The sequence below is a fragment of the Malaclemys terrapin genome, chromosome 2, assembly GCF_027887155.1.
Source record: "Malaclemys terrapin pileata isolate rMalTer1 chromosome 2, rMalTer1.hap1, whole genome shotgun sequence".
Lineage (NCBI taxonomy): Eukaryota > Metazoa > Chordata > Testudines > Emydidae > Malaclemys > Malaclemys terrapin.
In genome coordinates, this window is record NC_071506.1 from 165,692,197 (window position 1) to 165,764,285 (window position 72,089).

Consider the following 72,089-nt stretch of genomic DNA (forward strand, 5'->3'; position numbering starts at 1 on the left):
GGCCTGCAATTTTAAACTTAAGGGGGCTGAAAGGTTACCAATTCCAATATTTACCTACTGACTTTTCTTTAGTTTTTTTTTTTAAAGAATTTCAGTTGTTATTAATTGATGACTGCCAGCACCTCAATATCTGTAAAGATTTAATTGCAATTATTCATGAAAATATTGCTTGGAGTGGAAAATGTACAGTACTTGAGGATGCTGCCCTGTGCCTCAATTTCCCCATCAGTAAAATCGGGGTAATGATGCTTAATTCCTTTATAAAGCTCTTTGTGATCTACTGATTTGAAAGGACTATGTAAGAGATAGGTGGTATTATTATTATTATTTATTATTATCTCAATGTGTGACAACTCCCAGCATTATTGAGATAAAGTCACAAGATTCTAATGCTACGTTAGTTCATGCTCACAACTAAGAAACCATGTTCACCTAACAAATGTAACAAAGTACTCTCACTTCTTAGCAAAGCACTTTCAACTATTTTACCAGCCCAAATTAATTATGATTATTAAATAGTTAATAGGCAGCAGGTTTAAAACAAATAAAAGGAAGTATTTCTTCACACAACACACAGTCAACCTGTGGAACTCCTTGCCAGGGGATGTTGTGAAGGCCAAGACTATAATAGGGTTCAAAAAAGAACTAGATAAATTCATGGAGGATAGGTCATTCAACGGCCATTAGCCAGAATGGGCAGGAATGGTGTCCCTAGCCTCTGTTTGCCAGAAGCTGGGAATGAGTGTCAGGGAATGGATCACTTGTTGATTACCTGCTCTGTTCATTCCCTGTGGGTCACCTGGCAATGGCCACTGTTGGACGACAGGATACTAGGCTAGATGGACCTTTGGTCTGACCCAGTAGGGCCATTCTTATATTCTTATGAAAATAGGTTATGAGTAAAATTTTCAAATGTGTCTATGCCACTTAAAAGCGTAAGTCACAATGACTTGCATCCTATATTTAATATATACACATACACAAACATTTATTTTCAAGACAATTAAGTTGGAACCTGAGGATTCAGAAGATCCAACATACCCAAAGAAAATAGAAGGGCTAGATTCACAAAGCTACTAAGCTGTGGTGATGCTAAGTGTTGTCACATCTAATTATTAGGCACTTAGGCTTTGTGAATCCCAGTGATTTTCTGAGTTCAATGCCTACACTTATATACAACGAATGGGGAGGACAGGCACTTCAGCCCTGGATTCACAAAAATCAGCATGTTGCTAGATGATTCTTTGCAACAAAAAGTAAATGGGAGGTGCCAAGCACCTCCTTTCTATCAGAGATAGGTACTTAAGTCCAAGTTGCAGGACGTGTCTCTCTCTGCTTGGGCTTCTCAGCTGCACATCCTCTCTTGGGATTATGCATCTAAGCCATTCTAGCAAGAAGCCAGAGTGGAGTAGGAGGACAACCAGGACCTTCCTCATACCTTTAAGCCCAGTGGCTAGGGTATTCACCTAGGATGTGGGAGACTCCACCACCTGCCTGAGGAGGAGAAGGGATTTGAAGAGGGGTCTGCCACCTCTAAGTGAGTGCCCTAGCCACTGGGCAATGGGATATTCAAAGGTGGGGCTCCCTCATTCTCTCCTGTTGAAGCTGTTCCACTGTAGATAAATAATACAAAAAAGTCATTAAAACAGGGAGGACTGGATTCTGGGTCTCTATGTTAGTGCTCTAACCACCAGGCTGCAGAGTCATTCTAACATTGCTCACTCTCTCTCTGGCCCAATGTTGAAACTGTCCCACTGTAGATAAATAATAAAAGAATCAGTGGCCAGAGCGAGATATGAAAAAAACTTCACTCACATAAAATCACATTAAAAACTATTTAAAATGTAAGGAAATTACATTATATACAATAAATCATTACAATTAAATATTACAATAAAGCAAAACATGTCTTAAGCGAACATTAAACATGGATAATTAAAACATCATCACCACCAAGTTCACTCAAAATATTGTTAACACACCTAGTCAATTGCAAAGTATCCAGGTTACAAATCAAGTTATAAAAGGTGTAATCAAGCTGCAGCTGGGCCACAATCAGTGCATGAAACAGCCCTACCATCTCACACCAATCTACCCCCCATCCCCAGGGGTCTGTCCTGGGCCTGGTTTTGTTCAACATCTTCATTAATGATCTGGATGATGAGATAGATTGCACCCTCAACAAGTTTATGGATAACACTAAGCTGTGGGGAGAGGTAGAACACTGGAGGGTAGGGATCGGGTCCAGAGTGACCTAGACAAATTGGAGGATTGGGCTAAAAGAAATCTGATGAGGTTCAACAAGGACAAGTGCAGAGTCCTGCACTTAGGACAGAAGAATCCCATGCACTGCTACAGGCTCAGGACTGATTGGCTAAGCGGCAGTTCCGCAGAAAAGAACCTGGGGATTACAGTGGATGAGAAGCCGGATATGAGTCAACAGTGTGCCCTTGTTGCCAAGAAGGCTAACGGCATATTGGGCTGCATTAGTAGGAACATTGCCAGTAGATTGAGGGAAGTGATTATTCCCCTTTATTTGGCACTGGTGAGGCTACATCTGGAGTATTGCATCCAGTTTTGGGCCCCCATAACAGAAAGGATGTGGACAAATTGGAGAGAGTCCAGCGGAGGGCAACAAAAATGATTAGGGGGCTGGGACACATGACTTATGAGGAGAGGCTGAGGGAACTGGGTTTATTTAATCTGCAGAAGAGAAGAGTGAGAGGGGGATTTGATAGCAGCCTTCAACTACCTGAAAGGGGGGCGAGGTTCCAAAGAGCATGGAACTTGGCTGTTCTCAGTGGTTGTAGATGACAGAACAAGGAGCAATGGTCTCAAGTTGCAGTGGGGGAGGTTTAGGTTGGATATTAGGAAACACTATTTCACCAGGAGGCTGATGAAGCACTGGAATTGGTTACCTAGGGAGGTGGTGGAATCTCCTTCCTTAGAGGTTTTTACGGTCAGGCTTGACAAAGCCCTGGCTGGGATGATTTAGTTGGGGTTGGTCCTGCTATGAGCAAGGGATTGGACTATATGACCTCCTGAGGTCTCTTCCCAACCCTAATCTTCTAGGATTCTATGATACCCTGGCCATTCTGTTCTGGTGAGATTTCAAAACGGTGAGTTTTACCTGACCCAGCAAAGTTAGCCTAGCAGGAAACTAGAGGAATGTGAGCCATGTGTCTCACTGCAAGAACAAAAGAGGCTTTGAGAAAACCAGTCCCAAACCACTGAAAAGAGACTGCAAAAAATGAAAATGAGGAATCAAACAGGGGCATGTAGGAAAAAACGAAACACTGTGTCTGAAGATGAGCAAGAGAGACTCTGCTCAGACACCTCAAGGATAATGTGGTACACAAAATGTTTGGTTGCTGTGATGCTGTGCAGGACCTTCCACGGCAAGTCACCGGAGTGCTTTGGAAGAGGAAGTTTGTACAATGTCCTCCAAGCCAGGACCATAGAGTCACCCAGAGACAGAGGCATCCTCCAGGGTATAGCGGGGAGATCAGAGAGAGTGGCATAATGCTGCACCTTGACACAGATACCATAGAGCTGCTACTTGGACATGGTTGCAAAAGGAATGGTCACCAAACCCCTCCAGGACAGCAATCTGCCTGTTTGTACAAGGATCTCATCCATAAAGGGGGAAGACAACTATTGGGGAAAACACAAAAGCCCCCCTAGAAGAACAATCCCTGCAAAAACTTTCTGCAAATACTGAGCAGCCTGCTGAGGGAGAGCTGCCAGGAATTCAGCAAGAACCTTATCCAAAAAATGCACAGACCAGATTTTGGTCTCAACAGGAAGAGCTGTCATTGATTTCCAGGTTGACTAGCTAAGAACAATCAGGTGGGACAGTTTGGTGAACCCAAACTGAGCAAAAGCAGAAAACAGGCTCCTGGAGGAGAGAGCTTCAGCGGGGAAAAGTGGGTTAAAAAACAGCAGCTGTTCCAAGAGCCATAAACTGGAAAATGCCTGCTCTTGTCATGTGCTTTGTGGAAGTCGCAAGGTATTAAAAAGACCATTATAGAATGGTGACAAATCTAGACTCTGTAATCAACTTGGTGCCAGCAACAATAGGTGAGAGTCAAAGCCTATTCCCACAACATGCTGCAACAGAGAGAGGCAAGGGATTTCCAGGCCAGCAGGGAGTCAGAGTATAGCGACTGCTGAACAGATTGGAGGTGAATGGCCACCACCCTGCTGACTAAATCAATGAGCCCCTGGCCCCCTTCATCTAATGGCAGGAACAAAAAAGAGGGTGCAGTCAGTGGTAACTATTTAAGAAAATGGTTACTATTCCTCTGAATCTGGTTGAAAAGGTCCAGGAGAGGGTCCAGACACACTAGCTGGTGCCACAACCTGGGGCCACAAGATTTTTGGCAATCTAAACCTGTCCCCAAAAAGAGAGTCCAGGAAGGAGCCAGTGCCATTTCTGTAGGTGGCCTTGCACCTTCTCCTCAGCCCTTTCCCAGTCCCTGAGCATATATTGTTCACGTCCAAAAAAGACCCCCCAACACCTTAATCCCAGAGGTGCCCAATTGCAATTGTTAGGGCAAAAAAAAGGGGGACCACTAGACTGACAAGATACCAGTGCCATTGAATTGCTCTTAGCCCAGTTAATGCGGGCAGAAGATGCCTATTCATACACTTGTAAACAAGTACAAAGTGCCTGCACATCACTGTCAGATATGATAAAAACTGAGATATCATCAGCATAGACTAACAGATGAACCAGGAATGCATCTGGCACCCCTGGCACAGCAAGGCCAGTCAAATGGCTTCTGAAGTTGTGCAGGAATGGCTCCAAGCATACTGCATTCCAGACAGCGGACACTCCTAATGAATGCATCTGTGAACTGGGAAGCAGTGGCTAAGACCCCCATTAATCTTTAGGACACTAAAAATGTTACGGTACAATAAAGAAATACATGAAGAGACCACTGGTTCAATCCCAAAATTTCTAATGTTTTAAAAGATAACTATGTTTAACTCTATCAAAGGCCTTCTCCTGGTCCATTGAAACAAGCCCCACATCCTGATTACAAAGATTGCTAACAGTAAGAACACAAATTAAAAACAAATTAGCAAAAATACAGTGGTTCGGGATCCAATATGTTTGATGAGGGTGTATCAAAGAGTGCAGACAGTCCTTCAGTCAGTTGGCTAAGGCCCTGGATAAAATGTTATAATCAGAGCACAGAAGAGAAATAGGTCTCCAGATCTGTAAGTCACACAGATCCCCTTTTTAGTGCAATAGGGTAATCAATGCACCATGGCACCTGAGGAATGGCTCTTTCTTCTGGACACAATCCAGCACCACTAGAAAAAAGTCAGGACTAATAAGATGCCAGAAATGCTTGTAAAAATCAGTTGGCAGCCCATCAGTACGTGGGCCTGGCCTGTGGAGAGCTGCTGGTCAGCAACAGAAAGTTTCTGCAGTGACAGTGGGGCATCCAGGCACCACTGGTTCTCACCAGTCAGACAGGGTAACCCCTGGTGCAGGTCCTACATTGCCAGCACATCTCAGGCTTCAAGCGAGTACAGAGTACTGTAAAAAGAAACAGCTGCTTTCTGGATCACAGCAGGGTCAGCTGTCAGATGACCATCCGGCAGCCGTAGGCAAAAAATCTGCTCCCAGTCCATAAACCTTTTTTCCAACCTGAAAAAAGAACCTTGTGGGAACGTCAGTTTCATGTAGTTGAGTAAACTGGACCTGAACCGGGGCTCCTTGCATCCTCTCTTCCAACAAGCTCCTGAGGAGCCAGTACTTCTCAATTAAGTTAATGAATCTGCAATGGGTTTCCCACATCAAGGTTGCCATGAATGCCTAAGATGTCTTGTTCCAGGGCACTCAGGCCTGATGCAAGGACAATGTAGCAGCCTGGTTATACTGCCAGAACAATTGGATCTGGACATCCCACCATTGTCTCAGGGACTCATGCAGGGACTTGTGCAGCTGCCAATGCTCCCAAAACACAGCAAACATCTGGCTGAAATTCAAGTCCTGGAATAATTTGGTATTAAGGCACCAGTGGGAAGCTCAGGCAGGAAGCGGGAGAGACACATTGACAGAGACATAATGATGATCAGACAAGTGCGTGGGAGACATGGAAGACTGAACAAACACATTCACACCAGCCAGGGGTGGCTCCAGGCACCAGCGCAGCAAGCGCGTGCCTGGGGCAGCAAGCCGTGGGGGGCGGAGTGCTGGTCGCCGTGAGGGTAGCAGTCAGGCAGCCTTCGGTGGCATGCCTGCGGGAGGTCTGCCAGTCCCGTGGTTTCGGCTGCAATTCGGCAGCGGGTACACCGAAGGTGCGGGACTGGCAGATCACCCGCAGAAATGCCACTGAATCCACGTAACCAGCGGACCGCCCGCAGGCATGCCGCCAAAGGCCACCTGACTGCCGTGCTTGGGGCGGCAAAAAACATAGAGCCGCCCCTGACACCAGCCTTCATGGTATAAAAGCAATCCAGTTTAGCCCCTGACACCTGGTTGGGAGTAGTCTTCAGCCAAGAGTACTGCCTAACGGTGGGGTGAGAGGACCTCCAAACATCTATTAGCCCAAAGTTCTGTTGGAGACAACACAGTTCCCTGGCTGACTGAGGGTGTGACTCCTTGTGGTTCCTGTCTAAGACAAAAACTACAGTGCAATTGAAATCCCCTCCCAGGACAATAATAGTCACTGTCAAGCATGGCATGGGCAAGTGTTTGCAGAAAGGAGAAACAATCTCACTCCAGAATAGGGGCACACACAGTAAGAACATAGTGCCAATACATGTCTCCACCTGGAAGAGCCAACCCTGCACAATCTCCTTCACAGAAAGGAACTGTGCCCCTGCACCCCGGGGAAAAGACAACAGCTACCCCAGCAGTGACATTGGAGCCATGGCTCAAGAAAGCTTCCCCTTCCTATTCCTTCAACCAGTTCCCCTATCAGGGTCTGAGTGCATCTCTTGCAAAGGGGCAACATCCGCCTGTTTTTGTCTGAGAAATTCAAAGAGTCGTGCCCTTCTGTGACCATCCCAGCATCCATTAATAGTTTGAGAGCCATAATTGAGCAGCCCCACAGAGATGAGGAGAGAGAGCCAAGCAGCAGAGAGAAAAAATGGGAAGAGGAAGTACCTTGGACAAAAGGACCATGGGGAGGCCTATATAACTTGAACAATCCTCACATGCTTCCTCACCTTTTGTGATGGAAATGTTTCCTACGATTAGCAGAGGTAACTCTTGAGACAAGGGCAGCTGAGTGAACAAAGCACTGTACATCAGAGAAATAGGCTTCAACCTCAACTCCCCACTTCCCTTTAGTGCTACCCAAAAAGTCACTCATTTCCTGCACACTGTGCCTAACCTTCCTATATAGCAGACTGGCTGGGACATCAGGAGCCAGTGAGGAGTCAGGGAGATCATCGTCATCCTCTTCATCTCCCTCAGACTCCACCAGCTCAGAAGAACATTGAGCCGCCACTGTAACATTCTCCTCATTCACAAAGGAGAGTGAGTCAGTGGGAACAGCTGGCCTATCTATTTTCCCTAAAGTGGTAGGGGAAGCAGCTCCAGGCTGGGACCCAGTGTAATCATTGCAGCATGCAGGATCGGAAGCTTGAGGACTTACCATGGCAGGGGAAGACAGTACCCCACTGGGAGCTCCAGGCTTACCACCCAATGCAATGCTACCCTCCTTCTAAGGGCACTCCATGCTCAGCCACTGCCAGCAGCTCAGGGGCCCAAAGTCATAGCCCTTTTAGAAATAGTCGGTCTCATCGGTCTGTTCTTCACCACATCTCTAGAACCTGTATCTGCTTCATCTGCAAGAAGATGCTTCCCAACCTCCAGGACTGGCTGCTGTCCAGACACAAGTGATGGGGTCATAACAGAGGGTTCCTCTGAGGACAATGGCAGACCACATACGGCAAGGGTAGGAGATAGAATCTGGCAGTGCAGATGCAGGTTCTGTTTCCTGCTGGTCCCTTGATGTCAAAGACCCCTCCCTGCTATCCCAAGGTCCCTCATTCTTACCAGGGACCCCTAAGCCAGCAGCGCATGGGCAGGAACCCCTCAAATAAAAAGGATCATCACACAGGAAACATTTCATGTTTTCAGAGGTCGCAAACACTGTATAATCCACCCCATCTATATGCTTTAAAACTAGGTTCAAGGGCTGTTTAGGGTTACTTAGAACCACATAAACTCTGCGCTGGAATGACATAACATATCTCACATCCAGGTTCTTGCATCTCAGCTACCTTCCCATAATGGGAGAGATCAGACACTAGCATCTCACTGCGAAAGAAAGGGAGACATTGGAAACAATACTTTAATAGTAGCAGTAAACAGGGAAAAAACTTGACCAAAAGACTCCTTGCCCCAGAGTCCCTCCTGTGCCAAAAAATTCACAAGCTGCTCCTGGGCCAGGAAAATCACTATAGATTTGCTCATTTGAGAGGCAGATTTTATATTCGCACAGCCAACAAGCTTACCGACACTCCATAACACATCCTCCACAGTGCAGGAGACAGCTGGCACACACCAAATCCCGTGCTTGTGGATCAAACCATTCATCTCTACTGAAGTGAACCCCATGGAGAAACCCCCCAATCCCTCAAGGGAATGGGGGGTTGTGATGCATGAGCGGGGGGGTAGTGGCTCCCTTTGATGGACACCCAGCCAGCCAGTTAGCTGTAAAATCCCTCTTGGTCTGTTCTCTGCTTGCTTTACCTGTAAAGGGTTAACAAGCCTACAGGTAAAAGCAAAGGAGTGGGCACCTGACCAAAAGAGCCAATGGGAAAGTAGAACTTTTTAAAATTGGGAAAGAAACTTTCCCTTTGTCTGTTGTTCTCTGGGCTGCAGGGACATGGAGCAGTAATGCTGGAACCAGCTTTAAGCCAGGTATGATTATATATTATCAATTCATACCTCGAATCTACTTATCTGGAGCCTCAGATATGTAAGTAAAATTAGGGAATGTCTAAAAAGACATGATTAGAGTTACTTCTTTTATTTCATATTGGCTTGTGAACTCCTCTGTGCTAATCTCAGATGTTTTTGTTTGCTTGCAACCTTTAAGCTGAACTCCCAAGAAAGCTATTTTGGGTGCTTGATTTTTGGAATTGCTCTTTTAAAATCTAGCAAGAGCCTAAGTTCTAGATATATGTTCTTTCATTTTGTTTTTAATAAAATTTACCTTTTTTAAGAACAGGATTGGATTTTTGGTGTCCTAAGAGGTTTGTCAATATGTTGTTTGATTAGCTGGTAGTTACAGCTAATTTTCTTTGTTTTCTTTCTCAGCTCTTCCCTGGGGGGTGGAGGGTTGTGGTGTGTGAAAGGGCTTGAGGGTATCTCAGAAGGAGGAATTCCCAAGTGCGCCTTCCTAGGTTCAAAGGATGGTGGCAGCGTTTACCAAGCCTGGAGTGGCAAGTATTAATTTTTTTAATCCTTGCGGGCCCCCACTTCTGCACTCAGAGTGACAGAATGGGGATTCAGCCTCAACAGGGGTGGAACCAACATCCCTAAAATACAGAAACAACAAATAACAAAACAGAGACTACCAGAAGCCCAGGTAGTGCACACAGCACATAACAAACAGATCCTCACCCTCAGAAGTTCCCAAAATCCCGAGAGAAAGAGAGGGGGAATGCCAAACAGGAGAATGACCCTGTAGCTGGTGGTTAAAGCACTCAGTAGGAGACCCAGGGTCCAGTCCCCCTGCACCAATTAATTTTATATTATCTATCCACAGTGGAACAGCTTCAACAGGAGGGACTGAGGGAGCCCCACTTCAGAATATCTCAAAGCCCAGTGTTTAGGTATCTCACCTGAGAAATGGCAGATTCCTATTCAAATCCCTTTTCCCCCGCTGGTGGAGAATGGATGACTTGAAACAGGGGTCTCCTTCATCCCAAGTGAGTATCCTAACCATTTAGCTAAAAGTTACAAGGGAGCTTCTGCTCCTTCCCAGGCCCCCACCATTTTGTGTAAACTCATCTGTAATGGCCCAATCCTGTAGGCAAACTCTGAGCACTCTTACCAGATTGGATCCAACAGCAAGTTATGCACTGGAATATCTATCTTTCCCCAGTTCGTGAATAGCTCTGGGGCTGAGGTGTCCAGACACCTGGTGTAGGGCTGCAATGCACATGCTCAGAAGCAGAAACATAGGCACTGAGGGAACTTTTAATGCAAAAATTTAGGCACCTAGTAAATTTAGGCATCTACGTGGGTCAGGGGGCAGCTGAGCAGGGCTTTGTGAATCCCAGTGGGACCTGATTTGGGGATTTAGGTGCTTAAGAGAGAAGTTAGGTACCTACGTCCTTGTGTGAATCTAGCAGAATAGAACAGAATTCTTTGTCATTATTTTATTGGCAAAACCAATCAAGAGAGTAAATTGAAAAATTATCAATGCTACTGTGTTTAGCGTTAATAAGGCTACTGATACCAATATTAATCCCTGAAAATTAAATACACTATGATATTTGGAGCGGGTTTATGAGCAATGCATTTTCTTACACTTGTGAGACAAAATGATAAAGGTCTCAAAATTTAGCCACTAGTGAGTGTGTTAAGGCAGGATAAGTTCCTGTTTAACTGAAGCTGGATTACTTATTAATAGAAAAGTCATCCGAAGAAGCAGTTTATGAATAAAGAGGCTCAGAATTTGGTATAGAAAGGCTGCTTCATGGGTTAATGTATTCACCTATAAATAAAAGCAGTGACAGCTCCCCTGTCAGTACATGCTGATGGACGGTTCCTTTTTCCGCCATTACAGCTTTGTGAATGTGGGAAAATTAATTTAAGTGGTAGTTAATTTCTAATGAATTCCATTCAAGCGGTTAATATGGTACCTTGATGTTATGGTAACCTTCATGGATCATTGCATTATGTAAATAAATTCTACTTTATGCTGGTTTATTAAAAAAGAAGATTGGTGAGTCTGGTCAAATCTTTCATATGCACACAGAAAAACTGTTAAGAATTTACTAAAAAATTGATTGTTTATTATGAGTAAAGTAAATTTGCCCAAAATATCCTATAAAGCAAATCATTTATCTTTTATCCTCACAGGGCAATTCATGCTTGTGTAATATTGCAAGAATTATTTTGTACTTGGAGCTAAATCCTGGACCCATATACTGTCTTTGTAAACGGGCCCTGTGGAAGGGATCAGTGGAGGGAAGGAAATCCTGTCTCCAAAAATTTGGATCTTTAGTGCAACTGCACAATCGCAGTACACACACACACACACACACTTCCCCCCCCCCCAACTCCTCTCTCATCTAGACTGCTGGGGAGACAGCTACTATAGAGTACTTGCTCTGCAAGGAGTGCAAAGAGTGCACATGTTGAATTTAGGTCCTCATACCCCTGTGAGGTCAGAGGGAAGGGATCAGATCAGGTTCTTAAGGTCTGATTCAAAACCTATTGAAGTCTATGGGATTCTTTCCACTAACTTCAGTGAACATTGGATCAGATCATTAGTGCATAACTGAAATTAAAAATATCTTTAAAAACTTAAGTAGTTTGTTGTACAATATTTCATTTGAAATATTAATAGATTGGTCACCAAATGAAATTAATAGGCAGCAGGTTTAAAATAAACAAAATGAAGTATTTCTTCACACAACACACAGTCAACCTGTGGAACTCTTTGCCAGAGGATGTTCTGAAGGCCAAGACTATAATAGCATTCAAAAAAGAACTAGATGGAGGACAGGTCCATCAATGGCTATTAGCAAGGATGGAGAAGGGTACAAAACCATGCTCGGAAGTGTCCTTAGCCTCTGTTTGACAAAAGCTGGGAATGGGTGGCAGGGGATGGATCACTTGATGATTACCTGTTCTGTTCATTCCCTCTGAAGCACCTGGCACTGGCCATCAGAAGACAGGATACTGGGCTAGATGGACCATTGGTCTGAACCAGTATGGCCATTCTTACATTTTTAATTGTGCAGAGGAGACACACCATGTCCAGCCATGTGAGCTTTGGGGAACAGAGAGAAACTGTGGGAAGGGGGCACCAAGAAACAGTCAGCAGGAGCAGACAAACAGCTACAGCAGGGACCTTAGTTGCTGATGCCATTATCAGAGCTTGATTGCTGTTTTTCAGTTTTTACTCTGGACAGTCTCTTCCCTATGCTGATTGGATGTATGATCCAGTTCTCTCCTACAGTCTCTTCATTTCAGCCTCACTCCAACTAATCTCCATGTTTTTTCCTTTCCCACTCTCCCAACCTTTTATCCCTTCCTTTGTGTCTTTTAGCTAATCCCCTCCCAACAAAAGCCCACCTGCCGTCACACACCCCCAAAATGAGAAAAAAGTCCACCAACACAAAACCAACAAAAATCATGGAACTATGCTGTTTCCTGACCATCATTCTTTTCACTCAGCTTCTCTCCCTCTTTCCCTTTAGCACTTTGTATTGTTTATTTAGATTGTCAGCTCTTTAGGGCTGGGACTGTCTTTCATTGTTTGTACAGTGTCAAAGGCCCCAATCTCAGCTGAAGCGGTACCATAATGCAATGAATAATAATTAGTAAGTGTGTTGATAATTTTCTTCAGTGATCTGTGGTCCACTCCTTTGAAATTTCACAAGAGCACAGAACAAAGTTTGCCACTGCCAATGCTAATCCTTTAAGTTTTTAACATTAGTTTACCACGAATTTTAAGATGTCATTCAAAAAGAAAATATTATTTCCATTGCAAGTGGAAGGTACCACTATGGACAGATACACACAACCTGTGGCCAAAACTTAAATAACTAAATATAAAAAAAAAATTGCTTAAAGGTAACAGTAAAAAGAAAGTAAGCTCATGCAAGGTCTTGGTGGCTGTCACCATCCCTCAGTGGTACCGTTATCCCCATTCTACAGACGGGGAACTGAGACACAGAGAGACTAAGGCCCTGAGATATTTAGGTTCCTAAGATCCATTGATTTACCTTTGAGGATCTGGGCCTAAGTGACTTGCCCAAGGTCTCACAATCTGTGGTAGAGCAGGGACTTGAATCCAAAGCTCCTGAGACCCAGGCTAGTACATTAATGACTACTCCATCTTTCTACCTCCCCATTTTACAGATGGGAACTGAAGCACAGTGAAATTAAGGCCAATATATGCAACAGTCCCCACTAATTTTGGACACCTTAATGATTGCACTCAAATGAGACACGACTAGAGCCTGATTTTTCAGAGCACTTAGCTATTTATATTCAAACACTGTACAGACATTGATTATAACATCACCCTGGGGAGACCAGTATTACTACCCCCATTTCACAGATGGAAAAATTGAGACAGAAAGACAAAGTGATTCTCAAGGTCACACAATGACAGAACTAGAATTAGAACCCAGAACCTCCTGTTTTCCAGGCCTATACTCAATCTTCCAGAATATACTATTTTACTACCAAAATGGTTGAGCACCACATCTCCTATTTACTTCAATTACGCTTTTTAGAGTTCTGCACTTCAGGTAATAATACCCACATTGGTCAACCAGAAAATAAGGAATACACAATTAGTGGCCACCTGCAAACATTTTAGTTTAAGTATCAGAGGGGTAGCCGTGTTAGTCTGAATCTGTAAAAAGCAACAGAGGGTCCTGTGGCACCTTTGAGACTAACAGAAGTATTGGAAGCATAAGCTTTCATGGGTAAGAACCTCACTTCTTCAGATGCAAGTAATGGAAATCTCCAGAGGCAGGTATAAATCAGTATGGAAATAACGAGGTTAGTTCAATCAGCAGTTTCTCCTCCCTTGGTGTTCACACCTCAACTGCTAGCAGAGCACCTCACCCTCCCTGATTGAACTAACCTCGTTATCTCCATACTGATTTATACCTGCCTCTGGAGATTTCCATTACTTGCATCTGAAGAAGTGAGGTTCTTACCCACGAAAGCTTATGCTCCCAATACTTCTGTTAGTCTCAAAGGTGCCACAGGACCCTCTGTTGCATTTTAGTTTAAGTGACCTGCTCAGCATCACACAAAAAATTGTGGCAGAGGCAGAAATAAAACGAAGTCCTCCTGGGTGGCATTCAACTGCTTTAATCACAAAGCAATTCTATGTCATCCCCTCTCTCATTCTGTATACATATTCCAACTTCTACAGCAAATGTGATAGACAACAGCTTAAGTCACTGTACAACCTTAATCTACTTTCAGAGCACCACCCATTTTGCTCATTGCATTCAGTGGCAGGGGTTCTGTGGAAAAAATAGTATGTGTTCACATAATTAAAAACTATCATGAAGCATATGCAGAAGTGGCAGAATTAAGGATGCAGGGGCAACATCAAAGCTGGCCTTTCCTAACTTTTGCAGCCCGAATTTTCTTTTTTTCTGTAATTTCCTAGCACTTCTTTTTAAAGGGAGAAAAGACAAAAATGTTCTATTACAACTGTAACAACCCCAATCACACAGCAGCAGCAAGGTTTAAATCCTTCACTCTCAGCACAGTAGATTTGCATCACTTAAGCTAAAGGATTGACTTTAGTAGCTGGAGGTGGTTATCCTCTGTGGGCCAGCGCAGTGATAGTGGTGGGTAACAAACTCTGTCCCACACATCATACCTAACCCCAAGGTTCTGTTTCCCATCACAAACTGGTCCAGTTCCACTGTCTGAACAGAACCCAGCCTGTTCTGAGGCAATCCAACCGCTGAATTCCATACGATGTTAACTCCTGTGGGTCTGGGTAGCAATTCATCACTGTTTCTAGCTCTGGGTCACTCAGGTGTATTCCACAGGTGCAGACCCCATGCCTGGTACTCCTCTTGGCAGTGGAACCCAAAGCCAGGCACCTAGAGCCCAAGACCAGTGCCTCAGTCCTCCTGAACTCCCCAGTTGCTTCAACACATTTCTCCCAGAGGTCATCTGGCTGTGTGAGCTATTTTTCCTAGTAATACCCTTCAGGGACCACATCACAGAACAGCCACAGGCTTAAAGGAATTTCTTAAACCCATCCTTTACTCTTAAAAAGCACAAGAGTTACAATTTACTCCTGAAAGCAATCTTCCCTCAGTCTGATCTCAGCCCTTTTTATAAGTCTCTAGTTTGGTCCAGCTTCTTCTGGGTTGTCTGGTTCTGGCAATGAAAGTTTCATTGGCTTGGAGAAGCACACTTTTTAAACAGTCTCTTGTCCCTCTTTTTTCAGATGAAGAAAGCTCTCCCATCCAAGATTTCTGTGTAGGAATTCCAGGCCCTCCCTCCTATTTCCCAAAACAGATTGTCAGAGGTGAGCCATTCAAATACAAAGACAATGCTGGAAGAAACCTCATTGTTCAAGCAGATCAGGATCATTTAATGCTGTTGCCCCCTTGTTTGCTTGGTCACACCTTTTCTACATGTCAAGTTCCTGCTACAAAATGATCTAATTCACAATAAGTACAAGTACAAGTAGTGTTTAGAAAACAATGAAATTCATAACTCAACAGATATATTTCACAGTCACCCCACTCCATGTTGTGTGGCCCCCCCCACATCCACTGCTGTTTCAATTTTATCTGTTCTGTCTGAGGTTCAGCTCTCTATGGAACAATTACGAGATAATGGAAAAAGTTGCATGCAAAAAAAGTCTTTAAGAACTTCAGAGTTTGGGGCATGCAAAAAAGTATGTTTTGTGAAACCAGTCAGGTATTAGCAATTTTCACCATATAACTGGGCTAAATTTGAATAGATTTACAGGCAACCAGCAAAATGCACAACCTGGACTCCAAAATTATCAGTACTGCCAAATTTCAAAGGATTGCTGGAATCACTGGTGGTGTTGCAACTATTCAAAAAAAAAAAAAGTCAAGAATCTTTTATAATGGAGAGTGTTTAAAAAAAAATTGAAAAGAGAGGTTATAGCCAGTTTCCCCATACACTATGTAAAAGGGATCACATCATTATAGAAACCCACTGCAAATAATGCGGATCCTAATATGGGCAGGTGACATGTGTGTGCATTTGGTGCAAGGAGCTCCTGGCCCTCAGGGATTGCGTACAGGCTTTGGAGACCAGAGTGGCTGAACTGGAGGAGCTAAGGAAGACAGAGAGGTACATAGATGAGACTTTCCGGGACACAGTAGAACGGTCCAACCCCTGGTCTGACCGTCTTTCTGCTGTTGAGGAGAATGAAAGTCTCAGGGAAGGAGAACATCCACCTGGAGCGGAGGGAAATGATCCCCTAGTTGGGACCCTCCTCTTCCAGGCAATGTCATTATATCCTCTCACACTGAGGATACTTTTCCGGGGGAGGGAACTCCAGTTATTAGGAAGAGACAGGGTATAGTTATGGGGGTTTCAATCATTAGAAACATATATAGCTAGGTTTACGATTACCAGAAGAACTGTATGTTGACTTGCCTGCCTGGTGCGAAGGTTGCAGAGCTCTTGAGACATCTAGATAAATGTATGTGTAAGTCCTGGGGAGGAGCCATCGTTGTGGTATATGTAGGTACCAATGACATAGGGAAGGATAGGAGAGAGGTCCTGGAGGCCAAATTTAGGCTGCCAGGTAAGAGATTTAAGTCCAGGACCTCCATGGTAGTATTCCTCTGAAATGCTTCCAGTTCCACACGCATGGCCACTTAAGACAAGCAGAACTGCAGGGTCTCAACGTGTGGATGAAACAATGATGTAGGGAGGAGGAGGTTTAAGATTTATTAGGAACTGGAGAAACTTTTGGGAAAGGGGAATCCTATATAGGAAGGATGGGCTCCACCTAAACCAAAATGGAACCAAATTGCTGGCATTTAAAATTAAAAAGGTTGTACAGTAGTTTTTAAACTAAGAGCTGGGGGAAAGCCGACAGATGTGGAAGAACACATAGTTCGGACAGAGACATCCCTTAGGGGATAAGTTCTCTCTAAGCTGTGTGGCAGGCTATCAAGGGTTGCGCAGGCGGAGAGAAGCACCTCTCCCCTGGCGCTGCTGCAGCGAGAGGGTTGGGGAGAGTCCTCTTTGCAGCCCCCAAACACCTCATCCCCTGCCCCACCCCAGAGCCCGCACCCCTAGCACCTCAACCCTCTGCCCCAGCCCTGAGCCCCCTCCTATGCTCCAAACCCCTCGGCCCTATCTCCGCCCCACATCAGCTCAATATTGGTGCACATCAAATTAATTTCGCACATGGATGTAAAAAAAAAAGATCAGAGGGGTAGCCGTGTTGGTCTGAATCTGTAAAAAGCAACAGAAGGTCCTGTGGCACCTTTAAGACTAACAGACTAACTGTTAGTCTTAAAGGTGCCACAGGACCCTCTGTTGCTTTGTAAGAAAAAGAGGGAACATTGCTTTTATGGGAGGATCTATTAATGGAGATTCTCTATGACCTAGTAAGGAGAAGAGAATGGAAGATGATAAAATATGGGTAGGATCTGATGAGAAACAGTCAAACAAAAAAAGAATCCCATTCAATTACATCATGTAATGGCAGACAGCAAAAAAGTGACAAGTTTTTAAAGTGCTTATATACAAATACTAGAAGATGGGTGAACTAGAGTGCCTCGTATTAAATGAGGATATCGATATAATAGGCATAACAGAAACTTGGTGGAATGAGGATAATCAATGGGACACATTACCACAAGGTACAAAATACTATCGAAGGACAGAACAGGTCACAGGGGAGCGGCACTATATATGAAAGAAAGCGTAGAATCAAATGAAGTAAAAATCTTAAATGAACCAAACTATACCATAGAATCTCAATGGATAGTAATTCCAAGCTTTAATAATCAGCATATAGCAGTAGAGATATATTACCGACCACCTGACCAGGATGGTGATGGTGACTGTGAAATGCTCAGGAAGATTAGAAAGGCTATAAAAATAAAAAACAATAATATTGGGGAATTTTATCTATCACCATATTGACCGGGTACGTCACCTCAGGACAGGATGCAGAGATAAAGTTTCTTGACACCTTAATTGACTGCTTCTTGGAGCAGCTAGTCCTGAACAAACAAGAGGAAAGGCGACTCTTGATTTAGTCCTAAGTGGAGCACAGGATCTGGTCCAAGAAGTGAATATAGCTGGACTGCTTGGTAATAGTGACCATAATATAATTAAATTTAACATCCCTGTGGCAGGGAAAACACTACAGCAGCCTCACACTGTAGCATTTAATTTCAGAAAGCAGGACAACACAAAAATGAGTAAGTTAGTTAAACAGAAATTAAAAGGTCCGGTGCCAAAAGTGAAACCCTTAAAAGTGGCATGGAAACTTTTTAAAGACACCATAATAGACGTTCAACTTAAATGTATATCTCAAATTAAAAAACATAGAGAACCAAAAAAGTGTCATCGTGGCTAAACAAAAGTAAAAGAAGCAGTGAGAGGCAAAAAGGCTTCCTTTAAAAAGTGGAAGTTAAATACTAGTGAGGAAAATAGAAAGGCACATAAACTCTGGCAAATGAAGTGTAAAAATATAATTAGGAAGGCCAAAAAAGAATTTGAAGAACAGCTAGCCAAAGTCTCAAAAAGTAATAGTTAATTAAAAAAAAAAAAAAAGAACAGGAGTACTTGTGGCACCTTAGAGACTAACACATTTATTTGAGTATAAGGTGCCTGTTCTTTTTGCGGATACAGACTAACATGGCTGCTACTCTGAAACCAATTTTTTTTAAGTACGTCAGAAGCAGAAAGCCTGCTAAACAACTAGTGGGGCCATAGGATGATCAAGATGCTAAAGGAGCACTCAAGAACGATAAGGCCATGGTGGAGAAACTGAATTAATTCCTTGCATCAGTCTTCATGGCTGAGGGAGATTCCCAAACCTGAGCCATTCTTTTTAGGTGACAAATCTGAGGAACTGTCCCAGATGGGGATGTCATTAGACAAGGTTTTGGAACACATTGATAAACTAAAGAGTAATAAGTTACCAGGACCAGATAGTATTCACCCAAGAGTTTTGAAGGAACTCAAATGTAAAATTGCAGGACTACTACATGTCATTTAAATCAGCTTCTGTACCAAACGAGTGGAGGATAGCTAACATGATGCCAATTTTTTAAAAAGCCTCCAGAGGTGATCCCAGCAATTACAGGCCGGTAAGCCTGACTTCAGTACCAGGCAAACTGGTTGAAACTATAGTAAAAAACAAAATTGTCAGACACATAGGATCATAGAATATCAGGGTTGGAAGGGACCTCAGGAGGTCATCTAGACCAACCCCCTGCTCAAAGCAGGACCAATTCCCAACTAAATCATCCCAGCCAGGGCTTTGTCAAGACTGATCTTAAAAACCTCCAAGGAAGGAGATTCCACCACCTCCCTAGGTAACCCATTCCAGTGCTTCACCAACCTCCTAGTGAAATAGTGTTTCCTAATATCCAACCTAGACCTCCCCCACTGCAACTTGAGACCATTGCTCCTTGTTCTGTCATCTGCCACCACTGAGAACAGCTGAGTTCCATCCTCTTTGGAACCCCCCTTCAGGTATTTGAAAGCAGCTATCAAATCCCCCGTCATTCTTCTCTTCTGGTGACTAAACAATCCCAGTTCCCTCGGCCTCTCCTCATAAGTCATGTGCTCCAGACCCCTAATAATTTTTGTTGCCCTCCGCTGGACTCTTTCCAATGTTTCCACATCCTTCTTGTAGTGTGGGGCCCAAAACTGGACACAGTACTCCAGATGAGGCCTCACCAATGTCGAATAAAGGGGAACGATCACGTTCCTCGATCTGCTGGCAATGCCCCTACTAATACAGCCCAAAATGCCGTTAGCCTTCTTGGCAACAAGAGCACACTGTTGACTCATATCCAGCTTCTCATCCACTGTGACCCCTAGGTCCTTTTCTGCAGAACTGCTACCTAGCCATTCGGTCCCTAGTCTGTAGCAGTGCATGGGATTCTTCCGTCCTAAGTGCAGGACTCTGCACTTGTCCTTGTTGAACCTCATCAGGGTTTTTTTGGCCCAATCCTCTAATTTGTCTAGGTCCCTCTGTATCCGATCTCTACCCTCTAGTGTATCTACCACGCCTCCCAGTTTAGTGTCATCTGCAAACTTGCTGAGAGTGCAGTCCACACCATCCTCCAGATCATTGATAAAGATATTAAACATAGATGAACACAATTTGTTGGGGAAGAGTCAACATGGTTTTTGCCTCACCAATCTACTAGAATTGTTTGACGGGGTCAACTAGCATGTGGACAAGGGGGATCCAGTCGATTGGGCAACAAAATGGCAAATGAAATTTAATGTAGATAAATGTAAAGTAATGCACATTGGGGAAAAAAAAACCCAACTATACATACAATATGATGGTGGCTAATTTAGCTACAACTAATCAGGAAAAAGATCTTGGAATCATCGTGGATAGTTCTCTGAAGGCATCCACGCAGTGTGCAGCGGCAGTCAAAAAAGCAAACACAATGTTAGGAATCATTAAAAAGGGGATAGAGAATAAGACGGAGAATATCTTATTGCCCTTATATAAATCCATTGTACGCCCACATCTTGAATACTGCGTACAGATGTGGTCTCCTCTCAAAAAAGATATACTGGCATTAGAAAAGGTTCAGAGAAGGGCAACTAAAATGATTAGAGGTTTGGAACGGGTCCTATATGAGAAGAGATTAAAGAGGCTAGGACTTTTCAGCTTGGAAAAGAGGAGACTAAGGGGGGATATGATAGAGAAATATAAAATCATGAATGATGTGGAAAAAGTGAAAAAGGAAAAGTTATTTACTTGTTCCCATAATATAAGTACTAGGGGCCACCAAATGAAATTAATGGACAGTCGGTTTAAAACAAATAAAAGGAAGTTCTTCTTCACACAGCACAGTCAACTTGTGGAACTCCTTGCCTGAGAAGGTTGTGAAGGCTAGGACTATAACAGGGTTTAAAAGAGAACTGGATAAATTCATGGAGGTTAAGTCCATTAATGGCTATTAGCCAGGATGGGTAAGGAATGGTGTCCAGAGCCTCTGTTTGTCAGAGGGTGGTGATGGACAGCAGGAGAGAGATCATTTGATCATTATCTGTTAGGTTCACTCCCTCTGGGGCACCTGGCATCGGCCACTGTTGGTAGACAGGATACTGGGCTGGATGGACCTTTGGTCTGACCCAGTACGGCCATTCTTATGTAGCGTACTTAGATTTTCAGAAAGCCTTTGACAAGGTCCCTCACCAAAGGCTCTTAAAGTAAGCTATCGTGGGATAAGAGGGAAGGTCCTCTCATGGATTGGTAACTGGTTAAAAGATAGGAAACAATGGGTAGGAATAAACTGTCAGTTTTCAGAATGAAGAGATGTAAATAATGGTGTCCCAGGGGTCTGTACTGGGACCACTGCTATTCAACATCTTTATAAATTATCTGGAAAAAGCAGTAAACTGGTGCCAAAATTTACAGATGATACAAAACTACTCAAGATAGTTAAGTCCCAGGCAGACTGTGAATAGCTACAAAAGGCTCTCTCAAAACTGGGTGACTGGACAACAAAATGGTAGATGAAATTCAATGTTGATAAAAGCAAAGTAATGCACACTGGAAAACATCCCAACTATACATATAAAATGATGGGGTCTAAATTAGTTGTTACCACTCAAGAAAGAGATCTTGGCGTGATTGTGGATAGTTCTCTGGAAACATCCGCTCAGTGTGCAGCATCAGTCCAAACCCCCCTCCCCCCCCCCCAAAAAAAAGTTCGGAATCTTAAGAAAGGGATAGAAAATAAGACTGAAAATATCATATTGCCTCTATATAAATCAGTGGTATGCCCACATCTTGAATAATGCATGCAGATGTGATCGTCCCATCTCAAAAAAGATATATTGAAAGTGGAAAAGGTACAGAGAAGGGCAACAAAAATTGTTAGGGGTATGAAACGGCTTCCATATGAGGAGAGATTAATAAGAATGGGACTTTTCAGCTTGGAAAGGAGATGACTATGGGGGGGGGATATGATAAAGATCTCTAAAATCATGACTGGTATGGAGAAAGTAAATGGAGAAGTGTTATTTACTCCTTCTCATAATACAAGAACTAGGAGTCACCCAATGAAATCAATAGGGAGCAGGTTTAAATCAAACAAAAGGAAGTATTTTTTCTACAGAACGCAGTTAATCTGTGAAACTCCTTGCCAGAGGATGTTGTGAAGGCCAAATCTATAATGGGGTTCAAAAAAGAACTAGACAAGTTCATGGAGGACAGGGCCATCAATGGCTATTAGCCAGGATGGACAGGAATGGTGTCCCTAGCCTCTGTTTGCCAGAAGCTGGGAATGAGTGTCAGGGAATGGATCACTTGATTACCTGCTCTGTTCATTCCCTATGGGACACCTGGCAATGGCTACTGTCGGATGACAGGATATTGGGCTAGATGGACCTTTGGTCTGATCCAGTATGCCCGTTTTTATGTTCATAAAGGTCATATTCACTATATGGATGCATATATAATTACTACTGATTTTTAGAAAAACAAGAAAAAACAAACCCACCATTGGCTATTAATGGTGAGCAACTGACATCTTTGGTGGATGAAAATCTGCATACTCATATGTTAACTTGGCTGGCAGTAGTAAACTAAGACCTTGTCCATGCACAAAAGTTTTACTGCTCTAACAATACCAGTTGTAGTTAAAGTAGTAGAATGCTGCCCCACCCCAAAGCACATTTCTTGAATATCAGGGTTGGAAGGGACCTCAGGAGGTCACCTAGTCCAACCCTTTGCTCAAAGCAGGGCCAATCCCCAGCCAGATTTTTGCCCCAGATCCCTCAAGGATTGAACTCACAACCTTGGGTTTTTATACTGGTAAAGATGTCTTTACACTAAGGGTTACACCAGCATAAATGTATTAGTAAAAAGTAAGTCAAACCTCTGACAGTTATGCCAATACTGTGTGTATATAAATTATAGGGATTGACAAAAATCACACAAAGTTAAACACTATGTTTATATCTGTTTAATTTTTTTAATTAGGCTTTTGATCGATAGCATTTATGATCTAGCAACAAGAAGTTGTTGCACAAGTATCATTGTTATTGCATTACCTACTACAGGCTGTACCACTTCAAATTACTATAATTATTTTATCTTGATTCTGAACTGTAACGAGCATTGAATACCTTATAACTTTACAGACAATGAAAACTTAGCTCTACTATTGCTCCCTCCCTTACATGGTGGAAAAATTATATTAATTTACCAACACTTTAGTAATTACCTCCACACTTACTGGAGAAAGTAGGAAAACACCATCACTTGAGGGTTTTTTTTCTATTTTATTATTGAGCATCTTACATGAAATTTGTTAGTTTGAAATGTCATCATACCAAAAATAAGAATTACATTTGCTTTGAGTTTCATGTAAGTTTAAACAAGTTTTATTGTTGGGAGTGTAGTTACTATAATGACAGTCATTTTTACACCACTTTTTCTGATTAGAGGCCATAGCTGTTATGGGAACAGATCAATCTACCACATAGTGAGAAATCCACAGCTCAGTAGCCATTCATGTGTCTCTTGGTACTATATGCAATCTTTACAGTGATCACCATTTCATACGCAGAATTAATTTAGTATTTTCCTTCAGAAGCTTACTAGTCTTTTGAGGGATATTTTCAGAAAACAGGTGTTTTACTTGCATTAAAAACCTGAAATTATGCCAGTCGTTGCTTGTGTCTGGGATGAGTTTTACAGTATACAAATAATCGTCCACGTCTGCGAACAATAAAACAGTCCTTACAGCGCCTTTTGATTACACCTTTTGTTTTCATCCCCATAACAGTCAGTACGACTGGAAGCTGGCTGCTTGCAAGCAGTGGCTGAACTACCAGGCCGCGCTGCTTGGCGGCCAACGCTGGCGCGGTCGGTAGGAAGTGTCCGAAGCCCAGGGAAGAGAAGGGCAGGCGCGGGGCCGCGCAGTGCCGGAGGTAACACAGCGGGGTGGCGGCAGCCGCCAGTAGGGTCTTCACGAGCAAAGCCGCCATGTTGTCACACCTGCGGCAGAAGAAACGAGTGAGGGGCCTTTCGCCCGGCGGCCCAGGCAGGGCCCTAGCAACCCCACACCGCGCCCTTACCCCACCGGCCACCAACGCAGCCACCAACATGCCCGGCCAGCCGCGGGTAACGGGCCCAAGCAGGCACCAGGGCCGTTCCGGCCTGGCTCAAGGGAGGGGGAAGGGGAAGCCCCTTAACCCCGGCCCTGCCATGACCCAGATACAGCCAGGCTCCTGCGAGCCGGGCCCCTGCTCACTGATGGGGAACTGGCGACCCCCAACGGCGCCACCGACCTTCGCTCGCCGGCGGCGAAGCAGCTGTAGCGTGGACTAAGGAGAGCGACTCGGGCTTGGAGGGGTCACGTGAAGACCGAGGCGCTGCGAGCTGAACCGAGCCCTGCCCCCCAACCAAAGCGAGTCCGCGACTGCGCCGCCGCAGCACGGCCCATACGAGGCGGGGGCGGGTCTCATGCTGCGGTGTCACGTGCGCCACTGCGCCTCCCCGGGGCAAAGCGCGTTGCGCATGTGCAGCCGCGGCTCCAGGTTGCTCGATCACGTGGTTGATTCAAAATGGCAGCGCCCTACTCGACCTTCCGCAGATTGTTGTTGCTAAGGCGCCTCGCTCCAGCCGCACTCCCCCGGAGAGGCTACGGCGCGCGTGTGTCCGAGAGTGGTGAGAGCGTGACGCACACGGGACAGGTAATGTTGCTGTGCCGGAATGGGCTGCTGGCTTCCTCCGAGCTGAGCCGCCCCGGGTGGGGTCGGTGAGTGCCCCCGAGTTACGCGTTTCCGGCCGCGGCACAAAAGCCAGGGGGATTCCCGAGGCTGGGAGCTGTTTGCTGGCTCCGGAGTCGCTCTCCAATCTGGGTTTCCCGTGTCTCTGATGCATGTGTTGAGGGGTGTCACTCCGCTGCTTCTTCAGCTTCCTTGTAACCTGGTGTGTTGTGGTAGCTAGAGTCCCTAGTCGGATCAAGGCGCTGCTGCGCTTGTGCACAGTACAAATATGTGATTAAACTTACTAGTAGATCAACAGTGTTGCAATCAATGCAGTGAGTATTGATTTAGTGGGTCTGGTGAAGACACACTAAATAAATCCATTTGTGTTCTCCACCTCCCTGGGGGTTTGTCTACACTTACCGGGAGATCGATGCGTCGGTGGTCGATTTAGCAGGTCTAGTAAAGATCCCATCGACTTCTGTACTCCACCTGAACAAGAAGCGCAAGGGGAGTCGATAGGAGAGCGTCTTTCGTCCACATAATGTAGTGTGGACCTTGTAGTAAGTAGATCTAAATATGTCGACTTAAGCTATGTTATTCATGTAGCTGAATTGGCATATTTTAGGTCAGTCTCTCCCCATAGTGTAGAAATGGCCTGGACGGGAGATACTCTCCCGTCGACAGTGCAGTCACGTAACTGAAGTTGCGTAAGTTAGATCTATTTACTGTGGTAGTGTAGACCAGCCCTGAGATTGCACTTTCACTGCCATGCTTTTTATGGTCCCTCACAGTATTTCCCCTCCCCAGAAATGCCCCCATGGGTCCGCTCCATATCCTTCCCTTACTTTCTTTTTTTTTTTTGGTTAAAACACTCAGGGCCTGCTTGGGGCCTGAACACACATGCTTAATTAGCATATTTCTGAGCCATATTAAGCCCACTCAGTGAAATTGCACCTGCATTTCCCCACCTCCTCCACCCAAAATTATGTTTAAAAAAAAAAATATATTTGAAAGCTGTATTTTCTACTTTGGTACAATAATATTTACAAAACTTTTTAAAATGTTAGTTTCTTTAGGCTGTTTCTCCCTTTGCCTCACCATCCCTCATGACTTCAAGTGAAACAGTAAAGTTACTGGGGTGGAGAGTGGGGAGGAAAATTGCTGGTGCCCATCTTTTGCAGGGAGAAAGGGCCACTGAGACACACACGCTTTATCATCAAGGCTACCACAATCCAGGCTCAAACCCCTCCCCCAACATTCACACCTGGGCTCTTCCCCCCCAATCCGTCCTACTGTTTTCCTCCACACACACAACTAAATCCCACCTTCACACAAGGGCTCTCCTTGATCTCCCTGCTACTGCCAATATACTCCTGGGGTAATTCTGCACCACTGCCCATGCAGAATTTGCGCAGAAATTTATGTTGTTTGTGCAGAATTTCCTTTTTCTCCCACAGATATGGGCTGCAGAGCTGCTGGTGGCCACAAGGGGCTTCTGAGCTATACACTGCGGGGGGAGGAAGGAGAGAGGAGGAGCAGGGGGGTTCTTGATAGCTCCAGTTCCTTGCATGCTGCCTGAGGAAAGGAGGTGGCATGCAAGAAATACCACACAAGCCTGGGACCCAGTATCAGGCTGTCTCTTCCTCTGGATCCCCTGGGCTCTGGAGGGTGAAGGGTGCAAGCGTCTGGGTGCAGGTGGGGGTGAGGGGCGCTTGTAGTTGGGCTTTGGGCACTTGCAGTTGGGCTCTGGGCAGTAGGGGGTGCCTGGGCTGGGAAGGCCCCGCAGCTGGGCTCTGGGTGAGGACGGGGTGTGGGTATCTGGGCTGTGGGGAGGCCCACAGCTGGGATCTGAGGGATAGGAGGTGCATGCGAGTGTCTGGGTAGGGGGAGCTCTGCAGATGGGCTCTGAGGGAGTAGGGGGTGTGGGTGTCTGGGATAGGGGGCACCTCATGCTGGGCTGTGGATGAGGAGGGGGTATGAGTGTCTGGGCTGGAGGGAGCATGGCTGGGCGCTGTGGGTGGTAGGGCAGAGAAACGGGTTTCTTTAACTCTTTACTCCTGGGGGAATTTTTGTGTGTCTCTTGTTAGATATAATAATTGAAAATAAAATTGAAAATAATAATTGAAATATTTGAAACTGGTGTGATTATATGTTGTTTTGACAAATAAAATATGCAGAATTTTAAAATATTGTATACAATGTTTAATTTTTTGATGCCGAATTCCCCCAGGAGTATAACTGCCCACCTGCCTATCCCCCACTTTCACCCCAGGGCTGTCGCCTCCCTCCTACTGCCCCCCCCCGCCAACCCTCACCGTCAACCCAGACTCTCCTCTCTGTCCCCCTTCATGCCCCGCTTCTCCTAACACTCCGTTGTCCCTTTCCCCTAAACCGTGCTTTATGACCTCCCTTCCCTGGAGTGCAGGGAGAAGTTTCTGGGCGTTCCCACTGGCTGGGGGCGTGGCAGCCAGCGCCGCTGTCATATAATCATAGAATATCAGGGTTGGAAGGGACCTCAGGAGGTCATCTAGTCCAACCCCCGTGTTCAAACAGGACCAACCCCAACTAAATCATCCCAGCCAGGGCTTTGTCAAGATTGACCTTAAAAACCTCCAAGGAAGGAGATTCCACCACCTCCCTAGATAACCCATTCCAGTGCTTCACCAACCTCCTAGTGAACCAAACTAAATGGAAGGATGAACAAAAATAGATCTGTGACTAGGATTTTTTATTTCAAAAGGGCTAACCTTAAAAAATTAAGGAAATTAATTAGGGAAGTGGATTGGACTGAAGAACTTGTGGATCTAAAGGCGGAGGAGGCCTGGAATTACTGTCAGGCTGGAGGGAGTTTGCTAGTGGAGTTCCTCAGGGATCAGTTTTGGGACCAATCTTATCTAATCTTTTTATTACTGACCTTGGCACAAAAAGTGGGAATGTGCTAATAAAGTTTGTGGATGACACAAAGCTGGGAGGTATTGCCAATACAGAGAAGGACCGGGATATCATACAGGAAGATCTGGATAACTTTGTAAACTGGAGTAATATTAATAGGCTGAAATTTAATAGTGAAAAGTGCAAAGTCATGCTTTTAGGGATTAATAAGAAGAATATTTGTTATAAGCTGAGGACGCATCAGTTGGAAGTAACAGAGGAGGAAAAGGACCTCGGAGTATTGGTTGATCACAGGATTACTGAGCCGCCGATGTGATATGGCAATGAAAAAAGCTAATGCAGTCTTGGGATGCATCAGGCGAGGTATTTCCAGTAGAGATAAGGAGGTGTTAGTACCGTTATACAAGGCACTGGTGAGACCTCATCTGAAATACGGTGTGAAGTTCTGGTCTCCCGTGTTTGATGAATTCAAACTGGAACAGGTACAGAGAAGGGCTACTAGGATGATCCGAGGAATGGAAAACCTGTCTTATGAAAGGAGACTCAAAGAGCTTGGCTTGTTTAGCCTAACCAAAAGAAGGCTGAGGGGAGATGTGATTGCTCTCTATAAATATATCAGAGGGATAAATACCAGGAAAGGAGAGGAATTATTTAAGCTCAGTACCAATGTGGACACAAGAACAAATGGATATAAACTGGCCATCAGGAAGTTTAGACTTGAAATTAGATGAAGGTTTCTAACCATCAGAGGTGTGAAGTTCTGGAACAGCCTTCCAAGGGTAGCAGGGCGGGCAAAAGACATATCTGGCTTCAAGACTAAGCTTGATAAATTTATGGAGGGGGTGGTATGATGGGATAGCCTAATTTTGGCAATTAATTGATCTTTGACTATTAGCGTTAAATATGCCCAATGGCCTGTGATGGGATGTTAGATGGGATCTGAGTTACTACAGAGAATTCTTTCCTGGGTGTCAGGCCGGTGAGTCTTGCCCACCTGCTCAGGGTTTAGTTGATTGTCATATTTGGGGTCGGGAAGGAATTTTCCTCCAAGGCAGATTGGCAGAGGCCTGGGGTTTTTTTGCCTTCCTCTGTAGCGTGGGGCATGGGTCACTTGCTGGAGGATTCTCTGCACCTTGAAGTCTTTAACCATTATTTGAGGACTTCAATAGCTCAGACATAGGTTGGGGGTTTGATACCGGGGTGGATGGGTGAGATCCTGTGGCCTGCGTTGTGCAGGAGGTCAGACTAGACGATCATAATGGTTCCTTCTGACCTTAAAATCTATGATTCTATTATTCTATGTGCTACAGAGGAGGCAGAAACCCCTAGAGTCACTGTGAGTGTGATCTGGGGGGAAATTCCTTCCTGACCTCACATACGGTTAGATCCTGAGCGCATGAGCATCTGAGAGAGAGAATGCTCAGTGCCACCTCAGAGCCTTGGCTCAGCCCACGAGTGTCTCATCTCCAGCTGTAGCCATCCCTGATGTTTATGAGGACTGAGATATTTAAAAAAAAAACAGTGCATTGAAGGGGGTGGGCAGTGGGATCCTTCCCTGAACACCTGCCGGTAGCCAGCTGAAACCCTGAAATAATAATAAGTCACCAGGACCAGATGATCACCCAAGAGTTCTGAAGGAAATATGAAACTGCAGAACTACTAACTCTGCTATGTAACCTGTCATTTAAATCAGCTTCTGTACCAAATGACTGAAGGATAGCTAATGTACACCAATGTTTAAGAAAGGTTCCAGAGGTGATCTTGGTGATTACAGAACAGGCCAGTAAGCCCAACTTCAGTACCAGGTAAATTGGTTGACACTATAATAAAGAACAGAATTATTAGACACACAGATCAACATATGTTGGGGAGGAGTCAACATGACTTTTGTAAAGGGAAATCATGCCTCACCAATCTATTAGAATTCTTTGAGGGGTCAACAAACATGTGGACAAGGGTAATCCAGTAGATATAGTGTACTAGGACTTTCAGAAACGCTTTGATAAAGTCCCTCACCAAAGACTTTTAAGCAAAGTAGGCAGTCATGGGATAAGAGGGCACGTCCTCTCATGGATCAATAACTGGTTGAAAGATAGGAAACAAAGGGTAGGAATAAATGGTCAGTTTTAACAGTGGAGATAGGTAAATAGTGGTGTCTTCCAGGGATCTGTACTAGGACCAGTACTGTTCTATATATTAATAAATGATCTGGAAGAGGGGGCAGACAGTGAGGAGGCAAAATTTGCAGATGAGACTCAAGGGAGTTAAGTCCAAAGCAGACTGCAAAAAGTTGCAAAGGGATTTCACAAAACTGGGTGACTGGGCAACAAAATGGCAGATGAAATTCAATGTTGATAAATGCAAAGTAATGCATACTGGAAAACGTAATCCCAACTGTATATACAAAATTATACGGTCTGAATTACTTGTTACCACTCCCAAAAGAGATCTTGGAACGGACCATGTTTATGGATCAGCTGCAGATACGAATTTTCTTTCAGTGCCGGGATCTAAATAAGACAGAAAATATAATGTCACTATATAAATCCATGATATGACCACAACTTGAATATTGCATGCAGTTTTTGCCACCTCCTCTCAAAAAAAGATATATTAGAATTAGAAAAGGTGCCGAAAAAGGCAACAAAAATTATTAAGTGTATGGAACAGCATCCATATGAGGAGAAATTACAAAGACTTGGACTTTTCAGTTTGGAAAAGGATGACTAAGAGAGGATATGATAGTGGTCTATAAAATCATGACTGGTGTGGAGAAAGTAAAGGAGGACCTGTCGACCTCATTGCCGGGGTATGTTGTAAAGGCCAAAACTATAACGGGATTCAAAAAAGAACTAGATAAATTGATGGATTATAGGTCCATCAATGTCTTTTTAGCTAGGGGGGTAAGGGATACAACAGCATGCTCTGAGTGTCCCTAGCCTCTGATTGCCAGCGTGGATGATGATGATTGCCTATTCCATTCATTCCCACTAAAGCACCTGGCTTTGGCCGCTTTCAGAAGATAGAAAGGCTAGATGGGCCATTAGTCTGACTCAGTATGGCCATTCTTATGTTCTAAATTGTATCATTTGCCCATTTGAAATATTTTGTGGGAAGTGATAACTCCGCCCTCAATCCCCATCCTCAAGATGACAATGAACTTGAAGCCCAGAAAGTCAATTCACTTTTGTATTGAACTGCCAGCAGATTTTTATTGTAGTTTAAATATTCATATCCCTTAGTCATGGTAACTACTTTCTAATTAAGATACAACTTATTTTGTATTTCAGGTTTATGAAGAAAATGACTACAGGAAGGTTCGATTTGTTGCTCGACAGAAGGAGGTAAAACACATAGTAGCTAGACTCTTCAGGATATGATTTTAATTTTCTTGAGTAATGATGCCTTAAATATTTAGGTTTATCAAAATAAATAGCTTTAATGTCTACAATTTTTAAAATGTGTTACAAAGTAGAAATGACAGATCTGTTTTGCGCTGTCTTCGAACAAGTTGCTCCTCCAGACTCTCGCTGATGTGTACTTCTTTGCTTTGATGTCAGACTGCTTATATACTCCTCTGTTCCACAGCTTTGATCTAGGGGGTTGTCTACCTGTGGAGTTATTCAGGAACAGCTATTAACCCACTGGGCTAAGATAAAGAGGAACAAGGCACTCTTATTCTAGAATAAGTGTGTCCACATATGTAGTTATCTGGAACAGTACCATGACTAGACAAGCCTTAAATTTTATTTACTAACTCCTACTCCCTCAAATATTGTTACTCTGGAGAATTTCCTCTTAAACTTTTTAAAATTTGTATATATTAGCCACTAAATTTCAGTTAATAACAATACATTTTATTCCATCTACTCCATGAAAATCAAATTCTGCCAAACTGGATTAAATCCATAGATGAATGTAAAAGTAATCAATAGATTATCAAAAGATACTTGATACATGTTTATTATTTGAATTGTGGTAGCACTTAGAGTCCCCAGTGACATGAAGCCCCTATTGTTCTAGGTGCTGTAAAAACACATAATGAGAGAGTAACCACATTTCATACAGAATTTTAGTACTATATTACTGTTTGACTATCCTTTAATAATGAATGATCTTTCTGTGGAAGCTTACTTTGTCTTGATCTTTCCAGCAGCAGTTCCAAATAGAGCAATAATAGTACTCTATTATAGCAGAGTACTGATCATGATTTGCTTAGTTAAAATTACATAACATTTTACATTATAACTGACTTTTCAGTTGTTTGAAAACTTCCTATGCTTGGGCTTAGCCTCTAGAGGCTGACTTGTTTTGTAAAGTTGAGCAAGAATGTTTCATCTGTTTTTCTGAGCATGACAAGATTAGTGAAAGAATTGGAAAATGTACCTTATTACTCAAAGAACTGTTGTGATAATTGGACCTACAAATTTACTCTACTTGTTAGCTCAATTGTAAAAAGTGAGTGTAAGTTCATGAGCTGTCATAATAACCTGTAACAACAAATATTGATGGGAAAAGGTGCAAAAGTGAGACAGACTGAATTAGTCCAAACAAAAAAGTCTCCCGATATGACTCAAGGACTGTGTTAAGATCATGCTTGGTAACAAGAGAAGTGTAGAACCAGAATTGCCGTGTATAAAACTAGACCTAATTGGTGGACAAAATGATGAAGGGATGGGATATTCCACCCATCATTCCCTTTTGGGGTCCTTAAAGAAAGCTTTTGGGAGAAAAATTGGTTACTGGAACGAGGTTCACCATCATGGCTGCCATCCTCCCTCCCTCTGGACTCCTTGGTCTCATGATTAGGATGAAGACGGTCCAGAGAGAGATCCTGAGCAGACCAGGCCAGGAAGAAGGAGCCAAATAACATTGCTACCTCCACTATCCCAAATACCACCTGAGCTGTGAGACTCTTTCTCACCCTCACCCCACTAGTGTCTTCTTTTTCCTTCCCTACCTGATTTCTTCTCTTTTACTATTCTTTTCCCGTCTCTCTAAAGAGAGTCTGGCATAGTCTGCTAAGACTGTATATTTTACAACACTGCTATAAGCTGTGACAAGCAAGAGGCAGCTAAAAGTGATGACTTAAATAGCCTGATGCTCATATGAGTTTGCCAGGCCTGAGAGTGGCTGATAAGACTGTGCTGTACCTGTGTTTCTCCAGCAGTAAGGTTGCAAGTGACAGTCAATACCAGGGAGACAAGCTGCAGCTTCTATCTTTGAGGTTCTTTTTCTCTCCCTTTGTGTGTGTGTTTCTTGTTTTGTCGTTTTAGGATTGCACTTAACAGCAATAACGACAGCTCCAGCTCATCTCTACTAAATTCTTATTTCCCCAAAAGGAGAGTTATTACCATTTTCAATACCACCTAAAAGATTGTCAAACAAGGATTTTTTTTCCTTCTTAAAAAGTGTCCAGCTAAAGGGAACAAGGGGGGCATGTTAAAATACTTCTTTAATACTTTACATTTCAAATACTTTGACTGTTTTCCTACTTTTCTGTATCTTTAATAAAAAGTTAGGATTTTTAATGGTCTGTTTGCCATGGTTCTAAGCAGGCTGAGGTCTCTGTATACCAAACCCCAAACCTGGTTTAAAACTGTTTAATGTTGGACAGTGATTGGGTTGTATTGACACCTTTAACTGTTTGGGCTCATATATTCCATCTAAATTAATGTAACAATGCTCAGTCTCTTTAATTTAACACAGAGAAGGTTAAAGGATGACTTTATCACTGTCTATAGGTACCAACATGAGGGGAAGAAATTTGACTTAGGGCTTTCCGTTCTGGCAGACAAAGATATAACAAGATCCAATGATTGGAAGTGAAATTAGACAAATTCTGACTAAAAAATATGGTGCACATTTATTACAGTAAGAGTAACCATTTGAACAATTTATAAATGGTTGTGGTGGATTTGTAGTTACCGGAAATCTTTAAATCAAGACTGTATCTTTTTCTAAAAGAGATACTCTAGTTCAAACAGGAATTAATTTAGGGAAGTCCTGTGGTGTATTTATATTGGTCGGTGGGGTGGTGATGGTGGTCAGCCTTGTTGATCACAGTGATTCCTTCTGGCCTTATAATCTCTGGGGAAAAAATGGGAGTTTGAAAGGAATACATGTTTTGGGCAATCCTACTGCCTAAATGCATAAGGCTGGAAGCTGAAATTTGGCATGAAATTAGTTTCCACTGAAGAGGAGTCTCAGCCTTATTTCAGCAGATATAGACTTTGATTTCACTATTTTCTAGGTAATTGAAACTGGGTTCTGACCGTGTGCAGTAACTTTTTGTTAAGTGTGCACTGAAGAAGGTTGGTGGCATGTGTTTGTGCACTAAGTTAGATTCACAATGTGCAGTCCAATCAATTTAGGCTCTGATCCTACAGACACTTAAGCATGCACTTAACTTTAAGTATGTGTGCAAATATATGCAGGTTTGGGGCCATAGAGTCAGGGCTGAAGCAAGAACTTTCATACACTGTGTATGGTAATTTAGGGGCTGAGAAAGGGTTCCAATTGATCTTGAAAAGTGCACAGTGGAAACAAAAGCTCCCCTGGATCCCATATGGTGCACAAGATTGTTATGTGGGAGTTGGATTGTGGTAATTCAGCGCACTGTTTGCAGTTTGTTGGAAACCTGCAAAACTTGGAAGTCATACAGCCTGAAGCTTCTATAGAACAACTTTTTAATATTATATATGATGGTGGATAGACTTCATTGGGCCCTGTTGCTGTTGAGCTGGCATACAGGAATAAAAAAAGATTATGTATTATAGAACACTTTATTATGAAGCTTCTGTAGAACATCTTTTTAAAAACAAATATCTTCCCCCTTCTCTCCTAGTAATTCAATACCAAAAACAAGTTGAGACCATTAAAGTTGCATGGGTAAGCACTAAATATTCATGAAATACCATAGCAAAGGATGCATGTGCAACCTTCATTCTGTTCTATGTGAGGATGCATTACAATAGTCCTTAATTACATAATCACATTTTTTCTACAACCTTAGCTGCATGGGTAAAGTATCTGTAGTATTGTGTGTGCTAGAGTCCATGAACGTTATTTATCTGAAAAGTACTCAGGACACTAATTAAGACAATATATTACAGATTAAGTATAACTGAGAATAATAGGGAAAATGTGCTGCCATTTATAGGGTTTTAAAATTTAATTACAGCATTAAGTCAGGCCTCAGTTCAGCAAAACAGTTAAACACATTAACTCCATGAGGAGTCCTATTGAAGGCCAATGAGACTATTTATTTGGCAAAGTTACCGGTAAGTACTTATTTGCTAGACAACTAGAGTATTGGGTCCTGATCCTGTACACAAAGTGAAATCAATGGAACTACTTGTGTGTGTGAATGTTTGCAGGATGGGGCCTTAGTTCATTAATATATCTTATAGTAAGTACAGTGTTACTACAGAGGAGTGAGGTTCTTGAACAGCCTTCTAATATTAGTGGGGGCAAACAACCTAACTAGTTTTAAAATGGATCTTGTTAAGTTTATGAACAGGATTACATGACTGTGTTGCCTTTGTTAAACACCCTTGCCCATTGAGGTAGATGTTGGAGTTCACAAAACAAGTCCCTCAGACGTCCCTGAATTCCTTTTGGTAAAACTAGTGAACACCAGACTTGACAATCCTCATATTTTTAAGGGTAAAGAAAAAAAAAAAAGAAACAAATTTGGGGGCTTTCTTTATACATCTTAGAAAAACCAAATTAGACACAAGCCCATTTTAAAATAAATCTTAGCAGGATCACCTTTAACTTTCCTGGTCTACGTCTTAATTATGAAAATGAGAACATAAATGTTCTTTGGGTGAAGGGTGAAATCTGACACCATTTCAAATAAATATTTTTTAGTCTACTTATATTACAATTTTTCTTAAAATCCCCACTTTTGTACAGGCACTAAAATATGTAAGTGGTCTCTCTTTTTTCCCCTTCTGAATCTTAGAATCATAGAATATCAAGGTTGGAAGGGACCTCAGGAGGTCACTTAGTCCAACCCCCTGCTCAAAGCAAGACCAATCCGCAACTAAATCATCCCAGCCAGGGCTTTGTCAAGCCTGACCTTAACAACCTTTAAGGAAGAAGATTCCACCACTTCCCTAGGTAACCCATTCCAGTGCTTCACCACCCTCCTAGTGAAAAAGTTTTTCCTACTATCCAACCTAGATCTCCCCCACTGCAACTTGAGACCATTACTCCTTATTCTGTCATCTGCTACCACTGAGAACAGTCTAGTTCCATTCTCTTTGGAACCCCCCTTCAGGTAGTTGAAAGCAGCTATCAAATCCCCCCCTCATTCTTTTCTGCAATCCCAGTTCCTTCAGCCTCTTCTCAGAAGTCATGTGCTCCAGCCCCCTAATCATTTTTGTTGCCCTCTGCTGGACTCTTTCCAACTTTTCCACATCCTTCTTGTAGTGTGGGGCCCAAAACTGGACACAGTACTCCAGATGAGGCCTCACCAATGCAGAATAGAGGGGAATGATCACGTCCCTCGATCTGCTGGCAATGCCCCTACTTATACAGCCCAAAATGCCGTTTGCCTTCTTGGCAACAAGGGCACACTGTTGACTCATATCCAGCCTCTTGTCCACTGTAACACCTAGGTCCTTTTCTGTAGAACTGCTGCCTAGCCATTCGGTCCCTAATCTGTTGCAGTGCATGGGATTCTTCCGTCCTAAGTGCAGGACTCTGCACTTTTCCTTGTTGAACCTCATCAGATTTCTTTTGGCCTAATCCTGTAATTTGTCTAGGCCCAATCCTCTAATTTGTCTTCAAGATAAGTATGTTATACTATAATGACACAGTTTTTCTTTGCTTGAATTCATATTTACCCTTCTGGCGTAAGTGGCAGAATACTGTACTGGAGAAGAATCCAAAACGGCAGAATCAGTCTGTGACTTTCAAGTCCAGCTTTTCAACATTGCATTTATAAGCATGCCAGCTATGCTTTCTGAAAACGGAAGTTGTGTGTCTTTAGTGGATTTAATCAAATCCGTACAGAAGCTCTGTTTCATGTTTAGTACTCTTACAGCATGATTGTATCTATACATTCTTGGTTATGCATATATCCCCTGGTGCCTTGGCATCTAACTATTGGTACAGTGAATTTTGGGAATTGGCCAGTATTGGGGAGCTCTTGTTAGAATATGCATTGCATTCTTGAAGTTTGAGATCCTGTAACTATTTTCTAGCATTGCTGTTTCCACTGAGGAGGTATTTTGCTGGAACTTGGGAATACAGCCCTTGGAGTGCTAAACTGCAAAGCATATCTATTTCTTTCACCCAAAATGTTAAGGCAACATGATGGCTCATTGAGTGTTTCAGAACTATTGTTTAAAATATGGTTAAATATGAAGTAGTTTTAATGGTTCACTTTATCTAGATTTTTAGAGAGGATGTTTCATATAGATGCTAACAAATCTGCTTACTCCACTAGGTTTATTGAAATAATAAGCAATTGAAAATATAAGGAAAGGAAAAGGGGTTTAGTAATCACATGAACAAGTAACATCCATGAATTCAAATCACCTATTTGAACAAGTAACTAACTTAATCATTCACTGCAATCTGTAATACTGCAAGATAATTCATTGTATCTCTTAACTGAAAACAAGATAAGGATTTGTAAACCACTACTTACCTTTTAAAATCTATTAAAATGTTTTTAAACCTCCTTTTTCCCCCCTCATCAGTCAGAAAGATAAATCTGATTTCTCTCAAACAACTGCACATCTAATTGATAATAAATATCAACAAAACCCTAATAACACTGGTCTACAATTTTTGAGACGTCGTCTGCTTCAGAGATAAAATGTGCTATTTATTATGTATTTTGATGTGCTGAATTCAAATATGACAATTAAAACAACTGGCTACTGTTTCTAAGATATTTAAGTGTTTACATTTTATGTCTATGTATATTGTGTACATAGTAGAGTTTTAATCATAAATTGTAAACCTAGGTCTCTTCATGTGTTTATGGTTGCTTTACATGATAATTTCACCTGTCCTGTTTATGTAACACTTTACAAATCAGCAAAAGGGTTATATAAATACAATTTATTATGAAACAAAAGGCAAAAAACTATTGTGTACATAGTTTAGTCCTGTTGAATGTCTACTCAACACTTCTTGGCTTGTCTCTTGTATTCATTAAATGGAGCATCTCTTGTCACTGTCCAGCAATAGTCTGCAAGCATTGATGGGCTCCATTTGCCCTGATAGCGTTTCTCCATTGTTGCAATGTCCTAGTGAAATTGCTTGCCACGCTCGTCGCTCACTGCTCCGCAGTTCGGTGGAAAAAAATCTAGATGAGAGTGCAAAAAATGTATCTTTAGTGACATGTTGCAACCAAAGCTTTTGTATGCCTTGAGGAGGTTTTCCACCAACAACCTGTAGTTGTCTGCCTTGTTGTTTCGAGAAAATTTATTGCCACTAACTGGAAGGCTTTCCATGCCGTCTTTTCCTTGCCACGCAGTGCATGGTCAAATGCATCATCTCGAAGAAGTTCACGAATCTGAGGACCAACAAAGACACCTTCCTTTATCTTAGCTTCACTTAACCTTGGAAATTTTCCACGGAGGTACTTGAAAGCTGCTTGTGTTTTGTCAATGGCCTTGACAAAGTTCTTCATCAGACCCAGCTTGATGTGTAAGGGTGGTAACAAAATCTTCCTTGATTCAACAAGTGGTGGATGCTGAACAATTTTCCTCCCAGGCTCCAATGACTGTCGGAGTGGCCAATCTTTCTTGATGTAGTGGGAATCTCTTGCACGACTATCCCATTCGCAGAGAAAACAGCAGTACTTTGTGTATCCAGTCTGCAGACCAAGCAAGAAAGCAACAACCTTCAAATCGCCACAAAGCTGCCACTGATGTTGGTCATAGTTTATGCACCTCAAAAATTGTTTCATGTTGTCATAGGTTTCCTTCATATGGACTGCATGACCAACTGGAATTGATGGCAAAACATTGCTATTATGCAGTAAAACAGCTTTAAGACTCGTCTTCGATGAAACAATGAACAGTCTCCACTCATCTGCATCGTGAACGATGTTGAGGGCTCCCATCACGCCATCGATGTTGTTGCAGGCTACAAGATCATCTTCCATGAAGAAGAATGGGACAAGATCCTTTTGACGGTCACAGAACATGGAAACCCTAACATCACCTGCCAGGAGATTTCACTGCTGTAGTCTGGAGCCCAACAGCTCTGCCTTACTCTTGGGTAGTTCCAAATCCCTGACAAGGTCATTCAGTTCATCTTGTGTTATTAGGTGTGGTTCAGAGGAGGAAGATGGGAGAAAATGTGGGTCCTGTGACATTGATGGTTCAGGACCAGAAGTTTCATCCTCTTCCTCTTCCTCGTCTGACTCAAGTAAGAATGATTCTGGTGCATCAGGAACCGGCAGTCCTCCTCCGTGGGCATATAGCTGACGGAATGTTTGGATAATGCACAGTCCACTTTTTCTTCTTTGACACACCTTTCCCAACTGGAGGCACCATGCAGAAGTAACAATTGCTGGTATGATCTGTTGGCTCTCTCCAAATCATTGGCACTACAAAAGGCATAGATTTCCTTTTCCTGTTCAACCACTGGCGAAGATTTGTTGCACAAGTGTTGCAGCATGTGTGAGACCCACCTCTTGTCCTGATCTCCAATTTTGCAGCCAAAATAAAGGTGATAGGCTTTCTTAACCATAGTGGTTATACTGCGCTTTTGTGATGCAAAAGTCACTTCAGCACAAACATAGCAGAAGTTATCTGCACTGTTCACACAAGTATGAGGCATCTCTGCTCACTTTGGCTAAACAGAAATGTGTCCCTTTGCAAAATCAAACACTGACAAATAAGAGAGCACGACACTGTATGATTTCAAAAGCTGATATAGGGCAATTTGTTCAGCAGAGTGATGTAAGCTTCGTTATGATTGCATCATCCATGACTTCTAGGAATAACATGATGCAATTCATATCATGTATGACGCAATACCAGCTTCAGATTGCATCATTCATTCATTGTTTTGCCTAAAAAGCAAGTACTGTCCAAACCCAGTCATAAATTTATTCATAGATCCAGTCAAAGATGTATTTTAGTCATTTCTGGTTTAAATTGAGATCCCTTCCCTTTATAACTCACTTATCCTCCGGCATTCCCAAGTCAAGGGTCGTATATACTGACCCAATAGCATATCTTGAAAACTAGAGCCAATCAACAGTTTTAAGCATCTTTTTCGTTCTCAGTGACCCAGAATTAGTAAAGTTTGACTACATTTATTTCAGAAGCATTTTGGCTGTAGAGCAGTGTAATTGATCAAAAGTTAAGAACCTTCTGTAGATTCCTTAATGCTATTTTTTTTACTTTAAGGCTGGCTTGCTTGGTCACCAGAATCGCTCTTGAAAGTTGTTGTTTAGGAATTAAAGGCTTATTGAAAAGTCTAAAAAAGGCATAGATGTTACATTTTAGAACAATGTGCATTTTTAGCTGTAATTTTCAGCTAGTATTTTCAAAAATAGCCTAACTTTAGACCTCTGAATCAATATTTAGATACTTAAGTGGCCTGATTTTCAGTGGGAGCTGCTGAATTCTCATTACTTGGAAAATCAGGCCACTTAAGTCCATCCCTGTTCAGAGAACTATGTATTTAAAGTGTTTGCTGAATCAGGGCTTTATTTATATGTTTGAATATGGATTTAGAAGCCTAATTGTAGGCTGCTATTTTTGAAAATCTCAGGCTTTCAGTCCACGGTATTTAGCAGTTTCTTAGGAAGATACAGTATCACCCAAAGGCTGGGCATTCTCTTAAAAAATGACTAATTGTTAATACAAACTAAAAATGTATTTTGTTGTAAAACAATGTGTGAATACCAAAAAGTCCAAAGACTATCACAGTTCAGGTCAACTGCACCTGTATTCCCCCTCTGTGGTTCAGCAAGTACACCCACTCTATGCTTCAGGCTCCCCAGCCAACACCTCTCTTGGGTGGAGACAAGTGTCCTGCTCCCTTTTGACTGGGATATTTCAAGCCAGAACAGTTTCCTGCCTTAACAGTGTTATTCCTAGCAAAGGACAGTCTACCAAAGCAGGTTTGTTTGTTTCTCTCCTCCGATGGTACCCAGTATAATTGCCCCAGTTATGTTATCTCATTGCATTTTTTAAGCAAGCATATTTTATTCTTAAAAGCAATACAGAGAAAGCATAGAAAAAATAATAGAAGAACCACCACACATGCTAATAAGCTTGCCAGAGATCACCTCAACTGCAACACGGGCTCTGGTAGGAGCAATCCTTCAACCGTGGTTTTAAGTTAATCAAACCCTTTGCTCTGAACAAGAATAACCCATGACTCAGTGAGTCCCTCATTTATCCAGTTTGGCTCTTTGAAGAGACAGTGAAGAGGTCATTAGCCAGGCAGTGGGTTCCTGCTTAAAGTACAGCTTCAGTAGGATGGATTTGAGGTGGGTCATTTGCATTTTCCTTTCTTCCCCTGCCACGCAACTATTTTCTAGGAAATGCACTTTACAAGTATTGTCCCCAAAGTGCTTTGAAGTGCATAAGATCTCCCAGAGATTGCATTAGTCCCACTAAAGAAATTCCATGCAATCCCGCAATAGTACACAAACCTTTGCATTTTCAATACAATGGTCTGCTAAAATACTTACACTTAATTCAGTAAGGTTTGTCCAGTATTTTACAGGACATTGTCATATCTGTCTCACTGATTAAACAACAAGCTATGTATAATAGTTTCAAGTTGACTAAGAGTAGTGCTGGTATAATATAGGAAGCATGTGTGAGAGAACATGAGCTGTACTATGTTAAATTCTGCCTCCTGAACACACAAGCCCAATAGGAGTGTGTGTGTGAGGGGAGGCACTATCCATGTTCTGCTGCTGCCTTAAGGGAGGAAAAGAGATCGTGTTGAAACTCTGACCTCAAACTCTGCATTTCCCACCTTCTGAGTGCCTGGTTGGCTTTTCAGTATGAATATTGTAAATTAAGAGGTACATATAATTCATGTAGTAAAGCATAAGAAGCAATTCATTAATGCAATTAAACTAGGAAGGGGGGGTGGAATTGAAATATCCAGCAAGGGCAAGTATAACTGAGATCAGTTGCTTTACTTGTCCATGTTTGTCAGTTTAAAATATTATTACAGTGCATTATAATAAGTCATTCATAACAACATACTCACCTAACTCATATTTGTGGCACTGTGTGCCTCAGAATAGCGTCCTGGAACCCCCATATTCAGCACTGTCATATAATTATGTGTTTTAACAAAGTATGCCTTATGAGATATAATTTTAAAAGTTTTCATCGGTTGAACATTAATGTCCTGTTGGATTGTATGTGTTGTTATGGTATGTGAAGTTATGAAGTTTTGCTATGTGTGTTATTGAAATATGTTGTGAGGTTGGGAATACCCACAACCAGCCTTTCAGGTACAACAATGGAGTAGCCAGATGAGCTAATGGCCCATTAAAGGGAATCCACACTCACAATGACTATCCTAGGAATTGTATACAATGGAGACTTCTCAGAGAGAGCACGTAGACAATGGAGAATGCTGACATGGAGGTCCGCCTCCATTGGTCAAGGAGCAAAGATCTTTCCAGCAAGCTGGAAGAAACTGTAACAGAGGGGAAGTGACATCATCACTTGGTCTCACTCCCCCCACAACTCAACATCTAGAGGACAAAGACTGAAAGGGTGAAGGTGCTCCCGAACGGGAGGGGAATTCCAGCCTGTGTATTGTAGCTCTGTTAACTGGCTTGTACTATCTATTGGGTTGAGATACTGCTTGATTCAAATCCTGTTTAGTTTATAAAACTTAGATCATGTGCTTATTTTTATTTTCTTTGGTAACCATCTCTGTCCTTTATGCCTACCACCATAATCACTCAAAATCTATCTGTAGCTAATAAACCTGTTTTATGTTTTACCTAAAACAGTGTATTTTGTGTGAAGTGCTTGGGAAACCTCAGCTCAGGAATAAATACTGGTGCTGCATGTCCTCTCCAGATTGAGGAGGGACAGACTGGGTTATAAATGTATTCTGGTCAGGCTGGTACAGCTCAGGGGAATAAAGTTGGGGAGCTGGGGGGAATTGGCTGGAGCCTCTCTATTGTTAATTCATGAGTGGGTTGGAGAAGCATTCATGTAACTCAACTGGGTATGTCCCTGCCTGTGGATGTCTTTGTTAAATGCAGTACCTATCAGAGGTTTGCAGCTTGTCACAGCTACACAAGGTGAGAGGGAATCCAGTTTGGTTGGACAGAGGGCTCCCAGTTTCAGGTTGCACACCTGGAAAACCCGTCATGTAGTCCAAGCCAAAGAATATTAAAATTGCAAAGTGAGGAACTTTACTGGTAGTAAATCTGAAATCAAGGTAGCCTTGTAACCTTAATTCTCTCCACCCCATGCATGTGCATTATTACTGTCCTTAATTACTTGATCACTTATTGTTTTTCCATATATTCCATGCAAGTTGAACAGTACATGAGGCATAGTTGTGTAGTGTATGAGGCAGAGGTTCCCTTGGCAAAGGAAATTGTTGGACATTGACTATGTCAGAGAGATGGGTTCTATTCCTGCCTTTGCATCAGCTATACTTCAGAGCCATATCTCCTTCTGTGCTCCCTATCTCCTGTTATATAAGAGGAAGGACTTTCTCCATGCCCACTTTCACAATTACCCAAGCCCTCCCATGTTAACTGAAGTTCCACCCACTTGTGCACACATGCATAATGCCAATGAAATTGAGACACTGGCTCAGCAAAGTTTATGTATTTATGGTTATTTGATTGTTTTAAAGTTTCATATTTTAAAATGCAATCTCTAATTTTTGCACGTGTGTATTTGTGGGTAAATAGCTAAATCTTGGTTTGAGGCTATGCTAAAACTTGGTTCAAAATGGAAATTATTGATTAACTTCTTTAGCTACTAAAACATTCAGTCTGGATAACTGATTTGATTAGCTACATGAATTTTCCAATCTTGTATTAAAGAATTTAAATCCTGTGTGGAAGACATAATTTGGGAGCAGGGAATCTGTTACATGTTGCCATATGCCAGAACTGTAAAGTAACTACTTTTAGCTCTTCAGATTCACCTGATATAAACCTACCTACCTTATGCTTGTATTCCCCATGAGTATCTGCATTTTTCAAAACCAATCAAATTGCATGTTTTATATAATACTTGTGAAGATATGCACACAGCAGATACTGCTTCTTTTGATTGACATTGCAGAATATTTTATACTCTTGTGTATATAAAACTGATTTTTTAAAAATACCCAGCTTTTCTAGTAAAGTAGAGGCCAGCATCACACAGGCATGTATTAACAAAAGTTATTTTTTTGGGAAAAGTGGTATGTTAGTCTGTGTTCAAGCCCTAAAGGGAAAACAATGTATATATTGTTCATTGACAAATACGGGTCAATTAAAACTGCTAGAATAACTTTGTGTTTCACCATATGTTCCTATTTTAATTTAATACAATAAGCTGTACTTTAATAGCTATTAAAGTTAGTGTTCAGTACTTACAGATATCTGTAAATATTTTTTCTAGACTTTCTCCCATTTGGTCTGTGAGGTCAAAGTTAAATCCTGTTTGCTGTTCAGGAGATACTGTGTGTATAAAAATATGAATTAATTGTGTTGAATTCTATATTTATTCATTTGAACTTATTAAAGTCAGCGAATGTTGTGTTCAGATTTGAGGGCAGAATTTGTTCCTTGGTATAAAAGCAGAGTTCACACTCTAATTAGAAATGTGTGTAATCAAAGGTAAATGGTCTGAGTCTTTGAAGAGTATAGACAGTGAATTTGGGAAAGCCTGGACAGATTTGTGACAAGACCATATTTTAATGCAGTTGAATAGATCTAAAGTTTTATTTTTGAACTCTGTTTGCTTCAAGTTGAGGTAATTATTATTTTAAATGTCTATAAACTATTTATAAAATACAAAGTTTCTGTTTCAGATATATGCTGTTAAAGGAGTTTCTGTGCACTTCAGAGTTCACTATATTAAAAAATCCCAATCTTTTTCCTAACATGAAGGAGTTTAAACTGCTGTTGTTCTATTAAAGCAAGGAAATTTACCCATAGTTTGGTAGAAATTAGATAAGCTTTGCTTGATATTTAGTATATATTTAGTTTGTTCCCTTAAACAATCACCTATGGTTATCTGTTCAATATTTAATAATGCTTCTTTTAAAAATTATTATGCAGAATTTGGTTTCTGAGGGGCTCAGATGGTGATCTTCTGATTTGTGCCTTAGTGCAGTGAACCTCAGGAAAAATCTTTTCTCTTGTTCTGTTATTGCAGGTAAATGAGACCTTTGCTATTGACTTAATAGCAGAGCAGCCTGTGAATAAAGTTGAAAGCCGAGTGATATCATGTGATGGTGGTGGTGGAGCTCTGGGACATCCTAAAGTGTACATAAATTTGGTAACAGAACTTTAATCTCCTTTTGTGCTATCCCCTGTATCACATGTAGTATATTTTATTTACTAATTTATTTATGGTAGGTAAAATCACTCACTCTTTAGATGTTTTGGCTTAGTGAGTTGCAAAGGAGGGAGTGACTGTCACTTTTATTATTTCTATAATAACATAGGTGTGCATGGCTAAACATATAGGGGTAAGGTTTTCTGCTCAGAAGAGTTTACAGTCTTAAATGACTGAACATGACCCTCATCTCTAGTCCATTGAAATTAACAGGATCTTTCTGTTAACATCAATAGGTTTTAGATTAGATCCTGGGAAGAGGAAGTGGAAGGAATGGCATGATCAAACAAAGGCATAGTGCAAAGTGAGCTAGGGAAAGATCAGCTAGGAACAAATAATGCCTTATAAACAAAAAGTAGGAACTTTCATTGGGACATTTCTGTCCTGAATATCTATGCAGATTCATGATAGACTCTCTATTTTTCAAAGTAAGTTTTTTTCTTAGATAATTTTTTTTTTTTAATTAAAGCAGATCAGTTTAGTACTTGTATAAAATGCTGGTTTGACAGTTTTGAAGACGAAAGTCCTTCATATATCCTAAGAGAGCGTGTGCAGTATGAACTTCCCCTCACTATCTTGCTGTTCATAAGTACTGACAGTTTCCGGGATGCTGCCCTGCCAATGCATGTCATTTTAGAGGAACCATTTCTAAGTGTAAGTAGGATGTGATTATTGGTGGCCTGGTAGCATGCTGGGTGCTCGCCACACACACAAGACATGGTCCCTGATTAAGAGTTCATAATCTGAGTTTAAAATCTTCATTCTCTATGTCCACTTGGTCTCTGGCTAAGATGACCATCAAGAACTTTTTTTTTTTTTTTTTTTTTTTAAATTGGTGGTTTTATTTGATGTCAGCATCGTTGTGATTTTTCCCAATATGGAAAAACTCCATACGTTTTATGAAGAAAACATGATTCATTTTATAAGTATATTTATTACTCAGACATGGAAAGGCTCAATTATATTTAAAATTGAAAAGTTTGTGATTCTATAAATGAAACAAAATAATGGAATCCACAGTCTATAAGGCTCTTAGATATGATGTGAAAGATTGAGATGCTTTTACCAACTAAATTGCTATTGTCATTCCCAGCCCATTATGTAGCTTTGGACAAACTAATGTGAGTATACAGAAAACTTTCTCAATGGATGTGGAGCTGAATGGACAGAAGTGTAGATATTTTAATTCACAGTTCTGAATTAAGTTGTCTTTTCTTCTGTGACTTAACTTTCACAATTTCTCACTGTTCGTTTCAGTTCAGTGCAACAAATCACCTTTATAAATATATATTTGGGTAGTAATCTGGATCTTTGGTTCTAATGGTGGAAGATTCTTTTAGTTTCTGTATTTTTCCTCTTTTTCTTCACTTGAAATATCTGATAGTGGATCTGAGAGTTAAATCCATCTGGAGGAAATATCCAAGGCAAAGTGCTTCAGTCCCTTTTATTTAATTGCTAGTTTGCATAAAAGAAGATTGGCATGTTTTTCTCAAATTGAAGTCTTTGCTTGTCACTTATTTTTGTGCCACAAAATCACTGATGTTGATTTTTGCCATTTGTGGGAGATGCTAAAGATGAATGGAGACTGCTCCTGAATGAACTTGATGTTGAAGAGCAGCTGGAAAGCCAGTGACAAGTGCTTAGCTCTTATGGTAGCTTATGTTTTGAGGATGAGAATGGCAGGAAAATGTCTTGCTGGCAGAATCAGTCAAACTCGTGTTCTATGGTCTGAGTGGAGCAAACAAACTAATCCTATGGTACCTTGGCTCTAAAACAAACCAACAAATCAATTTTCTGCACTTTGAGATGAGCTCTCGAGGTCCTTTCCAGTCCTATGATTCTATAAATGCTTTTTATATTGTTACTTAACAACTCTTGGCTGTACTTGCCTGGACTTTTCACAATAATCTTATTCTTCTTCCAATGTTCCCCTTTAGGATGTCCCTCAGAACTCAGCCTCTGAACTTTCCTTCTCTTTGTCAGCTACACTATAGGACTGTGCAATTGTCCGAACTCCCAGTGTAGACATGTCTTAAGAGAGTTACTCTCTACTATTTTATTTTGAATAATCAACATACAATGTTTGTTAAATTCCAATCAGTGACATCTGTGAAAACCCAGTGAAGTTACTTTTTGTGGTAACTTTGCAACTTGAGGAGTTGCACAGGTGTCAGAGGGTCCAATTTGGCTTGAGAAACCTTTTACTGTTGATATACTGATAGAAATAACAGCTTGATTTTCAGATCCCACTTTGAGCTTATAGAGCTGGCATTTTTAAAAGGAGGAGAGAAATAACTTGGAAACTGGGCATGATATGGAAGTCAAACATGACCCCCTCAATGCAACTTCTAGTCAAATTTCAGTATAGATATCACAATTGAAATGTAAAGTTAACTATATTTGAATCAGGATGTTAGTCATTTTAGGAAGAAGATAGGTAAATATACAGGTAATTTAATGAAGTGCAATTTTTAAAATCTACAATAGTAAATTAAAATTATACTTGTCAAGTCTTATATTTTTTTTATTGAGATGTTTTCTTTTTGCAGGACAAAGATACAAAAACTGGAACATGTGGTTACTGTGGACTTCAGTTTAAACAGAAACATCATCACTGAAAGATCATCCCTTCATGCCCTGCAGAATTTTGTCATAATTTGTGTTAAAATATTAACAATAAATGAAATTTAAAAGCTCAAAGCCTTTATATTTGTTTTAAAAAAATATCTTGCACAATGGCGTTTCCATAGATTAAAACATGAAAAACTAAGGGCTTGTCTACATGGTGAGGTAATGCACCCTGCAGGTTAGGGGGGTGATTTTTATAGAGCATTAACATGTTGCATGTTAATTGGTCCATGTAGACTCTACTGATGCACAGTAAAGTTTCCCTAGTGCTCTTTAATGTAGTGTATAGTACTATGTTGAGGCTTTCTTGAGAACTTTTAGTGTGCACCAGCAGAGTCTACATTATGGGAAGACCGTGAGCCAAATCTAAATCACCAGATGCTTTTGAACAGACCCCCAAATCTTTTTATTTACATATTAATATTATTGTTGTGGTTTTTTAATTATTTTCTCTGGAATCTGGATCTTGACTATACCTTGAGCAAGAAATTTGGACCTTGACAAAAATAACAGACTACCCCTGGTCTACGTGGACCAATTAATGCACAACACATTAATGTGCTTTAGAAATCACAGCCCAGTAGTGCACATTATCCTACTGTGTAGACAGCCCTAAGAGTGTTTTGAGAGATGAATGTAAAGAAGTTTTGAGGTAGAAATTCTAATATCAATTTGTTCATAGAATAGACCTCATGCCGTGTTATGCTTTTGCCATCTGGGATGCCTCTTAGTAAAATTTCTTGGACTTGAAACTGATGCTGAAATCAAATGGAAATCTGATACCCTTTCCCTTTTGGATAGGTTAAATATATATAATTTCTTTTCCACCCTGAATTAGACCTGGGTTTCAGATTAGAGGATATGAGGTTTGATAATTCTAGGTTTTTGTCTCTTGGCTTCATTATTACTCCTGTTCATAGATTGGTCATTGTGTGCCATTTCTCTGCTGATATAAATAACTAACTAAATTGAAATCCATTTGCTCTTTTGTTGTGTGGGATAGAGATTTCTCATTTTCAAAGCTAGAAGTTATGGCTGACTAGAACAGGATATAGTAATTGTCTATATTTCTCAGCCATCTTGAAAACCTCACAAAATGTCTAAAGTACAATGAAAAGGGTTGACCACACTTAAATTCTCTTCATAAATATGAAAAACAAACTTTCAAAATTTTTCAAAAAGTTAATGATGCTGATAACCAGTAAATCTTGGTCACTTTCTATCTTAACTGCTGAAAAGACATTTAGGATCTGATTGTCCATTATCCTGCACCATTTGTAGTCATTTACAGGATTGTGAAGTAGGTACAAAATGCTATCAGATCAAATTAGTGGGATTTTATAACCACTTAGCACTGGTGCAAATTACTATATTTGGTGCAGGATAATGGAGAACCAGACCATCTACATTCTAGTTTTTATGTGGACTAAGTTCAAAAAGTAGAACATTGAACTCCACCGCTTTATCCATTCATGTATGTACAATAATTTTTTTGTGTTTTTCTTCAGCAGATTGAGTGGAAGGCGTGAATCTTCAAATCTTTTTTTCTCCACCTGTACACTTAGAATAGTTTGCAGATATAACTTACTTTATTAAGCATTTCTGTAATGCTGAAGAATATTGCAGTACCTCAGAATAACCTTTCAAGATTCATCAACAGCAGAGGAGAAATTAGATGTAGATTAGCTATCAAAGAGAACCCCCATGTATTTAGTGGAAAGGTAAACTTGAATTCTGTTGCACTCTGTAGCAGCAGACTGGAAATTAAGTTTAAAAAATTGGAAACTTTTACTGAATTGAATACAAAGTGAATAATACAATTGATACTTTAATCCTGTTTATTTTTATATTCAGTTCAACTTGCTGTTCCTATACTTTGTTTTTGATGTAAATATTTCTGAACTTCCTACACACCTGCATTGTAGAAGTTGTAGGATTTGGCAACTGGGGCTTTTGGCACATGGAAAGGCATAGGACGCAGCCCTATATTGTGGGATAAGCATACTGGCTTGGTGTGAAATAATTTAAATGTAAAGTGCTGTCTTCAGGCTTTCGACTTTATTTTAAATGAGCTTTGATTCTGAAGCACAATTCTGCAGCAAGTAGTATCTTTACAGTAACTTCTGTGTCCACAGAATTGTGGCATACACAAGGTGTGCATAAACTGCACATATAAATCATTTATTGTATTATATGCACAGTAGCTATGCAGAAGTATACTAAAAATAATTCTTTAAGGACTTGTGACAAACATTTGGCAGTCAATGAAAAATGGGACTAAGTGATGCCAAATTGATTTTTATTGTGTATGTACTGTATATGGCAATTTTTTGGCCCTGACCAGTGAAAGGCATTGGATTATACCCTGAAGCATGAGATTAGATTACCTTTATTAGTCTGTTAGAATATATAACTGCACATACTAATTTTAATATTCTCGTGTTAAATCCAGTGTCAGTGACACCAGACCCTATATTTTGATGACATACTATGTGAAACAGCATTTCTCTTTAATTGGTTCCTGTATTGCTCTTCAGGAAATAATTTATTAATCTGATTCCCAATCTGGGGTCTAACTAAAACTGCTCCTTAGAAGCGTTCTTAACTTTCTGTACACTTTTTTTAATATCAGGCAACAGCAGCTATTTGTAATCTTTTTTACAAATCAATATCAGCATTTCAAAATAACATGGGCAGAGACAGCGGCATAAGAAAAAAATATATGCCTTTTTGCTACAGTATTGCAGTGGATGATTGTGTTTAGTTGATTAAAATATAATCTCTCAATCCTTTTCAGTCACTGCTTTCCTGGGTAGTCTCTTGCCACCATTCTCCCTGTCCTTTAAGTAAGCCCTACATTTGTTCCTAAATGTGATCTTGCCTTTGGCTTTATTAAAATATGTTTAATTGCACCCAGGATACCACATGCTCTGGAGTGCTGTCTCAGTGACCTGTCCTCCTTGTTTACCCCCTCACCAATAGCACTGAGTTTATATATTCTTCTGGATCATTGATTTTATAGGAAGTGTATTGAGAAATGTTACATTGATAGATTCTGAGGCAAGAAGGGACCATTTTGATCATCTACTCCAAGGTTTCTCAAACTTCATTGCACTGTGATCCCTTTCTGACAACAAAAATAGCTACACGACCCGAGGGGAGGGGGATTCAAAGCTGAACCCCCAGGGTTTCAGCCCCAGGCGAGGGGGCCTGTAACCTGAGCCCCACCATCCAAGGCTGAAGCCCAAGGGCTTGGGCTTTGGCTCTGGGTGGTGGGACTTGGGCTTGGGCTTCAGCCCTGGGACCCAGCAAGTATAACACCAATCTAACACCATTAAAACCAGCCACTACCCATAATTGAGGTCCCATTTCAGCGAGTAGCTGTGGATATTCTGGGTCCTTTCCCAAAGAAGACACCCAGAGGAAAGCAGTACGTACTGACTTTCATGGATTTTGCTACCCGATGACCAGAAGCAGTACCCTTAAGCAACACCAGGGCTAAAAGTGTGTGCCAGGCATTAACAGACATTTTTGCCAGGGTAGGTTGGCCCTCCGACATCCTTACCGATTCGGGAACTAATTTCCTGGCAGGGACCATGGAAAACCTGTGGGAAGCTCGTGGGGTGAATCACTTGGTTGCCACCCCTTACCACCATGAAACCAATGGCCTGGTGGAGAGGTTTAATGGAACTTTGGGGGCCATGATACGTAAATTCGTAAAAGAACACTCCAATGATTGGGACCTAGTGTTGCAGCAGTTGCTTTTCGCCTACTGGGCTGTACCACATCCCAGTTTAGGGTTTTCACCATTTGAACTTGTCTGTGGCCGCGAGGTTAAGGGGCCATTACAGTTGGTGAAGCAGCAATGGGAGGGGTTTACGCTTTCTCCAGGAACTAACATTCTAGACTTTGTAAGCAACCTACAGAGCACCCTCCGACACTCTTTAGCCCTTGCTAAAGAAAACCTAAAGAATGCTCAGGAAGAGCAAAAGGCCTGGTATAATAAACATTCCAGAGAACGGTCCTTCAAAGTAGGAGACCAAGTCATGGTCTTAAAGGCGCTCCAGGCCCATAAAATGGAAGCGTCGTGGGAAGGACCATTCACGGTCCAGGAGCGCCTAGGAGCTGTTAACTATCTCATAGCCTCCCCCACCTCCAACATAAAGCCTAAGGTATACCATGTTAATTCTCTTAAGCCCTTTTATTCCAGAGAATTAAACGTTTGCCAGTTTACAGCCCAGGAAACAGATGACACGGAGTGGCCTGAAGGTGTCTACTACGAAGGAAAAAAGGATGGTGGCGTAGAAGAGATTAACCTCTCCACGACCCTTGGATGTCTGCAGCGACAGCAGATCAAGGAGCTGTGCACAAGCTTTGCACCAATTTTCTCAGCCACTCCAGGACGGACCGAACGGGCATACCACTCCATTGACACCGGTAATGCTCACCCGATTAGAACCCCACCCTACCGGGAGTCACCTCATGCCAAAACTGCTATCCAAAGGGAGATCCAGGACATGCTACAGATGGGTATAATCCGCCCCTCTAATAGTGCATGGGCATCTCCAGTGGTTCTAGTTCCCAAACCAGATGGGGAAATACGCTTTTGCGTGGACTACTGTAAGCTAAATGCTGTAACTCGTCCTGACAACTATCCAATGCCACGCACAGATGAGCTATTGGAGAAATTGGGACATGCCCAATTCATCTCTACTTTAGACTTAACCAAGGGGTACTGGCAAGTACCACTAGATGAACCCGCTAAGGAAAGGTCAGCCTTCATAACCCAGGCAGGGGTGTATGAATTCAATGTACTCCCTTTCGGGTTGCGAAATGCACCTTCCAAAGACTTGTTGATGGTCTCCTAGCGGGATTGGGAGAATCTGCAGTTGCCTACCTCGATGATGTGGCCATTTTTTCTGATTCATGGGCAGAGCACCTGGAGCACCTGGAAAAAGTCTTCGAGCGCATCCAGCAGGCAGGACTAACTGTTAAGGCTAAAAAGTGTCAAATAGGCCAAAACAGAGTGACTTACCTGGGGCACCAGGTGGGTCGAGGAACTATAAATCCCCTACAGGCCAAAGTGGATGTTATCCAAAGGTGGCCGGTTCCAAAGTCTAAGAAATAGGTCCAATCCTTCTTAGGCTTGGCTGGATATTATAGGCGATTTGTACCCCACTACAGCCAAATCGCCGCCCCACTGACAGACCTAACCAGAAAGAAACAGCCAAATGCAGTTCAGTGGACTGATGAGTGTCAAAAGGCCTTTAACCAGCTTAAGGCAACACTCATGTCTGACCCTGTGCCAAGGGCCCCAGACTTTGACAAACCGTTCCTAGTAACCACAGATGCGTCCGAGCGAGGCGTGGGAGCAGTTTTAATGCAGGAAGGACCGGATCAAGAATTCCATCCTGTCGTGTTTCTCAGCAAGAAACTGTCTGAGAGGGAAAGCCACTGGTCAATCAGCGAAAAGGAATGCGACGCCATTGTGTACGCGCTGGAAAAGCTACGCCCATATGTTTGGGGACGGCGTTTCCAACTACAAACAGCCCATGCTGCGCTACAATGGCTTCATACCGCCAAGGGAAATAACAAAAAACTTCTTCGGTGGAGTTTAGCTCTCCAAGATTTTGATTTTGAAATACAGCACATTTCGGGAGCTTCTAACAAAGTGGCTGATGCACTCTCCCGGGAAAGTTTCCCAGAGTTAACTGGTTAACAATTGTTCTTGGAATGAAACATATTGTTAGTTTTTATATAATCAGTAGTATGTCCAAAGATACATGTGTCTTATTAACTCTGTTTTCTCCTAGAGCTCCAGGAAGAAATCACAGCCAGTGTGGAACCGAACGTCCAACACTATCTGTGATTTGGCGGGCGTGTCATAACTATAAAGAGAAGGGTAACAGCTGTCCTGTATACAGTACTATAAAATCCCTCCTGGCCAGAGACTCCAAAATTCTTTTCCCTGTACAAGCTCAGGTAACCTGGCTGGCGTCTGACCCAAAGGACCAATAAGGGGACAAGATACTTTCAAATCTTGGTGGGGGGGAAGGCTTTTGTTTGTGCTCTTTGTTTGGGTTGTTTGTTTGCTCTTGGGACTGAGAGGGACCAGACATCAATCCAGGTTCTTCCCATCTTTCTAAACAAGTCTCTCCTATTTCAGACTTGTAAGTAAAAAGCCAGGCAAGGCGTCTTAGTTTTACTTTGTTTTCTCAACTTGTAAATGTACCTTTTACTAGAGTGTTTATCTTTGTTTGCTGTACTTTGAACCTAAGACTAGAGGGGAGTCCTCTGAGCTCTTTAAGTTTGATTACCCTGTAAAGTTATTTTCCATCCTGATTTTACAGAGATGATTTTTACCTTTTTCTTTAATTAAAAGCCTTCTTTTTAAGAACCTGATTGATTTTTTCCTTGTTTTAGATCCAACGGGGTTGGATCTGTATTCACCAGGAGTTGGTGGGAGAAAGAAGGGGGGATGGTTAATTTCTCCTTGTTTTAAGATCCCAGGGGTGTTGGAACTATATTCACCAGGGAATTGGTGAAAGGTTTCTCAAGGCTTCCCAGGGACGGGAATCCATTGGGATGGTGGCAGCGGACGAGACCTAAGCTTAGAAGTCTTCATGCAGGCCCCCACATTTTGTACCCTAAAGTTCAAAGTGGGGATACAGCCTTGACAGCCACCAAACCTGGATAGTCATTCATTCTGTAAGTGTTCTTTGTTTCTAGATATAGACATCTATATGTAGCCATATTGTTTGCTTGCACCCAGTTTACCAAGCAATCCATATTGTTCTGTATCAGTGATCTGTCCTCTTCTTTATTTACCACTCCCCTAATTTGTGTCATCTGCAAACTTTCACTGATTCTGTTTTCTTCCACTTCCTTAATAAAAATGTTAAATAGCATAGGGCTAAAAACAGATCCCTACAGGACCCCATTAGAAATGCACCCATTTGATGATTCCCTGTTTACAATTACATTTTGAGACCTATCATTTAGCCAGTTTTTAATCCATTGAATGTGTGCCATATTAATTTTATCTTTCTAGTTTTTAATCAAAATGCCATGTGCTACCAACTCAAATGCCTTCCAGAAATCTAAGTAATTACATCACTCTTCTTTTTTTTAATGAAATTACAAGTTTGGTTGGTAAAAAGTTAGACAGGATCTATTTTCCATAAACCTGTGTAGGCTTGCATTAATTATATTATAGGACTTCTTTTAGTAAAGAATTAAATCAGCCTCTCTATTATTTTTCCTGGAATCAATGTCAGACTGACAGGCCTGTAGTTACCTGGGTCATCCTATTTAGCTTTTTAAAAAATTGGCACAACATTAGCTTCTTTCCAGTCTTCTAGAACTTCCCCAGTGTTCCAGAACTTCCCCACAGTAGAACAGTGTTCCAAGTCTTACTGAAAAATGAACATAATGGTCTAACAAGCTCCTCTGCCACCTCTCTTAAAACTCTTGGAATAGAAAGAGTGTTATCTGATGGGACCTATTTTCCTCCCAAATACAGAATAGAAATACACCTCTACCCCGATATAATGCGACCCGATATAACACGAATTCGGATATAACGCAGTAAAGCAGTGCTCGGGGGCGGGGGGGGGGGGGGGGGCAGGGCTGCGCGCTCCAGCGGATCAAAGCAAGTTCGATATAACGCAGTTTCACCTATAACGTGGTAAGATTTTTTGGCTCCTGAGGACAGCTTATATCGGGGTAGAGGTGTATTTATTAAATACTTCTTGCCTTTATGCATCATTATTGGTAATTCTACTAGATGGAAATAATACGGCCCAGTACCATTGTCAGGATTATTTTCATTCCTAATGTATTTAAACTCCTTAGTGTTGGTTATAGGCTTCTCCTTGTCCTTTTACCTCCCTTATCAACTTTCTACAGTTTCTAATAATAAATATAAATCAGCAGCTATCAGCTTCCCCTTTCATATATGTAACTTCTAGGGCTGTCAAGCGATTAAAAAATTAATTGCAATTAATAGCACTGTGGCGTTCCATGCGGAGCGGATAAAGTACACGACCACTGTGGTTGCAGGCTGAATCCGAATCCTGTTTATTGCAAGCTTTCTTTTATAGTTTTTCTCAACATTACATAACACAATTAGGCTATAATAACACATCTACGGATTGGACAAGAAGGAGAATCATGTGTTTATCACATGTATAGCCCCACACCGATTGGTTCAACTGTTCCTTACATAAGGCCATGATTTGTTTACCTCATCTTATATAATCCTAGACCACCAGGGGGTCTTACATAAGGCCATGATCATCTTATATAATCCTAGACCACCAGGGGGGCCTTACATAAGGCCATGATCATCTTATATAATCCTAGACCACCAGGGGGTCTTACATAAGGCCATGATCATCTTATATAATCCTAGACCACCAGGGGGCCTTACATAAGGCCATGATTTATTACCTTGCAAGTGTCCCATCGTGACCCTTACCTCCTCATGGAACTTTTCATTAGGTTGGTGTAGGGATGATACATCCCCACACCTCCCCCCTTTTTCTTAAATAAGGCCTATAGGAGGGTCCAACTAACATTAGGACAATTACTAGCCACCTGACTACTTTTTTTGAACCTATAAAACTGACGACAGGTGACATTTAACAACTGAGAACTATTAAAAAACATAACATTACATAAATACCCACGAAAACCATTGGGGTGTAAATAAGGATAGCCAATAAGACATGTTCTAAAGGGATCCGATGGGGTGGCCATGGACAAGCAAAAAGGGCTTCTTGGCCAGTCTGGTTTGCCCAGGTGATCCAAACATTTTGTCGTGGGTTAACAAAAGGTACAGAGTTTGGACATACAAAGACCCCTGCTCCTATAATAAGGAGTCCGAACAAACAGAAGTACAGCATTATTAGGTGTTTAGGCTGTGACAAACAACAAGTGCAAGTCCGGTGCCACGTGGTTCTGTGGATCCGGTGTTACTACTGGATAAGCCTCAGGCGCAAATTCCCCCTCTATATGGGCTTCCCTAATAAGTTCGTGCCAACGCCTTACGGGGTCCGGGGGGCCCGAGCCGCCCGGGATATTGTCCGAAGCATGTCGCAGGGTGGAAACATCGGATGAGTATGCCGGAGGCTTTGGAGCAAACGGGTTGGCGACATCCAGTGGCCGGTGCGTGGACACGTTATCCCGTCCAGTGCACCCAATCGCGCAGCCCCACAAACCACAATGAGGACAGGGGGTAGCTACATCATCCGCCGGAGGGATCTTATCTGGCGGTTTTTTCCTATATGTCCTTTCAAAGTTAGATAAGCCTGGCTCCGCCATTCTTTTCAACCTATTCCGCAACTTCTCACCCTGCCCCGGGAACTCCGCCCGGAACTTTGGGGTACAAACATCATTGGTGACAGGAAAGCCGGGCTGGTTCAGGGCTCGCAATGTGTGGGACTGCGGGGGATGGCTCTTACCGGCCAAATGGGACAACTGATTCAGCATGTCCTGTAGCTGAAGGCCCTGTTTGTACATTCCCGCGTTTCTGCCCCCATTTCAACAAACGGGACAACGCGTCAGAGGGAAGCTTCTCTCCCCGCTTTTTAGCGATGCGTAATAAAAAATCATGCACCATCTCCTCCCCTGCAGACAAAGCAGAGCCCATTTTATTAAATGCAGCCGCTCACCTGTGAGCTCACGAACGTCTCTCTCGGACGACCAGGAGCCGGTATCCTCCGGTACCTCCTGCCGCGGCTGCCACCTCCGCCTTTTCTCACCGAACGCTTCAGTCGGCTGTGAGCTCACGAACGTCTCTCTCGGACGACCAGGAGCCGGTATCCTCCGGTACCTCCTGCCGCGGCTGCCACCTCCGCCTTTTCTCAAACCATGTTCAGTTTTTGGTCGTGCTCCAGTTGACACTGAGCTTGGCAAACCATTTAAATCTTGGTACCCTGCCCTCTTATTCCCACAGATTCCCTTTATCTCTGTGAAGAAGGCCTGTCTCCACCTTAACAGGGCATGGCTGTTTGCGCTTTTTGGAAGAAGGAGTTCTGGAAGGAGAAGAGCCAACACTGAGAGCCTCTTCAATATCTAAATTCAATTGTTCCAGTTTCTTCATGAGAGATGACATAGAGTCTGACCACTCAGATCCTTTTTTTTGGTTGGATCTGCTTTCTCTTTGCTCAGCTTTTGAGACAACACCTGTTGGGTCTACTGTCTGAGAACATTGATCCCTGCTCCACTGGCGGCTGTGTCTAGTATGATCTCTGCTAGCTCACTCTGGGCAAAGTCCTGGCTGCCTTGATGTCCAAGCCGAATCACGTCGGGGTCACCATTTGTGGGGTTCCATGCGGAGCAGATAAAGTACACGACCACTGTGGTTGCAGGCTGAAGCTGAATCCAATTCTGTTTATTGCAAGCTTTCTTTTATAGTTTTTCTCAACATTACATAACACAATTAGGCTATAATAACACATCTACGGATTGGACAAGAAGGAGAATCATGTGTTTATCACATGTATAGCCCCACACCGATTGGTTCAACTGTTCCTTACATAAGGCCATGATTTGTTTACCTCATCTTATATAATCCTAGACCACCAGGGGGTCTTACATAAGGCCATGATCATCTTATATAATCCTAGACCACCAGGGGGGCCTTACATAAGGCCATGATCATCTTATATAATCCTAGACCACCAGGGGGGCCTTACATAAGGCCATGATCATCTTATATAATCCTAGACCACCAGGGGGTCTTACATAAGGCCATGATCATCTTATATAATCCTAGACCACCAGGGGGCCTTACATAAGGCCATGATTTATTACCTTGCAAGTGTCCCATCGTGACCCTTACCTCCTCATGGAACTTTTCATTAGGTTGGTGTAGGGATGATACATCCCCACATAGCACTGTTACACAATAATAGAATACCATTGAATTATTTTTTGACGTTTTCTACATTTTCTAATCTATTGATTTCAATTACAGCTCAGAATAAAGTGTACAGTGATCACTTTATAATTATTTTTGATTACAAGTATTTGCACTGTAAAAAAATAGTATTTTTCAATTCACCTAATACAAGTACTGTAGTGCAATCTCTTTATCCTGAAAGTTGAACTTACAAATGTAGAATTATGTCCAAAGAACTGCATTCAAAAATAAAATAATGTAAAATTTTAGAGCCCTCAAGTCCACTCAGTCCTACTTCTTATTCAGCCAGTTGCCAAAACAAAGAAGTTTGTTTATGTTTGCAGGAGATAATGCTGCCCACTTCTTGTTTACAATGTCACCTGAAAGTGAGAACGGGTTTGCATGGCACTGTTGTAGCTGGTGTCACAAGGTATTTAAGTGCTAGATACGCTAAAGATTCAGAGGTCCCTTCATGCGTCAACCACCATTCCAGTGGACATGCGTCCATGCTGATGATGGGTTCTGCTCAATAACAATCCAAGCAGTGTAGACCGATGCATGTTCATTTTCATCATCTGAGTCAGATCCCACAAGCAGGATGTTGATTTTCTTTTTTGGTGGTTCGGGTTCTGTAGTTTCCGCTTTGGAGCGTTGCTCATTTAAGACTTCTGAAAACATGCTCCACACCTCGTTCCTCTCAGATTTTGGAAGGCACTTCAGATTCTTAAACCTTGGGTCAGTTAGAAATCTCACATTGGTACCTTCTTTGCGTTTTGTCAAATCTACAGTGAAAGTGTTCTTAAAATGAACATGTGCTGGGTCATCATCCGAGACTTCTATAACATGAAATGTATGGCAGTATGCAGGTAAAACAGAACAGGGGACATACAGTTTCCCCCCCAGGAGTTCAGTCACAAATTTAATTAACACATTATTTTTTTAATGAGCGTCATCAGCATGGAAGCATGTCCTTTGGAATGGTGGCCAAAGCATGAAGCGCCATATGTTTTTTTTTTTTTAGCATATCTGGCACGTAAATACTTTGCAACACGAGCTTCAAAAGTGCCATGCAAATGCCTGTTCTCAATTTCTGGTGATGTTGTAAATAAGAAGAGGGCAGCATTATCTCCTATAAATGTTAACAAATTTGTTTTTTAGTGATTGGCTGAACAAGGAGGAGGACTGAGTGCACTTGTAGGCTCTGAAGTTTTACATTGTTTTGTTTTTGAATGCAGTTATGTAACAAACAAACAAAATATACATTTGTAAGTTGCACTTTCACAACAAAGAGATTGCACTACAGTACTTGTATGAGGTGAATTGAAAAATACTATTTCTTTTATCATTTTTACAGTGCAAATATGTTATCAAAATATGCACTTTGATTTCAATTACAACACAGAATACAATGTATATGAAACTGTAGAAAAACATCCAAAATATTTAATAAATTTCAATTTGTATTCTATTGTTTAACAGTGCAATTAAAACTGATTAATTGTAATTAATTTTTTTAATCAGGATTAATATTTTTTGAGTTAATCGCATGAGTTAACTGTGATTAATCGACAGCCCTAATAACTTCCTATAGCTTTCTTCACTTCCCCTCTAAACCAGGTCACTTATTAAAAAATTAATACAGCCTTTTTCCTCTATTGTGGCTTTTTGGTCATAAAGTAAAATGTTCTTAAATAATTCAAAGTTATTCACATTTCTGATTTAATTGACATTGTTCTGTATTGGTCTGGCACTGACAGTGACTACTGATTAGCTGAAACTTAGTGGGGGTGAGTCTATTAAAAAAACACAGCTTTATACTTGTTTAGTTAAATTGGTGCAACTGTGTGTTTAGATACTTTTTAATTGGTTTAAACCTGGTCTGTAGCTCTTTGGCTTGATTCATAGATTCCCAGGCCAGAGGGGACCATTGTGATCATCTAGTCTGATGACCTGAATAACAGGTCACAGAACTTCCGTGAAATAATTTCTAAAGCATATTCTTCAGGAAAAAAGTCCAGCGTTATGGAGGAAGCTAAACCAATATAACCAAGTTTAAGTGAATATAAATGCCTCCCTGCAGCAATTAGTACTGGCTTACCTAAATGCAGAGGGAATGTGAGGAGAAACATGGCCACTTATTGAAACTGGATCAATTGTGGTTCAGCTTCCTGAGAGCTTGACCCATGGGACACTTTTCAGCAGTAGGATGAGTGACTTCATATGCATTTGTCTGTGCCTTTATTTGTGGATTCTGGCAGAGCCTGCATGGCTCATTTAGATGCCTTGAGATGGAAGAGAGGGAAGTATCAGTAGGGGACAGGCCTGCTGGCAGTGTTCCTTCAGGCATGTGCAGTCAGCTAGCCTGTCACTTCATTGTCTTATTTCTTCAGGTGACCAGAATCTGCAGGTTTAAAAAAAAAAAAAAAAAACCCTAGAATAAAGCAGTTTTATGTCAGTCACTCAGGGACATTAGAAGAGGTCCTGAAAATAAGACTTGAGTTTTCAGAAGTACTTAATCACCTCATAGCCATTCTTACTCCTGTACCAGGACATCTTTCACTATGCTCTGGGTGCCATGGAAGAGCTTGAAGCAGTGGATATTTAACACTTGGGGTGGGGGAGTGGTTCACCCACACCAGTAAGGGCTTTTCAGCACCCGCCCTATAATCCTGGGGTTTTTGGACTGTGCTGCTTTGGCTTAGAGCTCTGATACTAGCCACCTGCTCACAGCACAATGGCCTCCCCCTGGCATCCCCCAGCTTGGCTACTCCTTGCAGCAGGACACCAATAGCCTTTCCATCCCTTAGTCTTCCCAAAACAATCTTCCCTGCTGTGTCCAGTCCTCATTGCACCCTCACAGAAATTATCAAATTTACTTCCTCCAAAGAGACAGAGCACACACCAGCCTGTTAGACTGGGTGAGGATTTTACCCTTCAGTTTAATACACAGCACTGAGAGAGTTTCATAATAAAACAAACAACAAAGAACAGATGAGAGAATAGAAAATGTACAGTTTTAAGTAAAACAAGACCTAACATGATTTCTATTGACTAAAATCTAACTTCAGCAAGCTACTTTGTCTAGGCATATTTCTTCCCTATAATTAGCTCCAAGAGACTTCAGCTCCTTTTGCTTGAAGAATCGAGTGACCTCAGCTTATGAGAGTTCTGTCCCCTTGTGTCCATCCAGTGATGGACAAAATGGCTTTTTGTCTCTGAATATATCTTCTCAAAGTTCACTCACACTGTTTCAAGCAGTAGGAAGGCTTCCTCAAGGTTGCAGTCTCCATCTCTTGTCAAGATTAAGTGGTCATCTTCCCCTACTTACTCTCCTGTTGGCTTTGGTTTACTTTACTTGTAAGTGTACTTTTCGTTCTCTTTGGTCACATCTTGCTTAATTTACTTTGGAGACACAGTCAACCCTGGAAAATGGCATTCTTTTGTCTAAAACAGGCTAGACTTAGGGAGGGCCTGCCAAACATTTTAGGAACATTTCCAGCACACGTGTAATTCTTTATTCATCATCCCTACATACACCATGCAATAATATTAAAGGCAAGCCTGTTAGCAGTTTGCATAAGACACCTTTTAGGTACAGATTATGACAGTGAGCATGTCATGTGCGAAGTGAGTTGTGTTGTGGTGTGTCCTCTGCCCGTTGGTATTGATAGACTCCCTTGCTCACAATGTTAAAACTGCGGGTTTATGCAGCACTTGACAGTGGCCTGTAGATTGCTGGGTGAGTAGTGCTCACTCTGCACTGCTAAAATGCATTCAAAGGTGGTGCAAAATAAATCAAGTACTTTCCTAATATCACTTCTCTGTGTAAGGAATTGAGCAGTTGTCACAGGGTATTTCACCTCATGAATGAATGAAAGAATGATCAGAATGGAAGGGGATGTGGGCCAGGATAACTTTCTATGAAGCAGTTTTCACTGTGGAAATTGTCCTGTAGTAATATCTCATATGCACTGCTGTTTTCTCTTCCTTTCAGCTATATGTTCACTTAATACTTCTGTACAAAGTTCTATTTTCATAGAACTACAATCATTCCCAATCTTCAATGTGACAGTTTTATCCCCATTTTACAGAAGGCAACAATGAGGTTAAGATCTAAATTTTCAAACATTTGTTCCCAACTTAATAACCTAGGTCCATATGCATATTTAGGCAGCTAAATAAGGATTAAGATATCTAGCTTTAAACACCACTCCCGTTTGAAATTTTTACCCTAAATAACTTGTCCAGATGCTTATCCGAGGGTAGATCTAAAATTGGGTGTACATCACAACTTCCATGAACACTTTATCAATTTGCTTCAGTAATTATTGTACCCCATTTATGTTCACTTTCAGTGACTAGTGATCAAATTTGGTTCACAGAAAGCAAATGTCAAATACTAATGCTGAGCTACTCAGATTACTAATTTTAATTTTGCATGTGCAGTATTCACAAAAGTGGTATACTCTCATGATGTTGGATACTGCTTGGGACAAAACCCCACTCTAGAGCCTGACAAAGAAGCAAGCAAGCTGGGCAGGGCTCTAACCTCACCCTTCACAATTAGGGCTCTACACACCCATGCAGAGAATATGGCAAGAGAGGATTATGTGTGAATGCTGTACTCTAATGATAGACCTATTTCTGCCACCCTTCCTCATGTTGATTAGTACCTTATTTCTTGAATATTTTCTATGGCTGTAGTGGTTCTTGCCTCTATGTGCTTTTCCTAAAGGAAGTATTAGGAAACTTCCCTCCCACCATTGAGGAAGGGATAATGGGTACTAGGTATGAGAAAACTAACTCAGATACCTCACACTTTAACCTTTGACTTAGGATACTAAATCTAGCTACCTGGACTCCTCCATTTCTTTGTCAGTCATACCCCAGACCACACAAGTTCCCCCCAGCATATTCTGAAAAGCTTATATACCATCTCATGGAATCTGATAATCTCATAAAAGGTCAGAATACTATATTACTCTGCACTTACAGCTTCTTTTGTCTGAGCCTCTCAAACTCTTTTCAAAAGTATTTTTATTCACAGTTAGCAGATAGAGAACCCTATTGCATTTAGTATTGATAAAGTTACATTTTTCAAGATTGAGTGTCAAGTTAGGCATATGAACAAGAGGTGATGAGCAGTACTCTTTGGAAGTAAGTAAGAGCTCAATCTGCTCAACACCTTTGAAAATATCCTTCCTGGGCATGGTATATCATGATACTGGCTGTTTCCTCTGAGGGGACAGGACAGGTAACTCTGCAACCAACTGCCCTCTACAACTGAAAAATCCCAGACCTAAACAATGATTTGATCCTGGTGTATAACGGAAGTAAACATTATATACTTATTTGCATATTACTCAACTTGTAAGAGTAGCTGCAATTGTTCTAGTTTTGTACAAACATTTTGATTTTCAAATATTCCATTTTCGATTGAGCTTGTTTTTCCTTTTTAAGTTTGTCTTGCTTTTCATTTTTGTTCTTACATCTTCCTTTGTATCTGATTTCCATATTGTGTCTCATCTTATTGTTGATAAGAACAGGATGTTTGACAAAGTAAGCTGTTTTTACAGAGAGGATCTTCATGAAAGTGTTCAGCTGGCTCAAAAGTTGTGTTTGAATTATCTGCAGTTTCATGAAGAACAGACTCTTTAACAAAGCAAGGGATGCTGTTCTTTCTGAAACTCTGCTAGTTCAGGCTGAACAGTTTCACTAAGATCACAAGCTTCAGCAGCAGCCTTTGTTGAAGACTACCTCTGATGTAACACTAGTGACTCTGCACTAGCAAAATCCATTCCCCGTACACTGTTAGGGCCCAGATTCGGGGGGTCATTGTTGGGTGTCTATGCTGGGTGACAGAAAACAAATAAAGACTTCTATGGCTGGAATGTCTTTTTTTCTCCCCCTTCAAACGCTATGTAGTTATGGTGATATATTGGGTATAGTTTATCATCCTGAGTAAATATTGCTGAGTATTCAAACTGATATCCTCTAGATAGCTAGTTTATTTGTTTCTAGTACACCTCCAATTTAAGAGCAAGACTAGAGCTTCTGACAACTCAGTATGTCTGTGTTTTTAAAAAAAAAAAAAAATTATCTTTTTTTTTTTTTGTGGTTCTCCAGTTTTACTGAAGTTACATCCTTTAAAAGTTCACTTTATTATCGTAGATTAAAATGATGTCTTATGGGTTACTTAAAGTGATTTTGAAGCAGCCAGGTATGTGGCTAGAACTGTTAAAGCCTTGTGTGCAATAAGTCGTCAAACCGGTATTTTCTCATATAATTGGGGCGGGGGGAGGGGTAGAAGGCCTTTTATCAGTAGAGAAATTACAAATGTGGAGGAAAGATGTTAGGAAATAGAAATCTAAAATGAAGTTATGGTGAACTGAGCTGGGCAAATACTGCAAAATCTCTAAGTATTCGCTAATTTAAAAATGAACTTGTTTCAGCTGTAATCATGTATGTCCCCTGTGTTAGCTTTCCTCAAATATTTAAGTGACTCTGCTTGAGGGGCATAAATGAGTGCTGACAGCAAATTTCAAACTTGCATATTTAGAGTACTTGTGGATAATGCATTTTAAACTTGCATGCACCTTCAGTGATTTTATTTGGGGTAGAATATAGGTTGACGAAGGATATCACACCTACCCCCTCCCACTACAACCCTGGCACAGAATCAATTAGAGTGCCTGAAATCTGACATCACCTTTCACAATTGAGCTACATCTACACAGAATTATTGTGTGAATGTAATTAGAGATAATTTAAACTCTAGCCCCAGATGATAATCCTTACATTAGCCTAATTTTTCTTAGAGCAATACTTTAGCTGCAGCAAGTATTCTAATCCCTATTTAACTGCTACATCTCTGTATAATCTACCTCATTCAGCTTTAAGGTTCCACAGGCATCTTCATTTTCTCCTCTTTATTATTATGGAGGAGGTAGCACTCAACCTCAACTTCAAAGTTGCAACCCTCTTCCTATTATAAGCTCTAATTTTCACTGTCCTCAGACATGTGCAAATAAAAATGATAGGTCTGAACAATGCTATGGCAGAGTTGGGCCCAAGACTGAATTTCTCTGACAAAATTCTGGTACTACTTATCTCTAAGAATTGGTTGGATGCTTCTACTTCACATATTCTAATGACTTTTTTCTGTTCAAAGTCTCACAGATACAGATAGGCAAGTCACTGGGGATATACTAGTATTCCATTAGATTTAGGCTTACCCCAAGGCTAGGATAGTTGTGGGGTTCTGCTCTAGAATGGCAGTTCTGGCAAGCCACTTTCAGATTGCCTGTATACTAGTTTTCTCTGGCTTGCGAGCCCAGCACTTCCTGCTTGTCTTTCATAGCAGGTTCATTACTGGAGAAGCTTAATTCCTAAGTGGTTTCATAGATGAGCCCATGCTCCTTGTTCTGATGGAGGTGTCAGGCTTTCAGCCATTCAGGGCATAGGTAAGATGAATGGCTAGCTACTGCTGCTTTTCTTCATCAATACACCATTTGGCCTAGGATAAGAAACACTGGGTGGGAACTAGGAGACAATGCATCCTCTCACTGAATGGCATTAATAACTTTATATTTCGCAACCATTAATGAATGAAACTTTGTATCCCTACCCTAGATGGAGGTAGCTATGAGATTCCTATCTCACAGATTCAGTAACTGAGTCCCCAAAAGTTTGCATAAAAATATTTCTGATAGAGACTGATTTCTATTTTGAATTCTAACATAGCAGACCCAAGCTTAGCCAAGCACCTAGATGTAATATGTCCTTTTTGAGAGGCAGTCTGACTATGTTGTTTACAGACTGAGGCTACTCTTATATATTCACATTTAGAAAACATTTGAGACTTACAGATAAATGAATATTATGTACATCATAATAAAAAATAGCACCCAAGCATCCTAGCAGTCAGTCCTCTGCTAAACCACATGCTATTCCCAGATTCAAGAAGAGAACCCAGAAATCTTTATGTGCAGTATTCTATTGCTGGCTAATGAATAATTGCATATTATGCAATTCCTGTGGATTAAATGAGGCAGGAGTCTACAGGAAGAGAAAGGATGGTCCTGTGTTTAAAGCACTCTCCTAAAATTCAGGAGAACTGGGTTTTGTGCCAAGCTCTGTAACAGGCTTCCTTTGTGCTGCTGGGAATGCATTGAAATCAGAGGTGGTCACTAATTTTATTTTATGGATGCCTGTCTTGTGACACCTAGAACCTGACTTTTAGAAGCGGTGAACACTCACCATTCCAATGAAGTCAATGGCACTTGTGGGTGCTCAAAACCTGAAATATTAGGCCCTTGATGTCTTAAGGTGAGAGCACACCAGATATTGAAATCAAAAGTTCACCATAGTATCTCAGAACAACAGGATGCCTAGGTGCTTTTGAAAGCTGCTTCTCAGCACCTATCTGTACCTTTTAGGTGCCTAAATACCTTTAAAAAATAAGTGACTTAAATGCTCAAGATCCATTTTCAAAAGTGCCTGTGTGACATAAGAGCCTAAATCCCATTGACTTTCTCAGAGACTCTACAATTCTCAGTGCCCAAGTCTAAGGAAAATGGTTTTTAGGCTCCTAAGTCAAGCACTTTTGAAAGAACTCTCTGGTATTGCAATGCAGATACATAGAATTAAGGTTGCAGAGGCCACATAATTAATCTCTCTCATTGTTCTGAAATAAACTATATTGTAAGTATGAAAAAAATTCAAACAAAAAAATTTACATGGACTTCATGACTGTAGCTATACAACAGTGCTCCTTATGCTGCTTGTGCCCTTCCTGAACATCAGAGGATCACTCCCTAAAGTAAGCTTAAAAACTATGAGAAACCTGAGAAATGCAGAATTAATTTTACTTTCCCCATAGAATACAACCATACAACTTTAATTCTAGTCTCATAGGAAAACTAAGAACATCAAAATGCCTTAATCCTCTCTAACAAAACCAGCCATTTTTCCTGTGCCCACTGGAACTTCAATTCCAAGTCATGCAGTACAGTAGGGCCTTCAGTGTGATCCTTGTAGCAGCATTGATCAGGAAAGTAAGTGCTGCTGGTCAGAGATCTCACTTGAGACACTGAGCTGCCTCTCTTCTTTGCTTCCAGCTGTATGAATCCAATGAAAGAGGCTGACAATACATTAGAGCAGTGTTTCCCAAACTTGGGACGCCGCTTGTGTAGGGAAAGCCCCTGGCAGGCTGGGCCAGTTTGTTTACCTGCCGCGTCCTCAGGTCTGGCCGATTGCGACTCCCACTAGCTGCGGTTTGCCGCTCCAGGCCAATGGGAGCTGCTGGAATCGGCGGCCAGCATGTCCTTCAGCCCGCACCACTTCCAGCAGCTCCCATTGGCCTGGAGCGGCAAACTGTGGCCAGTGGGAGCTGTGATCAGCCTGATCTGTGGACATGGCAGGTAAACATACTGGCCAGGCCCGCCAGGGGCTTTCCCTAAACAAGTGGCGTCCCAAGTTTGGGAAACACTGCATTAGAGGATTTTGCTGAGTCTCTTTCCTGAAGGTCAGATCACTAAAGGTAAATATTCCCACTTCCAAAAGAAAGATGAAACCAGTTGTTGGCAGCTCAAATGGGGTGGAGTTAAGGGCATGTGGCTGTGTATTAACTCTTTTCCCAGCTTTTTAATGCTCTTGTTTTTACTGTAACTCTAACACTCTTGGAAGATATATGCAGGGGAACTTTAATTCCGTATTTCCTGGATTTCCAACTCTTGAGGTTTGGAGATTGACACTTGTGCTCTTGATGAACATAAGTTTCAGAGGGCATTTTTGCAGAATAGTAACTAATATAGAGTTAAGGAAATTGTTGCAGGTGAATGTTATGCTCACCCCCTCAAGAACAGAACCCTATCTGACCAATCACAACCAATGAACAGAACTCAAATTTAAAATCAAGTGCTGACTTACCGCAGCAAACTGTTCAGTCACTTTGGATAGTGAAAATAACCAAAACCAAAAAAGCTGAGGGGATCCTAATAATGAATAAAGCCAAGATGATGATTTTTTACATTCTGTGAGCAGAATAAGGGTTGAGGCCAAAATTTGCTAAGTACCTAGTCCTCAGTGAAATAATTGATCTATCTTTAAAACTATAACTCTAACTTCCTGAAGTTTTAAGTTCAGAAGTCTGTATTGAGCAAATAAATTCCAAAGGCTGATAGCTTAGTGCCATGGCCTCATTCCAACTGCTTTGTGCAGTTTAGGGAGTGCAAAGTATTTGGAAATCTACCCTAATGAAGCAGCTGGGGATTTTCCTAGTAAGGTGATAACGCTATATAGCATAAAGCTGGCATCTTCCGCGCTACATTGCTTATTCCTTTCTGTGTAATGGGTATGTTGGAGGAGACTGGGGCAGGAGAGACTGTGGCTAGAATATTCTTACCACCAGCAGTTTAGAACAGCAGGTAGGCTGGCCAGGTATGCTGCATTTATGGCTGCTTTATGTTGCTGTAGAAGTGCAAAGCAGCTAGAGTGTACTGGTAAATTCTGAATATGTCCTCTGTAACAATGTCACTTTTACAAGTGCCTTTCTTAAATCTGTACATGTAATACATGATGTATGTAGTTTGCTAAAAATGAAGTGGGACAGCCTTTACTTAAAGTCAGTTGCCATTAGATTGATTAGCTTTCCGGATGACAAACCAAAGGTTCACAGCAATAGCCAATTCACCAGCTTATCACTGAGCAAGTCCACCTGATTTTCTGGAGTTCTCAAATTTTGGGAACAATACTGATTTTTATTTTCTGGGCCAATATTATTGAGAGATGGTTATCTTTTTTTGGATGGTATAGGGTATGTCATGCAAGTTACTTTGTAACACTAACTAATACAATAGCATGTCTGTATGTTACAGATTGTGTAACTTGTCTCTAACCTCCTCTTTGGAGTACAGAATGTAACCCAATCTACTTTATCTCCCTGGAAATCAGCATTTCTGCAAATCATCTCCATGGAGGAAAAAAAATAGCAAAATGACATAAAATTGACACTTGATACAAGGGCTGGAAACCATTCTGAATTCTCCATCTGAGTGAATTCAAGAGAGAGAATTTTCAGGGATATAGCCCACAGCAAAATTATAGGAGTTTAGAGGGAGATTTCTGATCCTCTCAGGAGATAGGATGGGCAGAAAGGGCCAGATAGTTGGCTGGTGAAAATCAGCATAGTTTTGTTAGACTTTTGCTATCTGCCTTCACCAGAATCTTCTACCCTGGCCCTGGGCCCTTTAAATTGAGCCCTTTGCCCAGGCTTCCAAATGAGACTTGTCCCCCTTCTCACGATTTACACTACTTTGCCAGGGGTGGAACCCAGGCATGCCCATTATTCCAGGTTCTAACCCCGGGACCCTATAAACAGCAGCCACATACTGCAGACGTCAGTTCATTGCTGCTACTTCCCTGGACCTCTTCTCACCAGGCCTCTTCATCTTCTCCCTTTACCTCAGGGTTTAAGTTCTCAGGTCTTTTCTCTTCCAGCTTCAGCAAATGCAGCCAGAACCAAACTCTAGTTATCCCTCAAGTGCCATTAGCCAGAAAGTGCACAGTTTGACAAGTCCTTACTGGTTAATAGCAATAAAATGGTATTTTTAAAAGTACTATAGCAAGTAGTGGAAAGATGGATTCCAGAATAGGCCAGTTCAGTGATGGTGCTTCATATTAACTTCCTAAGTAAAGTCTTGTGCCAAGGTGAATATATAGCATTCTTTCCTTTTACTTTTCCCTTCTGGTTATTTCAGATCAGTGAAAGTGTGGAACCAGAGTGGATGAAACTACAAATTAATTAGCTAATAGATACTATGTGAATTTAAGATCATTGTATTCTCAGAGATATTTGGGGTTATTCATCTTCATTTCTTCTTACTTTCATGCGATCGTCTCTTAATCATATTTATGAAAGGAGCACTACAGTGGGTGGTAATGTGCAAGGTATATGTACACTTTTCCATGTTGGTAAATTCTGTCTTACATACAAAACATCAGTTATTATTTTTATATATGTTATATTTGTTCATCATTTGGAGTGGAGAAGTAGATCTTCTATCCTTTAACAAAATATAATTTTAAAACAGTTATGGACCTTATCTGTGAATGTATACAAAATTAGATTAAAATTTGTTTAATAAAATATTTGGATGGTTTGCCAGTGAAGCCAAGGAAACTCACATTGTCAGCTCATCACTATGAACCCCATGGTACCATCTAAAGTGTTTCATGTATCATTCATTATAGCAGGTAGGGCAACATGAAAATGTGGTTCACTTTAGCAGTGTTTTCCTCCAGGACAACTAGGTTAACTGACTTAATAGTTTATTCTTAATGTTCTATTCTTTTATTCTGAGACCTAATAACTCAAAGTGCCCAAAAATAATTCAAATCCTTCTTGCTTGGCAGCAGATCACCTATGAAATATTTTCTGGCCAAAGTTTATTATTTTTTAATATAAAATGTGAAAAAAACCCTAATACAGTCTGTTGACAAGTCATAGTATAGATGTTGGTTTTATATAAATATACACTTCCAGGCAAAAATCAATTTCTCACTTCTTCCCTCCATACAAATTCCACTGAGAAAAGTATGTACTAAATTCTCACTAAAATTCCTAAATTACTTTCTGTTCAAAAAGAAGAACAGGAGTACTTGTGGCACCTTAGAGACTAACAAATTTATTAGAGCATAAGCTTTCGTGGACTACAGCCCACTTCTTCGGATGCATATTTCTGTTCAATACCTATTAAACTCTACAAATTGGCAGCATGGAGTCCATTTTTAGCAGTTCTTGACTGCCAAGAGCCATGGATGGTATGCCAAATAAAAAATTACATATACCAACAAATCAAATGTATAGAGGGGTTAATGGTATTCACACTAGCTTATTTTAATTTCTTTTACTCAGATTTTCTCAGATTACAGAAAATATATAATATCTGTCATAGGGCACAAGTTTTGGAAGACACTAAATACCAGATATCCATAGGAAAAAATGAAATATGTTTCAAATTGATATGCAATAATATTATCTGGAAGATATCCCTAGAGGAGACATTTACAGTCTTTCATAGAAAATCATAAAGCGGAACAACCTTAGGCAGTCTTCAGACCCAGTTCTTACTTTTCAGAATAGGTATATGTCCTTACCTACTGAAAAAGGTAGAAGAAAGCTGTACCATAACCTATCAACAATCAATCAGAAAACAGCATGTCACTTGCATGAAATCTTTCTTGGGAATATGATTTAAAACAGTCAAAGTGAGCATTTGACTCAGATAAAATTTACCTTAAGAAAATCTCTCTTGGTTAGATTTCAATAAGGTAACTGTCACAAGTTCAAGGACAATGTTGTTTTGGGCTCCATAATCAGGGAAATCATATCATAGACAAGGAACTAATAGTGATTCTCCATACAGCTCTGGTTTGGCTACATCTAGAATAAAGTGTTCAGTTCTGCACAATACACTACCAGACAGACAAA

At 41.4% G+C, this 72,089-nt stretch overlaps 2 protein-coding genes across 3 annotated transcripts; one reads left to right on the forward strand and one right to left on the reverse strand.

Annotated features, from left to right (window-relative positions):
* Positions 1–23,575: 23,575 nt before the first annotated feature.
* On the reverse strand, positions 23,576–23,905 carry MRPL36 (mitochondrial ribosomal protein L36). The gene has a single exon (XM_054017611.1). The coding sequence runs from the start codon at positions 23,903–23,905 to the stop codon at positions 23,576–23,578; it is 330 nt and encodes a 109-aa protein (XP_053873586.1).
* A 527-nt stretch (positions 23,906–24,432) lies between these two features.
* NDUFS6 (NADH:ubiquinone oxidoreductase subunit S6) lies at positions 24,433–54,082 on the forward strand. Of its 2 annotated transcripts, XM_054018357.1 has the most exons (4): positions 24,433–24,613; positions 30,814–30,867; positions 44,881–45,003; positions 47,613–47,763. In XM_054018357.1, exons 1-4 carry the CDS (start codon positions 24,485–24,487, stop codon positions 47,679–47,681), a joined length of 375 nt encoding a protein of 124 aa, XP_053874332.1. In that variant the 5' UTR covers positions 24,433–24,484; the 3' UTR covers positions 47,682–47,763. The 2 variants fall into 2 exon arrangements, with proteins under 2 accessions (XP_053874332.1, XP_053874331.1); XM_054018356.1 differs by lacking the exon at positions 44,881–45,003 and having other exon boundaries at positions 24,578–24,613; positions 47,613–54,082.
* Positions 54,083–72,089: the final 18,007 nt, after the last annotated feature.

Excerpts from the sequence above, each read along its gene's own strand:
- MRPL36 (XM_054017611.1), bottom strand. The coding sequence starts at position 23,905 with ATGGCGGCTTTGCTCGTGAAGACCCTACTGGCGGCTGCCGCCACCCCG.
- NDUFS6 (XM_054018356.1), top strand. The coding sequence starts at position 51,288 with ATGGAAAACCTGTGGGAAGCTCGTGGGGTGAATCACTTGGTTGCCACC.